The 72,089-nt window shown below is 42.1% G+C and overlaps 2 protein-coding genes and 1 long non-coding RNA gene across 3 annotated transcripts; 1 reads left to right on the top strand and 2 right to left on the bottom strand.

Moving 5' to 3' along the window:
• Positions 1-15,577: 15,577 nt before the first annotated feature.
• LOC145803891 (uncharacterized) lies at positions 15,578-29,056 on the bottom strand. Its single transcript, XM_082897277.1, has 5 exons — positions 29,024-29,056; positions 27,967-28,197; positions 27,645-27,810; positions 15,989-16,116; positions 15,578-15,892 (listed from the first exon to the last, which is right to left on the bottom strand). Exons 1-5 carry the CDS (start codon positions 29,054-29,056, stop codon positions 15,578-15,580), a joined length of 873 nt encoding a protein of 290 aa, XP_082753403.1.
• A 5,269-nt stretch (positions 29,057-34,325) lies between these two features.
• On the bottom strand, positions 34,326-37,310 carry LOC145804791 (uncharacterized). The gene is made up of 3 exons (XR_014347205.1): positions 37,082-37,310; positions 36,330-36,374; positions 34,326-34,607 (listed from the first exon to the last, which is right to left on the bottom strand). It is a non-coding gene; the product is annotated as an uncharacterized LOC145804791 (long non-coding RNA).
• A 7,346-nt stretch (positions 37,311-44,656) lies between these two features.
• On the top strand, positions 44,657-46,350 carry LOC114294685 (uncharacterized). The gene is made up of 4 exons (XM_082897276.1): positions 44,657-44,836; positions 44,921-45,257; positions 45,690-46,086; positions 46,185-46,350. Exons 1-4 carry the CDS (start codon positions 44,657-44,659, stop codon positions 46,348-46,350), a joined length of 1,080 nt encoding a protein of 359 aa, XP_082753402.1.
• Positions 46,351-72,089: the final 25,739 nt, after the last annotated feature.

Raw genomic sequence — 72,089 nt, 5'->3', positions numbered from 1 at the left:
ATATCATGGCCAAATAACACCAAATACATGTTACCATTATGAGCCAAATATACAAGCAAATGAGACACAAGGAGAGAGGGGTGTCCCTCTCCTATTTAAGACCTCAAAACTACCTTTCCACCACTGAAAATCCTCTTGATTTCAGTGGTAGAAAGGTCATGCAAAGACAAGAACAAAGGCCAAAAGGGATGGCTCCAAATAAGGCCAAATAAGGCCTAAGAGGGGGTAGACAACCCCCAACCAAAAAGTGGCCTTAAACAATCATCTAAAGCATACAAAATCAGAACTTTTTTTAGTTTATAGTTAAGCTTAAAACAATATGCAACAAGGTCTAAATGCTTAAGCAAGAGTGGGGAATTAAAAGTAAGTTTGCTCACCCTTGAAGAACACCTTCAAGAACAAAGCTTCAGCAGGTTTTCCAGGCTTAAACCACCTCAAGAACTCTAACACCAACTCCCTAGCACCTCAGTAACCAAGGATGGTGTTCTACTAGGTGCTTTAGTGCAAAAGTATGAACAAAATACCCTTTAGAGCACAAACACACACACAAATATCAAGAGAGAGGGGGATATAGAGAGAGAGATATATATTTTCTATCCCCAAATTTCTGAACCTCTAAGAAGGGATGAGAAGCTCTGATACCAAGTTGTAACGCTCTCAAAATAAACTCATAATATCATACAGTCAAGTTGCAGGAAAGAGATATTATATTACAATCATCAGAGTATCCTTACAAAATGTATTACACGTTGACAACAAAAGTAACTGCCCTATAGGCTTATAACTTTCCAAGTCAACACTTGGTTACACAAAGAGAGTACTACTCAAATACATATTAAGCCCTTGGCTTGAATTTACATGAAATACATTCAAAGAAAACAAAACAACAAAATAGTTTGTCTGCCTCTGGCCTCCCAAGCTACGTTCTAGGAGGTGGCATACCATCGATACCTGAAAATAAAGTCCCATATAGGGTGAGCCACAACCCAGTCGAAATACACTAAACTAACTATAAACAATGACTAAAACAATAACATTAGATAGATGGTCCACACTTACATTCCAACGTATACCATGTTACAGTTTCATGACAATCATGTCCATATTACAATTCATTTTCATTTCTTATCCAACTTTAAGTTTGAAAACAAGGCTCAGAGTCTAGCCACATAATTCAATGAGATGTTAACTCATCACTAAAATACTTTCGAAATTTATAATGGATACCCTTTTTGGTGCTGTATCAAAGTCAACAAAAACACTTCCATACTTCACAAATGATAATGATATACATTTTAGTACTATATCAAATCAAACAAACACTTCCATACTTCACAAATGATAATGATATACATTTTAGTACTATATCAAATCAAACAAACACTGCCATACTTCACAAATGATACACATTTTAGTGCTGTATCAATCTCAAACAAAATCCGGTTTAGAGGTCCATCCCCCATCTTCCAATAAACCGTGGAGTACATCCCCTATCTCCTCCCACACAATACAATGTATATAAGCAATTATCATATACAAATTTAATCAATCAAGACAAATGATACACATTTTAGTGCTATATCCATGTCAAACAAAACACTTCTATGATTCACAAATGATACACATGGTAGTGTTGTATCAATGTCAAACGATGTCCGGTTTAGAGGTCCATCTCCCATTTTCCAATAAACCGTGGAGTACATCCCCCATCTCCTCCCACACAATACAATGTATATAAACAATTATCATATACAAGTCCAATCAATCAATACAAAATTTTGATGTATTATACCAACCACCATACTCGATAGCACACTCAATTGATTAGTTTTAATTTGCCTAATCATCATGCATTGTCTACAACAATCAAGACTATCCTTCACCGATAGCCCAAAGCAGTTATTTCTAAACAGAAAATAAATGCACCAAATGGATAAACTATCAACATTTTGTCTAGGTGACCAATAAATTAATCCAACTACACTCTTTGATCCTGTACCTTTCCAATTTGAATATTTCCTATTCACTTTCTCATTTCCCGAAATTAATCATACAAATTGATTTATCATAACAATTAGGACTTTTTCCCATATTTACAATACCAACCCTAAGGTTCCATTCTTCATCAATAATCCAACACCAAGTCCATCTTCCAATGTATTACATACATAAGGGTTTATATGTTTGAAATCCCATCTTTTAAAAATTACACAAAGACCCCAAACTTTCTCAAAATTACCCAACAACCCCCAACATATCGAAATACCAAAATTTAAAGACAAAGCTCGTAAGATGGAGTAGGATATCCCTACCTTGAAGTTGGAGCTTAAACGGAGAAGAAGACCAAACTCAAAGTGCTCCAAACTACAAACTTTTCGAATCAAAACGTAACCCTCGACGATCAACACACTTTTTGTAAAGGCCAAAGGGTGGGAGAACACTCCAACTAGATCAATCCTAAAAGAGAAGGGAGAAAGTAGTGAGAGAAGCTCTCAAAAATGACTTTTCGAAAAAGTAAGAGAGAGAGTGGAAGTTGAAAAGTAATTCAAGAATGCCCAGCTGCTAACTGATATACGCATGATCCGCTTGAGCGGATAATAGAACGCTCGAGCGTCAAGCACAAAAACTGGACCCGCTTGAGCTCAATAAGTCCCGCTCGAGCGCCAAGACACAAAAACAGAATACATCCGCTCGAGTGCGAAAACTAGTCCGCTCAAGCATAGATTACCCCCTCCCAGAACTTTCACAGACAATGAACACCCCGCTCGAGCGCCTACAGACCCGCTCGAGCGTGACCCGCTTGAGCGTAAGGAAACCTGCTCGAGCGTGAAAACACATCTGCAGAAGTTTTGCAGAGGCACAGATACTGGAAGTATGAAAACTCCGCTCGAGCGTGAAATAGCCCACTCGAGCAGACAACCAAACAAAATCCAACTCCGCTCGAGCGCAAAGGTACCCGCTCGAGCGTACCATCAAAACTCTAGGCAGCAAGGAAATGGACTAAGGCTCAACCAATCCGTTCGAAACACACCCAACACATCCTAAAACTCAGACATATGGAATTAAAGGATGACAACAAGACATACAACCACCAACTCCTCGGAACTTAAGTCCGGAACACTGTACATAAAGGGGACAAACCTGGGATCGCTATAACCTCTCCCCTTTAAAGAATTTCATCCCCGAAATTAAGAGAACAACACAATTACAAGGTCAACTGACCACAAAGCACTCAACACCCGAGCACTTAGGGAAGAAACTATTCTCTCAACAAATTTGTAGTTAACTCTCACAAAAGAAAGGACTAACTAAGGAAACACGTTCCATAGATAACACTTAGGCATAAAAGACCTCAACAAAACCAAACTCTTCCGAGATAAATCACCAAAACACCTGACTAGCGCCCCGAGCTAAGTCACTTCTCAACAATTTTAAATTCCAAATAAAACAACCAACGCAAATCTTTTGTATAAATATAAGGGAAATTATTCTCTTGCTCATGAGGCATTTCTCAAAGAAAATCAAATTTTCAACGTTGGCATTCTGAAGAAATTTTTTTTTGCAATTCCCATGCAAAACTTAAAAATTCTGCAAATATTTTTCATAAACACGATGTCACCCATAACACATGACCATCCACGATTTAAATTAAATCAGTTTCTCAACAATATTACAATTCAACTATCAACCACCTGACCCATTACTGGTCACCCTATCTCTATTCGGGAGGCAACGTACAGTATACATCACAACACGTGTTACCCACATGCATTTCTTCCAAACCCAACGATTTCCAATATACATGATTCACAATTTCATATCATAGTCAAAGTTCATGATATATTCCTAGTTCTACAATACATTCAATACATGCAATGTTACATTAAACTTTCATTTCAAGGCAAGTTTCAAAATATTTCCGTAAACCAAAGCATATGCAATGTTTTTTTTTTTTCAACTTAAGACATAGTCAATGCTCTCTAAAGTTTTAACAAAACAACAAGGATACAACGCATGCTCAAACATCCACAAATAGATCCGGATATTTCTCTCGGACCTGAAATTCACTTACCCAAGTGGTTTTCTCCAACCCCGTTATGTTTCCACAACACCTCATTTAATGGAAGGGCCCCGTCCTCCAAGACCCGATAACAATGACAATAGTAAGCCACACGCAACCACTACAGTGTTCTGAGACATCCACTACGTCTCGACTATCGACAATACTCAAACCAGTATTTAGTATTTACTACCCCAACATAGGAAATATGAAATCATTTGTACACAAGGCTTCCAGTCGACTTTCACAAAACAGGAACGCAAGACGAAGCAAGGGTAAAGAACAACATTACAGCCCATTTACACCCTAAAATTTTAAGGTCTTCCCAAAGACACACAACATGTAACCAGCAACTCAGGCTAGGTCAAATCTAACTTCTCACAAAATATTCCATTCAAGTTAAAGAATCTGTTTTATTTGCTCCGTTTGTTTCAAAGCACTCGTTTTTTCCCAAAGGTATTCAGACTTACACCGTCACCACTTAAACACGTCATTTATAACTGGCCACAGTCGAACTTAAAGATTCTCCTCAAATTATTTTCCGAAAACAAGGATCGTAAACTCATATTTCGATTCAAAATCATTTTAGTTCACGAAGAGTACTCAATGTCCCTCAAGCGAATCACAACGTAACCAACCCACAAAACCCGTCATACTCACAGTGATGACGCAATCCCCAAAATACAGTACTTTCATGATAGGGACTCCTAAACGTTTGAAGCTCCCAACAACACAGTAACATAAAGGATAACTTTGCACATCACCGTGCCTTACAACGCATAAACAAGGACCGAACAAGTCAAAACGACTTTAACAGAGTGCCTCACTCACTCTACACAACCTTACTTCCTCACTTGTACTATCACAATTCAAATTGGATGACGGACACTTATATCAAAGTGACCCAGCTTTACCAAACCTCAAACCACGCGATCCCATCAGTAACCACATTATAGCCTCACCAAGGCATTCGCCTGGGATTCCCTAAAAGTGATCCCCTTCTACACATCAACTACTAACAACATACGAACCACGCACTATCACACACCGCACTATGCAAAACTTCCTCATTTAGAGATTTCTCTCACCACCTCGACTGAACTCGAAGTAACAGAATTTGCATATCCCTTCCCTCATACCGAGTTAACTGACAGGGTTTGCTATACCACGACATTTAACACTATCAAGTAACCGTTCGTACAGAACACCAGCAAACATAGCACATTCATCCGCAAACACCACACCATTGTGACTCCATCCACGGGTTACACCTTAACCATGGGCTATACGCCCAATCAACCCCTCCGATAGCATCTCCTGACCTAACCAGTGCTAAGGTACAAACCTATCGCATTCGATCATAATAAAGGAGCCCGAAAACTTAGGAGACACCCATATACTACTACCCGAGATATAGCACCAGCTGCTCACAACACACCACTCTCCGATGGCAACAACTACAACCTTATATAGAGACTAACACTCTCTCAATCGAAACGACCAGTCAATACATATGCAAGTTTAGCAATGTTACCTACCACGAAGGTACAAGTCTATTCCTAACCAGATTATGCACTATGACCCCGTAAAATACCATGTTAAATACATACCACATCTAGTATTAGTCGTACACTTCACATCCCCTTGAGGAGTTCCCGCGACAGTAGATCAACATCACTTTTACGCACATAAAATCAATTAGATAACACTAATGAGATTCCAGACACCCGGCAAGTAAAACTGTTCTCGCCCTCTAGTAATCCTGACTGAGATATGCATCCCTCAGTAATCCTTCCAAATTTGAAAACATGGCTCATTAGCCCTCATTTTTTTTTTCAACCAATCACACGCATACAAATGCATTATTACCAAAAATTTTATGGTCTCACAACAACTTATTACATTAATAAAACTTTTAGAGCCACAACATGCTCTAATCTGCCCATTTCAAGCAAATAGATAAGCACAGACACACATAACTATATATATATATAGAAACAAACAACCTTGATGTTCCGACAATTCCAAAACACATTGGTTACACAACAGAACCCAATGATTACAAAATGATAATTCACCGATTACAAAACGGATTAGTCAAAACAAAACCACCCCATCGGTATTACCACCACTACCGTCCCTCACTGGATCGCTAAAGTTGGTCATCCTCAAACCCAAGATATCCTATGAGCTTACAAGCCACGGACAAGAACTTCTAGTGTGCCCTAACCAGCCACACTTAGAACAACTGCGAACTTCCCCAAGTGGGACTTGGGAACTCAATTCTCCTGAGGCCCTCGAAGTCTGGCCTGATTGTTCCCCAAAACGATACTGCCCCTGTCCAGTCGAATAAGGCTGGACCCGACTAGGTTGTAAAACCCCCAAAGAAGCCCCTTACTGGGTACAGAAACGTTTGAGATGACCCGGCCAATTACACACCCAACAAATGAGCGGCTCCCTAGCACAAGACTGGTTCAAAGTCTGAGCTGATGGAAACCCCAACAACTGCTTCCCCACTGAGCATTCGATCGGCCTAAAACCTGGTTGGCTAAAACAGTCTAGTGGGGCAACTATTGGTCGAACTGTCAACCCAGCCCTCTTCCTATGTGGGCAAGCTGGGGACTTGTGGCCCAGCTGACCACATTTGAAACAAGTGATAACCTGAACCTCTCTGGACCTCCCAACAGAAGAGTCCGAAACCCCTGACGAAGAAAAGGGCTTAGCCTGGGACTGAGCATGCCAACTGTGACAACTGGCACAAAATATCTGCATAAAGTAGATGAACAGGGCTTGGCCAGAAAACAAGGCCGATCGACCAAACAAAGTGCCGATCGACCAAAAAGAGTGCCAATCGGCCAACACTTTTGGCCGATGGCAAGAAAACAAGGCCTATGGCTTCATGCCTTGGCCGATGGGTTGAGGGGATGGCCAACAAGCCACCCTCTTCCCTCAGAAACAAAACCACAAGTCCTTGGTCCACAACCAAGCATAAAATAGACAAGTTGAGAGATCCTAAGGCAAAGCGCGCAGCCGAGACTTCCGGGAACTCAAAACGAACACGAGCATGGATGATCATCGAGTGTTCAAATGATGATGTCTAAGTCTTGATGACAGTCAAAAATGGGGTGTCTACAGTTGCCCCTCTTTGACAAAACTCGAAAGTCATAAGATGACGGGAGTGAATCTCAAAGCCCAAGAGACGACCCATTTTTAACAAGGCCAAAGACTTAGAGAAGCATACAAGGTAACAAAGATATGCGCCTGCGGGTAGGGGCAAAATGCAAAGGGTATGCACGACGCTGAGCATAACTTATGATCATGCAAAGAGAGCTATAATAATGCATTTATGCAAAACAAATACAACATTTTAAGCAAGCGAATAAGAAAGAGTAGTCCTACACATTCCAACAGAAAGGATGTTAGAAAAATTATGCAATTCTCGCTGCGTCTCATGCGGAAAAGATTAAAAGCGACTACCAAGGACACCCGGAGTCTTAAACATAATATCTCTTAGCGTAGCACACGCATGAGAGGAAAGAGAGCATCCCTCAGCGTGGCACACACATGAGAGGAAAGAGAGCATCCCTCAGTGTGGCACACGCATGAGAGGAAAGAGAACATCCCTCAGCGTGGCACACGTATGAGAGGAAAGAGTGCATCCCTCAGTGTGGCACACGCATGAGAGGAAAGGGAGCACAAACATCGGAGTAAGTCCCAATGCTTCTAACAAGGGTATAGCGCAAACTCCGAGCGCGCCTGGATACTTCTAACAAAGAGAATTCAAAAGACAGGAAAGGTGTTACCTGAAATTCCTTCGATTGACCGGTACACACAGTACTAGCGGGTTTCACAAACTTCAAATGAACCGTACATACAATATCGTGCCTGCAAAAGAAAGAAACTCAACAGGTACAATATAGTAGAAACACATGTTCAACGTTAGATCAAGATATCATTTCAATATGAGATAAACACATGCATATACAATGCGAGTGAGAAGGTGTATAATAATACAAGTGAAAAGATGCAAGACAATGCAACTAGAACTAGCGTAACAATGCAAATAGAACATACGCGACAACGCAAGAAAGGGGTGCATAACAATGCAACCTAGGTGTACACATAACAATGCGAGGGGGGGCATGTGCGACAATGCAAGCCATGAGGTGCACGACAATGCAACCTAAGTGTACGCATAACAATGCGATAGGGGCATGCACGACAACGCAAGCAATGGGGTGTACGACAATGCAACCTAAGTGTACGCATAACAATGCGATAGGGGTATGCGCGACAACGCAAGCCATGGGGTGCACGACAATGCAACCTAAGTGTACGCATAACAATGCGATTAAAGGGTGCATAAACACATGCAAGTAAAGCATACGCGACAACGCATACAATGTGTGTAACAATGCAACAACAAAGAGAGGCACATATTCAACGGAAGCATGGTAAAGGCATGTTATTCGTGATGTTGAGATGCAACTTGAAAGTGAGATGAAGCATGCTCAATGCAAGGGCAAAAAGACACATAAGAAGTGTGCTTATTGCAATCATGACAAAACATTTGTAATGAAACATGCTCAAAAGAAATTCTCGAATTTCGCAATAGACAAAAGGATATACCCCACGTATATCGAGTGCTGTACGGGGAAGACACGGTTCGAGGTCAACACGAAGGCCGGTTAAGCTTCAAAAAGTGTATTTTCTTGCACTGTCTTGAGAGATAAGGATGCCCATCAACAAACATGACCCACACAAGGGCATTGGAGGTTCATTGACCACAAGAGGAGGCCATCGGCCATCCATCGACCATAAAAGGATCTCATCGGCCAAATATTTAGCCGATCGGCTAATAATTTGGCCGATTGGCCAAAGATGGCAGATTTAGGGCAATTTTGACATTTTGCCTCGGGTCTTTAAATATAAGATTCCAAACCTTATATTCTCACTTCACCCTAGCTCGAAAAACATTTCTCCCTCTCTCTAGGTGATTTTCTTCGTTTCGATCCGTGTTTTTCTCCCGTTTTAGAGCCTTTTTCGTCGTTCGATTCGCGAAACCCTCTTCATTCCAAACAAAACTTGATTTCGGTGCCACTTTCTTGGTTTCCACCACTTGGGGTTTGTTTCCACCGAGTTTACCTTGATATTTATGCCTTTTCCACACTTCGACATTTTTTCTTATTTTTCACCCTCTCGGGGTTGACTTTTGGGTTGACTTTTCACATTCTTGCTCATTTTCACATCCTCGGCCATTTTCGCACTCTTCTTGAGATGGCAGACGACATTCCACGGGGTGGGATTCCCCCAAAGATGGACATGGACCCTGAGGTCGAGCTCCTACCTCTTCATATTCGACCCGGCGACCTACAGGCCGGCGATACATGTGTTGCCTCCCGATGGCATCCGCCACTTTAGGAGCTATGCGCGGGGCGCGCCACTGGAGTTTTTGCTGCATGAGCCAGAGTCACATCTGTCCTGCAGTGCCGCTGAGGTATACTCCTTTTCTGTTTTATTTTTTGCAATGTAGAACACACAACTGCGATAGTCGATACTGCTCTTTAACTGCTTAACCCAGATACACTGATATGTCATATGCTTAGTTCACCGTGAGCACACCCACATCTGATATCTGTATAAACTTGAGCACGTGCACACACACTGCATTTTTTAACTGAATAACCCGAACACAGTGATACATCATATGCTGTAGTTCATCATGAGCACACCCGCACCCAATATCTGTGTAATCTTGAACACATGCATACACACTGCATTTTCAAATGAATAACCCAAACACACTGATACATCATATGCTGTAGTTCATCATGAGCACACCCGCACACAATATCTGTATAAATTTGAACACATGCACACACACACACTGCACATTCAACGGAATGCATTCAAAAACTGTATTTCTAACATTGCTTCGCAACTGCTTGTTTTAAACACAGGGAGATTCCCATGCCTTCCGGGGGTATGAGAACACTGCTGCCCGAGGATGATATATGGAGCTGCCTAATGTGGTCCGCCACATTGTCGACCAGGCCGGCTTCGGCACTTTCTGCATGGGACTCTCGTGCCTCATTGCGAGCAGGCCCCTTCTTGGTGCTCTAGCGGAGAGGTGGTGGGACACCACTGATTCCTTCTACCTTTCCACTGCAGGGGAGATGACGATGGCTCCCTTTGACTTCTCGATGCTCACAGGCATCGGCGTAGGGGGTGATCCGATTCCCTTTGATACTAATATGGATGAATGGGACGCCGCCCAGATGTTCTTACTCGGCGCTCGGCCGCCTCTCTCCCGGCCAGGGTTTGTGAGGTACTCTTGGTTCGAGGACCACTTCAGGGTGCAAGTGCCTACGAGCCGGGAGGAGGAGGAGCAGTACGCCAGTGGGTTTATTATGTTCTTGCTCGGGACCACCCTCTTCGCCGACCGGGAGAACACTGTTGCCCTTTACTTGCTGAGCGCACTGGTGGACGTGATCAGGATCCGCTGCTATGACTGGGGTGGCGCAGGCCTAGCCACACTCTACGGATATATGAGCTCATCCTCCTACCGCAGCGAATACTTGCTTGGAGGCTGCTGGCGAGCCTGGGAAGTGCACATTCCCTTTCTGTTTTACAGTTCTACTTTACACTATCTGTACACTAAACACACTGTGTGCACGCAATCTGCTTCACACTGGCTGTACACTGTACACACTGCACACACGCAATCTGTTTTACACTGCACATTGTTCTCTAATTTCTGCTTTATTCTGCATTCCGCTTTATCTGATAAGCATACTGATATTCACCCTATTACACTCTACAGTTGTGGGTGTATGCCTACTTTCCTATGCTTGCCCTAGTGCTAAATGTGGAGATTCCTCTCGGCGTTCCGTTCTCTCATCGCTTCGATGTGAGGTGCGAGCGGAGGCCACGGGAGTCCTTCCTATTTTTTCGCCAGTATTTCGACACCATTACCGCCGCAGAGGTATCTTAAATTTTACAGTTGATTTAAGCTTCGCTTTGCATCGTACTTTCAATAGTAGATAGTGAACTATATATCCCATTATTTACAGATCACTTGGCAGCCCTGGGCTCCGTTGCTGGAGGCAGTTCAGGAGCAGTATGCGGGCGCTCGGGAGACTGCTTGGTTCAGGGTCTTGTTGGAGGGTCCAGTCTGCCGGGCTTGGTACCTGGGGGAGCGTTTCTTGCGCCAGACCCTCGGCTTACCGGAGCAGATAGTTTCGTCGCCCCCTTCTACCCACATGAGGCACACGGAGAGATATACCCGAGAGGAGATGATGGACTACACGATCGGCTGGGACTCCGAGTTCTTCAGAGACAAGGGCAACTACACCGAGTTCATCCAGACTTATCTCATGCGGCCTTTGACCGGTGTTCGCCGAGTTGAGAGAGAGAGACCTGCAGTTCCAGCGGCAGGAGTAGGGGCATCGAGGGCACCTCAGGCCTGTAGCAGGAGTGGGTCCCGGAGAGGATAGGGAGTCGGGTGGCGAGAGCTGCCCACCATGATGACATGTCGATGGCAGGGTAGGGAGATGTACCAGATACCCATCGCTCCTCCTCCAGCTGATCATGAGCTTGTTGGAGTTGGCGGCTCGACCCCGGTATGTACTGTTATACTTTACATTCTGTACAGTCATTTCATTTCATTTGATATCCCGCAGAATACTAATGATTTCAACACTTTTGCAGGCTTCCATTGAGTATACTAGACAGTCTCTAGAGCTGACGGCTTCCGTGATGGGGATGCTGCAGCGGAGCATCGACCTGCTCACCATCTACGGGATCCCGGTAAGTTCTTTCGAACTTAGTCCTAAAACTTTGCATATTATGTTCCATGCATGATCTGACGCATCGCAATACGAATACGGCACCCGATACACTGTATTGACATACCACTCACGGCATTGATACACTGTAACTCACACACTGCTCACAGCATTGCTCACGGCATTCGTATACTGTGCACATACACTACATTCAGTATTCATACTTCGCTTTGCATAGCATAACTGATGCATTTGCTCAATGTTCTTTTCAGGCCCCATTCCAGATTCCGGCCGCGAGAGGTGCTCCAACAGGGCCTTCTGTACCTGCTCGAGGAGGAGGAGGAGGAGGAGGAGGAGGAGGAGTTAGGCGGGGGATGACGATCCACAGCCGAGGCAGACACAGATGCACCCGTGCTGAGAACAGTTCACGAGAGCCCTCCCTCGATGATTCTGACGAGGAGGCAGAGTCTTCTCAGGGTGAGGCTGGAGATAGCTCAGATTCTGACTACGGAGCTGGCAGTGGTGATCCTGGACCCTCGTCCAGGAAGAAGACCAAGACCGACTCCCGCACTTGAGACCATTGATGTTGACCCAGACATTTGCTACTTTTCTTTTCTGCTTTGTTCAAACATTTTGTTACTTTTCTCCTTTTTTGCTTTACTTTTCTTTTTGCTAGTAGTTTAAGCACATTGTACTGCCTCAGGCAGGTTTTGCTTTCCTCAAAACTATGTACTTTTTGCAAAATAGATATGATGGAATTAAACAGCTGTTTTTGTTCAAAAAGTGTTACATTTGTACATTTTATGCATCGCATCGCATTACATAACAATGTAAATGAGATTGAACTTTGTTTTTGAAAACTAAACTCTCGAATTGCATTAATCAGGTAGTGAACCAACTAATGACAAAACAACTCAATAAGCAAAACAAAAACTTGATAAACAAATCAATTGTAAATACAACTCGATAAGCAAAACAAAGACTTAAAGAATGTGAAATACAACTCGATAAACAAATGTACAACAACTCGATAAACAAATTGAAGTAACATAGGCGCGACTTCACAAAATCATCATCGGAAGGCATTGGAAGTGGAACCAATCACAAGTTGTCAACATGTTCAACACATAGACAACTCATAAAACAAAGGGAGAGGCCATTGGCCAAATTGAGAGGCCATCAGCCACAAGAAATGGCCATCGGCCAACATTATTAGCTGATCGGCCAAAAAGGATGGTCGGTCGACACTATTTTTGGCCGATCGGCCAAACATGGCAAGCACCTCCAGAATGTTGACACTTGTCCTCCACTCAATACCTTATCTTCTACAAAAACCACAGCTTCGTAGTTTTCCTCATTTCAGCTCTGATTTGCACCAAATGGAAGAGTTTCTTATCCAAAATCTCACAAATTGGATTGCCAACTTGTATGGCTCGGAAAAGCTGAATTTTCGGGGCTTCGGTGTAAATGCACTATTCACTTTGAGTCGCACCCTGCTGCGTTTTCCATTTCTCTATGCCGCGGTATGGTTTTGGAATTCGGTGACACACGTCTTTAGGTTTTGAATTTAGTAAACCTTAAACTATGAGTTTTGATATGTAAAGCTTTATGAAATTATCTATGCTATGTCACTAGTAATGTGCTTTTCTTTTCTTTTTTTTTTGTTTCTGTCAATAAAAGTTGCTTTCTGATTCAATATTTTCATTCATTCTTTTATATTGTTATTGTTGGTCATACTTGTTCTTATCAAGATAGACCTTTGTTTTCTGCACCTGTGAAATGAAGCTACGCCCTCTGTTGTTTGCAATACAATTAGGATTTGGTAGTTCATTTGTACAAATGGCCTTGGACACACTACTGTTGCATATCTAATGGTATCGAAAGACCAGAACTGTCTATCAAATAGAAGAAATAACCCTTCAAACTGGGCTTCTTTCCAAGGGTTTTAGAAATCTAAGATTTACTCAAGCTATGGAACATATGACAATATGACATTTAAATAACACCTGCTGACATTGAACATATGACATTAAAAAAATAGATAAAATAAATCTGCCCAAAACAAATAGATAAAATAAATATGTCTAAAACAAAATAAATATGTCCAAATCTATCCAGCATAGATAAAATCAACTTCTCAGGGATGTCCATCTACATGACTGTCAGCAAGACTATGTGACGCTTGCGAGACTCGGACTGCAAAGTGTTGAACACTTGTACCTCGAAGCAACTCCGGAAAAGATCTATGAGTGAAATAGACAGAAGACATTGACTGAGGCGTGTTATTTCTCTGCAATAAAGCTAAATTTATTAAACTTTAATTACAATGTATAATACCCTTTTAATGTAAACTATGTAACCAATGATAGCTTACATCATATGTACCATACATAAGAGGAGGACCACTTGTACCACCCATGAGAACTTGAGGTCGAGGTTGAAATTGAGAAATATAGACACCATGACGATGATCCTAAATGCAACCACTATAAAGTAAGTAAACAATAAATTTTTTTTTAAAAAAAAAACCATTATTTAACATTTTCTTAAAAGCTTGCACACAAATAAATATTACATGATTATAATTACTACCCATGATGAATCGAGATTGTCATTGACCTTGGGAAGTATAAACAATAGCACCCGACTACATTGTCAGGTAAACCAATTAAAGATAACAAAAATTAAATGTCATCCGGATAGTTCATAATTTCATACTAATGAACATACTCAATGAAAGGAATTCATAAAAGTAACCATACAAAAACCACATTACTATTAAATATTACCTGAATATAATTACTACCCATGACGAAACGAGGTTGTGATTCACCTTGGAAAATATAAACAGCAGCACTTGACTACATTGCTCGGCAAACCAATTAAAGATAACAAAAATTAAATGCCAACCGGATAGTTCATAATTTCATACTAGTGAACGGACTCAATGAAAGGAATTCATAAAACTAACCATACAAAAACCACATTACAATTAAATATTACCTGAATAGAATTATTACCCATGCCGAAAGAAGGCTAAGATTCACATTGGGGAGTACAATCAACGGCACCCTACATACAACGAAAAACCATAATGAAAGTGGCTTATTAATAAAAAAAAAATCATTCTTTTAGTTTATTAATCAAATGCATTTTAATCATATGTAATTTTTCATGTCATTACCTGAATAGATTGCATCCTTTTTTTCTTTACAATAGATTTTTCCATCCCGCCTTTGATCTTCCTTCTTTCCTTACTAGTTGATTATCTTTTATTGAGTCTCTTAGCTTGGAATGGACAATCTACTTCATCACTCTGTGAGCATCTGTTACTTGACGAATTTCTCAAATCTTCACCTTGATGGACAACCTCCACTTGACCACAAATGTGGACACTTAATTTGTCTTCAACCATTCCAATCAATTCTTCACCTTTTGAAACTGACAACTGATAAGTTTCTTCACTTTCAGCGGCTCTACTCGCTATTGCTTTAAACTTGGTCATTAATGACCAATATCGGTCGCTTTGATGTAGTTTCACATCAGCCTTCACTTCATACCCACGTCTATCTTTCACACTTTCAGCCCTTGTTTTTTAGTCCATCATTTGAGTATATATTGTGGAGGAAGTTCCGTTGCATTAAATATATCTCTAAGCACCTTTACACAATGTCGACGCAGTATGTCCTTCACTTCAAACTTCCTGTAACTACAACTCAAAGAACCACCTCTATCCATTGTCACATTCTTGTCTTTTTTTTCCATCTACCACTCCTCTTATTATGAATATGGTACTCTCATGATCATTAATAGTGCCTATAACAGATGCTTCAATAGACTGCACGTACTCATTTTGGAATTCCTCAAAATTTGTTTTCATGTAAATCTCTGCCACTTGCTTTAACATCAAAGTTGGAATTGAAACCCTCGACAATTTTAGTAACAAGTTATACTCGGCTTCCAATTTCGTATACATCTTCTTATAAAGCACCATCTCAAAATGCATAAAGAACTCCATCAAGTTATGGTCACAATTTAGATAATCCTTCAAAAATGCATTGAAGGATTCACTAAGTTAAGTAGTACTCATTCCAGCTGCTCAAGAATTCATAATAAATGGCCATCCCCATTTCTCCTTCACGGGAAAGGTTTGCTCCAACCAATGATTGTCGCGTGCATCATACTTATCAAGTATTTGGTCCCACTGTATTTGGAATTCTTCTTTGTCATCGATGTCATGCATAAATTTTGAGAACACAATCTTAACCCCTATATCATTGAAAACATAACTTACATGCTTGACAGCATTTTGCCTCAAATGCCAGGTACAAAGTCTGTGGTTTGTATGTAATAACCCTCACACTGTCCTAACCATACTCATATGCATTCATATGATTCTGTCTTGTTAAGCTTGCATTTCAAGTCTTGTCCTTGTTCGCTTAAGTGTTACAGCATGCTTTGTACCTTACTCGGTGTGGGTTTAGCCGAGGTCACCCTGAGCCTAGGTCAGTTTTGAACCTCTTGCATCTAAGACCATCTTGGAATTTACTTTGGTTGACTCCACCTTCACTCTGACATATTGGCCGAGATGTCACTATCTAGGCTGAGGTGTTTATCGCCGAGGTCGAGATGTGTATTAGCTAGGCTGAGATGTTACCTTTGAACCCAAGTGACCTTACTCCTGGATTGGTACGACCTAGACCGAGGTGTGGCACATCTAGGCCAAGGTGTGGTACAGCTAGGCCAAGTGTTGTCCTTTCTAGCAGATGTCATTGCCCCTTGCTTGCCGAAGTCTTGTTGTTAGTCGATGTCGTTACTTGTCGGAGTGCTCTTGCCGCCTAGCTTGTTGAGTACACTTTGTCATAGTCTTGTCTTTCACTCAGTCACCTTTTTGAGTAGAACCAACTAGCCGTTGCCACGTACCCCTACAGAGGGTTAAGTCAGTCGACAGACCCAGAAAAATACACATTTTTGTATTATATCTTTGCCTTGTAGAGAGAGAGAAGCTCTAGAAAGAAAAAGAAGTTTTAGAGTGAGAGAGTGGGCTTTCGAGCTTGATTCCTAGAGATCAAACCGTTAGATTCGTGTATTGAGGTTAGATTCTTGATTTTACTCTTGTTGTTCTTTATGTTTATCTAGCTGCATTGCACGATCAAACCTGTTTTGCACGTCATGCATTGATTTAAAGTTGGTTTTAGAAAGAGAAAATAGTGTTCATGCGTTCTTGAAGAAAAAGTCTTGTTTGATCCGAAAGTTTGCATTAAGATTTATGTTTTTGTGTTTGTCCTCACAAGATCCTTGAATATGGGTACCTAGGTCCATGTTTTTGAATTCATAGCATGAAATCTCAGATTTTGTAATAGCAAATTATGATCTTTGCATTCATCTCCCTCATGTTCTTCATGTTCGTCATGTTCTTCAAGAGAGGGAAACCCAGATTTTCCCGACTTCATTTCCTTGAATGTGGCCGGCGAGGAGGTGTGGGACCTCGGCCTAGACTTGATAGTTGCCCAGCATGTTTTCCTGAGATAAGAAATTGTGTTTCGTATTGATTTGACTTAGTTTTTGAAGAATGTCGAGGTCATTTGCATGCATGCAAAACTTGTTTTGAGAAGTGCATTCAATAGACTTTGCCATGTGTTTGTAGGACTTGGACTTGCCTTGGCCCCGACGTTTGAAGAACTATGTGAGTGGTATTTTTAAAAAATTTATGTTATTAAGTTTTGATAAAGTTTTGCTTTGCTTGTTTTGGAAAAGTATTTGTTAAGCATGAATGACTATCCTTATTTTGTGTATCAAGTATTAGCTTTGGTTTTGACAATCTTTTAAAGTCCGTACGTGCTAGGGGACTATAAGCATTTGTAGCACAATCTTTGAAAGTCCGTACATGCTAGGGGACTATAAGCATTTGTAGCACAATCTTTGAGAGTCCGTACGTGCTAGGGGACTATAAGCATTTGTAGCACAACCTTTGTTAATGTCATCCCTTGAAACTTGAAAGACTTCAATTGTTGAGACTTGAAAGATTTGTTAGATAAACTTGATTTGCCCTTGGATTTTGTACAAGATGTGATGTGCCTTGATTTGATAAAGATTTCAGATATCATTCATGCAAACCCCTTTATTATTTATACCATTCACTGAGTATCCAAGCTCACTCCTCTCTATATATATGTAGGTGACGAGCAGGACGGCGGTGATGCCTAGATGTACTTGCCACTTGTTTTGGATTTTGCACCTTTACAACATCTTGAAGATTATGCTTTTTAGTTGTATTTCATTGTATTTTGTATTTGATGGTTGAGAAGCCTTCTGGTCAAGATGTATTTTTGTACTTCATTTGTTGTGTTAAAGCTATGTAAAGATGTATGCCATTCCATTTAACTTATGCACTGCTCTTATGGACTAATTAGATTTGTATATATTGCTTCCGCACATGTTAGCCCCATACGTAATACTCTGATTGTGTATGAATTTTGAAAGTTGGCCTCCAGTAATCTCGAATTACTGGCCATCACGGCACCATTCTACTAGGGGCGGAATGGGGTCATGATAGATTGGTATCAGAGCACAAGTTTCTTATAGTACGTTATTCACACACTTGAGTTCTAAAGATGTCACGACCCAAACCCGCCCCGAGAAGGTTGGCATCGTAACCGGCCAGTAATCCTAGATTACCACAGGCCTTTCTGTACAAAACATACATAACCGGGGCTTGCGGAAGCGAAAACAAAACACTAATAGTCCAAAGAGCTGTGCATTTATATGAACGTACATTACATGCCAAAAATGTTAATTTACCCACTACATTACCTCACATATAATCAAAACTCATGTACAAAACAAAACATAGGCTCACGCCACATGTACAACCAAAACTAAGCTGCCTAACTGCCTTCTAGGCCTAGCCCCAACTCGGAGGCACCAAAACACCGGGTAGGCTTCAAAACAGCGGCTCGGCTCGGACTCCGCCTAGGCTTGACTCCCAGAGTGCTCACCTATAAATACATATATACAAACAATGAGCTAAAGCTCAGCAAGTAACATTAAAGTAAAGGGGTAGTGAACGAATTCCACATTTCATATATCCATAAAATAAATCATTTATAAACATAATCATCTCATATCAGAACATACATAATGGCATACTCCATAGAACATAACATTTGTCGTCCAACGACTAGAGTAACCGGTCCCGGACACCGATTAAACACATACCGAGATCTCATAAACTGGTCCACTTAGGACTATCTATGGATGCCATACTAGATTCGCAAACTGGACATTCGTTCACAGAAAACATTTATCATTTCAAAACCATAGCATAACGTAGCACTTTTAAACATAGATCATACTAACATATCTTTACAGAAATGTTACTCACAGTGGGTTTCCAAAATCGGTTGCACGGTCTTCGTCTCCTGACCTGCAATTATCAACATATAACACATTTCTTCAATACACATTATCATTAACTCACTTAATTCATGCCATTCTATCCTTTCTTTACTCTATTTCATGATTATGAGATGCTAAATGATGCAATGACATGTGAAAATCATGTAATTCAACTTCTCAAACTTTCCTGAAATAAGTCCCCCGCTCGAGCGCCACTTTGTCCGCTCGAGCGGACTGCACAAATCCAAAACTGCTGGGAGGCCGATTTTCACGCTCGAGCGGGAATCCCTCCGCTCGAGCGGACCATGCAAAATCCGAAATTCTGCAATCTTCCAAAGCTTGGATCTTTCCTTTTTGCAAAACCACTTCAAAACGATGGAAACCAAGCCCCAAAACACTTGAAAACCACTTGATTTAGACCTTACAACTTCTCAACAAAACCCACATGCATCATGTACAAGATCAAACCATGAATTGAGGTGAAGAATCATAACTATTCATGTAAAAGCTTCATTTCTTCATATCCATGGAGGTTCTTCCTCAAGAATGCCAAATATAAACATAAATCATCAATTTATGCCATACATGCTCAAATTAAACATATTTCTTCTTCAATCCACTTATTTACCATGAGGTCATGCATGAATCAACCTTATTTCAAGAAATTAGAGAGGAATTCTTACCTTGATTGTTTAAATGAAGAAGATAGATTGATTTCCCCTTTCTTTACTCTTCTTCCTCCCTTGGTTCTCCCCTCCATGAATTCTTCTCTCTCTCTCTCTCTCTTTCTAGATTTTTCTTTTATTATTTTTGAGTCAATGAGTCAACAAAGGCCCTTATACTTATCTATATATCATTTATAAACAATTGTGCCAAACTTTGAGCCAAACATGGCCTAACGAATCAGACGAAATTCAGTCTTCAATTTATCGCCCCAAATGGTTCTAAAAATTCTCGGTATCTCATAGACGCGTTCAATTTCGTTTTCCGAACCCATTATGGTCGTCAATTTCGGTCCCGAAGTTATAGTTCCAACAGATATTTTTCCAATTCAAACGGATATTCTTCAATTAATTCGCATAAACACATAATTAATTACTGATAAATATGACACATGTTTTGGGGTCATTACAAAAGAGCATAGGATTTCCCTTAGAAAAATGTTAAGATTGCATCATATTGCTTGCTATTTGACAAGGTGTGCATTATCTCGGCATGACCATTTGTTATTTGCATACATGATTCTTGGTCCAGTTTGTTTTAAAGTTGCATTTTGCATACTCATAGCATCATGAGGAGAGGTAGACCACCAGTTGGCCGAGATCAATCAGAGGATAGACTGGACAAACTAGAAAGACTGGTTGAAGGTTTAACCCGTGAGTTGAGACAAATGAGGCAACAGAATGCTAGTGCTACATCTACCCAGGCCGAGTAGACGAATGGCCGACATGCAGTTCCGCCTCCACGTCCTCTAGTGCCTCAAGTGCCTCCACAGCTAGCCTTGTATGGGAACGACACGATCGCCTTGATTAGGGAGTTTAAGAAGATGAAACCGCTGAGATTCTCAGGGGGTATAGAGCCGATGAAGGCCGAGGCGTGGGTTTTAGAAATAGAGAAGCTGTTCGAGATCTTCCCCAGCACTGACGCTCAGAAGGTGACATTGGCAGCATTCACATTAGATGACGACGCTCGAAGGTGGTGGATGATGATCTGGGAAGCTAATCTTGGTTTAACTTGGGCCAGATTTTTGGAACTGTTTTACAACAAGCATTTTCCCCTTAGCGTTCGAGATCGCAAGACCACAGAGTTTCAAGCTTTGACGCAGGGCAACAGAACAGTGGCAGAATATGATCGTGCTTTCATTGAATTGGCGAGATACGCGCCTCATATGGTCAGTGATGAATATAGGAAAGCCAGGAAGTTTGAAAGCGGACTGCGTGGACCGATACAGGATCGAGTCAACATGCTCAATATGCCGACTTACGCCGAGGTGTTAGACAAGGCCATTCTGGCGGAAGCTAACTTAAACCGATATCAAAATTCAGGAGAGAGTCAGAGGAAGAGACAGAACTATAAAAGTCGTCGGATGTCGTTCAATGCCAAGAAGAAGGCGAATGTGGGCAGTTCCAGCAACTCAGATCGGGATGGTAATACTAAGCCGGCGTGTGCGAGTTGTGGGAAACCGCATCTCGGGGTTTGCCGTTGGGCAACAGGAGCCTGCTTTGAATGTGGCGAGATAGGCCACCGCATGAAAGGCTGTCCGAAGGCAAGGGCTGATGATGATAAGAAAAATGGGAGCACCTCGGGCTCTGCACACGGAAGCAACGTCGGAAAGACACAGATGAGACAGGACAGAGTTTTTGCTTTAGTGCCAGGAGACACCCAGAATGCTGAAACGGTAGTGTCAGGTACACTCTCAATTTGCTCTCAAGTTGCATACATCTTGATTGATTCGGGCTCTACACATTCATTTGTATCTGTTAAATTTGCCGAGAAGTTGAACAGACCGCTAGAACCCCTTGATTATGTGCTATCTGTATCTACTCCATCTGGGGGAACAAAAATTGTTGCATCCATATATAGGGCGTGTGTTGTGGTGGTTGAAGGTGTAGAATTATTAGTTGATTTGATGCCATTAAGCATGACTCACTTCGATGTCATATTAGGAATGGATTGGTTAGTAGCGAATCATGCATCCATTAATTGTGTTACTAAGAGCGTCACTTTGATGACCCCAAACCAGGCCGAGGTCATTTTCCAGGGTAAGGGAGTAGTATCCCCACCTTACTTAATCTCATCCATGAAAGCCTGTAAGTTGATCCAAAAGGGGTGTCAGGGTTATTTGTGCAATATACTAAGTGATTTGAATGGAAGTGTTGAGTTAGCCCTCATACCAGTTGTTAAGGAATTCCCCGACGTCTTTCCAAATGAATTGCCTGGCCACTTAGTTGATAGAGAAATAGAGTTTACAGTGGACATCATGTCGGGAACGCAACCTATCTCCAAAACACCCTATAGGATGGCCCCAGCTGAACTTAGGGAACTGAAACTGCAATTACAAGAATTGTTGGATAATGGATTCATTAGGCCGAGCACTTCACCATGGGGAGCACCCGTTCTGTTTGTTAAGAAAAAGGATGGCACACTTCACCTTTGCATTGATTGCAGAGAACTTAATAAGATAACCATTAAGAACAAGTACCTGTTGCCTAGGATTGATGATTTGCGCGATCAACTACAAGGAACACGAGTCTTTTCCAAGATTGACCTTAGGTCGGGCTACCATCAGCTGAAAGTTAAAGCCGAGGATATTGAGAAGACTGCTTTTCGGACAAGGTATAGCCACTACGAATTTTTGGTAATGCCTTTCGGAGTGACCAATGCTCCTGCAGCATTCATGGACTTGATGAACAGAGTCTTTAAGCCGTATCTAGATGAGTTCGTAGTTGTTTTTATTGACGACATATTGATCTATTCCAAGAGTACAATTGAGCATGAGAATCATCTGAGACTTGCCCTGCAAATCTTGAGAGACAAGAAGTTGTATGCCAAGTTAAACAAGTGCGAGTTTTGGCTTTTCAGCATTTCATTTTTAGGGCATGTGATTAATGAAGAGGGTATATTAGTTGATCCCAGTAAGATTGAAGCCATTGTGAATTGGCCGATGCCGACCAGCGTGTCCGAGGTTCGTAGTTTTCTGGGCTTGGCAGGTTATTACAGAAAGTTTGCGAAGGACTTCTCAAGGATTGCAGTACCATTGACACAACTAACTAAGAAGGGACAACATATGAATAGACCGATGATAGAGAATCAGTCTTCCAAGAGTTGAAGACGAGGTTAGTTACGGCACTAGTTCTTGTACTCCCATCAGGTAATGAGGAATTTCAGATTTTTAGTGATGCTTCACATAAGGGTTTGGGTTGTGTATTAATGTAAGGGGGCAAAGTCATAGCATATGCATCTCGTTAGTTGAAACTTCATGAAAAGAACTATCTAACCCATGATTTAGAGCTAGCATCCGTGGTGTTTGCTTTGAAGATTTGGCGTCACTACTTGTATGGAGCCTCTTGCCAAGTTTTTACAGATCACAAGAGTTTGAAGTACTTGTTCACTCAAAAGGAACTAAATTTGAGGCAGAGAAGATGACTTGAATTATTGAAGGATTACGACATGCAGATTCAGTATCACCCAGGTAAAGCAAACTCGGTAGCCGACTCATTGAGTAGAAAGTTAGCAGGAAGTTTGGCATGCCTAGCCGTGATTTCAATGGAGTCGACTACTATTGGGGAAATAAAGGCAAGGCAAATGAAGGATGAATTCCTGAAGTAGGTAGCCGACGAGATTATTACCAGGCCGAGGTCAGGTTACACCCTTGAGAATGGAGTGCTTAAGTTTGAAGGAAGATTGTGCATGGCCGACGTCCCAGAGTTGAAAGGAAAGATTTTGCAAGACTCTCATGGATCCAGATTTGCAGTTCATCCAGGGAACACCAAGATGTATCAAGATGTAAAACAGACTTTTTGGTGGCCGAATATGAAAAGAGAGATAGCCGAGTTCGTGTCCCAGTGTTTGTATTGTCAACAAGTGAAAGCAAAACATCAGAGGCCAGCAGGACTTCTCCAACATTTGCCGATTCCTGAGTGGAAGTGGGAACACATCTTCATGGACTTTGTGATTGGTTTGCCGAAGACACAGAAAGGGATGGATTCGATCTGGGTTATAATCGACAGATTAACTAAGTCAGCACACTTCTTGCCTATTAAGACTTCGTTTAATGCTAACCACTTGCTGTGTTGTATATGAATGAGATTGTTAGACTTCATGGTGTGCCGATGTCCATTGTGTCAAGCCGAGATCCAAAGTTTGTTTCTAGATTTTGGCAGAGTTTACAAAGGGCTTTGGGGACCGAATTGAGATTTAGTACGGCTTTTCATCCCCAAACCGATGGTCAAACAGAGAGAACAATTCAGACACTTGAAGATATGCTTAGACTATGTGTATTGGACTTCAAGGGAAGTTGGGAGGTGCAATTGCCATTAGTAGAATTCGCTTACAACAACAGTTATCAAGCTAGCATCGGCATGGCGCCGTATGAAGCTTTGTATGGAAGGAAGTGCAGATCGCCGATATGTTGGACCGAGGTAGGAGATAGAGCTTTGATCGGCCCCGATCTAGTTCAAAGGACAACTGAAAAGATCAAGCTTATCCAACAGAGAATCGGAACCGCTCAGAGTCGACAAAAGAGTTACGTTGACTAGAGAAGAAAGGAGTTAGAGTTTGAAGTTGGGGATCATGTATTCCTGAAAATCTCGCCGATGAAAGGAGTTTCAAGATTTGGAAAGAAGGGTAAATTGGCACCCCGTTACATTAGGCCATTTGAAATTCTTGAGAAAGTTAACCCAGTTGCCTACAGACTTGCGTTGCCACTGAGATTAAGTCAAGTTCATAATGTGTTTCATATCTCGATGTTGAGGAAGTATATTCGGGATCCACTGCACGTGATTGATCATTTTGGGATCGTGGCTGATGAAGATTTTAGCTATGAAGAGAAGTCGATGCGTATTATTGATAGACAAGTGAGACAATTGAGAAACAAGGCAATACCGATGGTGAAAATTGAATGGAAAGAGCATTACGGTAGGGATACTACATGGGAAATGGAAGAAGAAATGAAAGTCCGATATCCAGAGTTATTCTTGAATCAAGGTAACTCAAGTTTGGGGACCAAACTTCTTTAAGGGGGGTAGGATGTAATAACCCTCACACTGTCCTAACCATACTCATATGCATTCATATGATTCTGTCTTATTAAGCTTGCATTTCAAGTCTTGTCCTTGTTCGCTTAAATGTTACAGTATGCTTTGTACCTTACTCGGTGTGGGTTTACCCGAGGTCACCCTGAGCCTAGGTCAGTTTTGAACCTCTTGCATCTAAGACCATCTTGGAATTTACTTTGGTTGACTCCACCTTCGCTCTGACATGTTGGCCGAGATGTCACTATCTAGGCCGAGGTGTTCATCGCCGAGGCCGAGATGTGTATTATCTAAGCCGAGATGTTACCTTTGAACCCAAGTGACCTTACTCCTGGATTGGTACGACCTAGACCGCGGTGTGGCACATCTAGGCCAAGTGTTGTCCTTTCTAGCCGATGTCATTGTCCCTTGCTTGCCGAAGTCTTGTTATTAGCCGATGTCTTGTTGTTAGCCAATGTCATTACTTGTCGGAGTGCTCTTGCCGCCTAGCTTGTTGAGTACACTTTGTCATAGTCTTGTCTTTTCACTTAGTCACCTTTTTTAGTAGAACCAACCAGCTGTTGCCACGTACCCCTACAGAGGGTTAAGTCAGCAGACAAACCCAGAAAAATACACATTTTTGTATTATATCTTTGCCTTGTAGAGAGAGAGAAGCTCTAAGAAGAAAAAGAAGTTTTAGAGTGAGAGAGTGGGCTTTCGAGCTTGATTCCTAGAGATCAAACCGTTAGATTCATGTATTGAGGTTAGATTCTTGATTTTACTCTTGTTTTCTTTATGTTTATCTAGCTGCATTGCACGATCGAACCTGTTCTGCACGTCATGCATTGATTTAAAGTTGGTTTTACAAAGAGAAAATAGTGTTCATGTGTTCTTGAAGAAAAAGTCTTGTTTGATCCGAAAGTTTGTATTAAGATTTATGTTTTTGTATTTGTCCTCACAAGATCCTTGAATATGGGTACCCAGGTCCATGTTTTTGAATTCATTGCATGAAATCTCAGATTTTGTAATAGCAAATTATGATCTTTGCATTCATCTCCCTCACGTTCATGTTCTTCATGTTCGTCATGTTTTTCAAGAGAGGGAAACCCAAATTTTTCCGACTTCATTTCCTTGAATTTGGCCATCGAGGCCACACCTCGGCGAGGAGCTGTGGAACCTCGGCCTAGACCTGGTAGTTGCCCAGCATGTTTTCCCGAGATAAGAAACTGTGTTTCGTTTTGATTTGACTTAGTTTTTGAAGAATGTCGAGGTCATTTGCATGCATGCAAGACTTGTTTTGAGAATTGCATTCAATAGACTTTGTCATGTGTTTGTAGGACTTGGACTTGCCTTAGCCCCGACGTTTGAAGAATTATGTGAGTGGTATTTTTAATAAAGTTATGTTATTAAGTTTTGATAAAGTTTTGCTTTGCTTGTTTTGGAAAAGTATTTGTTAAGCATGAATGACTATCCCTATTTTGTGTATCAAGTATTAGCTTTGGTTTTGACAATCTTTAAAAGTCTGTACGTGCTAGGGGACTATAAGCATTTGTAGCACAATCTTTGAAAGTCCGTACGTGCTAGGGGACTATAAGCATTTGTAGCACAATCTTTGAAAGTCCGTACGTGCTAGGGGACTATAAGCATTTGTAGAACAATCTTTGAGAGTCCGTACGTGCTAGGGGACTATAAGCATTTGTAGTACAACCTTTGTTAATGTCATCCTTTGGAACTTGAAAGACTTCAATTGTTGAGACTTGAAAGATTTGTTAGATAAACTTGATTTGCCCTTGGATTTTGTACAAGATGTGATATGCCTTGATTTGATAAAGATTTCGGATATCATTTATGTAAACCCCTTTATTATTTATACCATTCACTGAGTATCCAAGCTCACTCCTCTCTATATATATGTAGGTGACGAGCAGGACGGCGGTAACGCCTAGATGTACTTGTCACTTGTTTTGGATTTTGCACCTTTGCAACATCTTGAAGATTATGCTTCTTAGTTGTATTTCATTGTATTTTTGTATTTGATGGCTGAGAAGCCTTCTGGTCAAGATGTATTTTTGTACTTCATTTTGTTGTGTTAAAGCTATGTAAAGATGTATGCCATTCCATTTAACTTATGCACTGCTCTTATGGACTAATTAGATTTGTATATATTGCTTCCGCACATGTTAGCCCCATACGTAATACTCTGATTGTGTGTGAATTTTGAAAGTTGGCCTCTGGTAATCTCGGATTACTGGCCATCACGGCACCATTCTACTAGGGGCGGAATGGGGTCGTGACATTATATCAGGCATAGCCATCGCAACATTTTGATCTATGAAAATAGTTTTCGAAGCTTTGGACATTGCCTCCAGAAAAATTTGAAACAGCCATGTAAAAGATTCAGTAGTCTTATCTTACATCAACCTGCACTGAATATAACTGTTTATCGATGATGATTAATTCCAACAAGTGATCCAAAAGGTCTATGCTCGTTATTTAATTTGTAAGTAGTGTCAAAGGTCACTATATCACCAAACTGAGCATAGTCTATGATCATTTGAGCATCGACCAAAAATATATTAATTATCTATTATTCACAATCTAATTGGACTGCATAAAAAAAGGATGGATTTTCCACAGTTTTCTTACGAAAGTAACACAATACACTACCCGCTTCTGCATATTCTAAATCTTTTTGTCTCTTCAATCTTAAGTAATTTTTTTGGTCCAATTTCGTGAAGCCAAGTGATGCTCTTCCACCAAATTCCCTACCAAATAGCTCATAAGCAGACCTAAGAGGAATTCTAGATTCTGAAGCCAATTTTACTTCAATTGCCTGGGTGGTAGATATTTTTCTTTAGAATGGTAACATATGAATACAATTTGAAAGCACAAGGTCATGATTATGATGTTTAACAAAATCACAAGCAATATATTTTTCTAAAATTCTATCTAACTTGATACTAAATATGGCACCACAACCACATCTTACCTCTTGTCTCAGATTTTTGACAAGTGGATCTCGTTTGTCAATACCCTGACTTCCCTCTTTGTAACATACAAACGTTCGTGATGTTATCTCCTTCGTAATAATAAAGCCCACATTTCCCCCATAGGTATTGTAGAAGTCATATGCAGCTTGTTCAGAGTCAAATGGCATTTCCACTTTCGGCTTCCAACCGCAATTGGCCAACTCATTAACAATATTATTTTCTTCCATTACCTGCAATTTAGTATCATACAAATAACAAGTTTTACCCATCCTTGTTCTTTCTATTTTTTTCTACAAATAACTAGGTCATTAATAATCAATTTCTCAATTCTTGTTATTTTTTACACATCTCTCTCATATATATAACAACAAGGTTTAATCACATTTATACTGAATTGCAGGTGTTGGGGGTGAATTGCCCAAATCTAATGTAAGAAATTGATTATTAATGAATCTCCAGAAAATAATATTTACAAATAAATGTGATTAACTATCTAACAACAAATATGAATCCACTACAACAGATCAATGTGATTCACTATCTAACAAATAAATGTTATTTACTATCTATCTTACAAATAAATGTGATTCATTATCTATCTAATAGAAAATAATATATAGAACAACAAATCTTAATTTAACTACAACAGATCAATTATCAAACTCAAGAATCAAATATATCCAACCCAAGAGTCAAATATAATTCATATATGAATCCCAAAAAATCTGAATCTGTTATATATAGAACAACAAATTTAGCTACAACAGATCAACCATGAAACCCAAGAATCAAATATAATTCATATATGAATCCCCAAAAATCTGAATCATATATATATAGAACATCAAATTTAACTACAGCAGATTCAGTGAGTGAACCAAACCCACTTCAAAAATATATGGCGAGTTTCAGTGAGTGAACCAATTTCAAAAATCAACAACAAATCTATTATCAAACCCATTAAAAAAATCAATAACAAATCTAACCCAAGAATTATATACATATATACATACATACATACATACATATATATAATAGCAAGATGATGAAATAGACCTCGTCATCGCCGCAATGTCGCTTTCCCGCCATCGCATCGCCGCCGAGCTCACCGTCGCCCGCGATCTTTGCGTTTCTCCTTCGCCATCGCGCTGCTCCACCATCTTCGTCATCTCTTTCATCTCTCAGTTCCTCTATCAGTTCGCATTCGTTTCTTCATCTCTGTCTCAGTTTCTCACTCCGACTTTCAGTCGCCTCTCGCGATGCCTTTCTTTCTTTGCTAGGGTTCACTAACTTAGATCGATGGTGCAAAGCAAAGGAGATAACACAGAGAAAAGAAAATGGGGGAAATTAAAATTTTGAATTAAAAAAAAAATCACTAAATAAAACAACGTCGTTTTGGAGACTACCATAGGAACCACTGCAGGAAACCATAACAGATGATCTGGACTCCACAATTAATGTTACGTGGCATTCACTAAAAAACTATTTCAATCACTTTTATGTCATGTGATTTTTTTTTGAAAATAGCAACAAACATTAAATATATACAGTTTGACTCATATATAATGAGTGTTGATGCAAAACAAAACTACTTGTTGGCCAATCTGAATTTAGTTAGTTTGGTTCCAAACCTTGGTCTGTTCGGTTTATAGCTTTGAAATAATTGCCCCATGAGTAAATGAATTGAGAGATTATTTTGCATTTGAATTAGTTTGGGGCCAAAATAGCATATCCGAATTGTTAAGCCCATAGAAGCCACAAATTGCATGATTTGCAAGGACAATTTTCTATTTGTTCAAGTATGTAAATAAACCACAAATATGATCCAAGCTAAATGCCTAACTGTCATTCGTGCCATAATTCCTATACAACCCCATATTTTATTAGCCCACAATGCTTAAAAAAGAATACCGATGGTCAAAAATGATAAGGAACAAGGTGGAACAAGGAATGCCCAAGTTTGTTGAACAAGGAATTTCTGTAATTGACTCTCTTGTCAACTTGAAGTTTTAGTTAAAAAGTCAAAAAGTCACTATAAGTTGTCACATCATTCTCTCTATTTATATGTCTATACATCTTTTCATAAAAAATCCAAAAGTTATTAAAATAACTATTCTCAAACCAAGCCTCAATTTAGGTTTAAGCCAGTAAAAGTTATGGTAATTACATAATTGCAGTCATTAGTGGCCTATTTTCACAGTTCTTCCTTAAGACAATATCATCAGCTTAATCGAGCAAGGGATGGTTCATGATCTTGCAGGATTCATGATTTATGATTTATGAGTGAATTTCATTGCAATTCAAGTTATCATTAACCATGTAATATCAATTGATAATTGGCTTTTATCTTCATGGTTTTTCATCCTGATTTTTTATCCCAAAGCAGGCAATCATGTGAATATGAAATGTTGTTACTAAGTAAAAAATTGTTAGATATCAACATCCCACGCCACGCTTACCAGGCTCACAAAAATACTAAAAAACACTCTTTTGGTTTGAAATATTATGAAATTGTTAAACAATCATCTATGAACTCATCAAGGTATGGCTCATGTTCGTTAAAAAAAGAAAAGAAAAAGGTATGTTCCTATGTTGTAAAATAGATAGTGTCAGGCGAAGGTTGCAATGATATTGAACTGCAAGTATACAATTGACACTGCCTGATCATATTCTAGTAATTTTAAGTGAAAATTGTGAAACTATTCAGCAATCTCATTTATGAACTAATCATCAATATGTGTTTATGTTGTAGAATAGAAAATGGCACAACATCAACAACATTTGAGCTGCAAGTTACATGATTGAAACGGTTCAACGACTCTTTCTAGTTACAAATTATCTCTTTTAGATTTTTAATGCTAAATAGACAAAATGAAATGTTAGGAGAAGTCTATAATACATTTTGTTAAAAATGTACGGTACATAGAAAATCAAATGTCTAAGATTGAGCCATGTCATTAACAGTGATCTGCAACAGGTAACTTTTTATAGTTATGAGCTAAAATCATATTTCTTCATAACTGTACGGGGAGCAAATATTCAGGCGAGCCCGTATTCTTTTCTTCCAAGCTCCGTTTCTGTCCGATCACCTGAAAGCACAATGTGGGTGAGCTACCCGGCGGTGTGTGGCCGAAAAACCCCTCTGACGGTCAAGTTAGAACACACACCAGGAGATAGATAGAGAGAAGGGAGAGTGTTGAGTGTTTAGTTTATGTCTCACCGAATGTTCATCTGTCCTCGTATAGGGGGCGCAGACGTGCTTATATACCTTCTGCGCCCCAAATCTACTCCCAGTGTCCTCTCAACACGTGGCACTACTATCCCATCTGTCAGCATAAACCTTGCTGAGCACCACCTAACCCAACTGCCTGCCCATTCTCCTAGGAGCTCGGCAGCCGGGCAGTACCATCTCGGCCATCGTCTGCCATGCTGCGCTTCATGCCCAAGTACTCCAACAGCTAAGCTCAGATGAGGACCGGACTCGGCGGCATCTCGGCAAAGCCGAGCTCGGGACAACACACGCTTGTCTGCGATCGACCTACCTGCCGAACAAAAAGGTACCTCGGTCCAACCTTGCCTTTCCTAGCGCTGGACCTTTCACCTGACCGGCTTCGTAACCATGGATCCTTGCAGCTCGGTCAATCCACGCGCTGCCTTAACCGAGCAGCTTCCTTCAAGGCTGGGCCACACAACTTGGCCCAACACCTGTTCGGCCCAAATCTATCCGGCACAACTCTGTCCGGCCCAATTCCACGGCCCAATCCAGATCATAAATCTCCCTCTCAATTACCCCTTAATTCTGTTCGCTCAAGTGTGACTAGGATTACCTATCTGACCAGGGTAACTCTTCCTCGGTTCTTAGTCTGCAAGACGGTGACCGCACTAAGAAGGCGAGCAAGGTTCGCTCCACGACTTCCTTTGTGGTGAGCAAGATCAGCTCGACCAAGGAACTCCAAAGAAGGTGAGCAAGGTCCGCTCCGCGACTTCCTTCTTGGCGAGCAACATCAGCTCGGCAAGGAACTCCAAGGAAGGCGAGCAAGGTCCGCTCCGTGACTTCCTTCTTGGCGAGCAACATCAGCACGGCAAGGAACTCCAAGGAAGGTGAGCAAGGTCCGCTCCGCGACTTCCTTCTCGGCGAGCAACATCTGCTCGGCAAGGAACTTCCAAGGTCGGCGAGCAAGGTCCGCTCCGCGACTTACTTCTTGGCAAGCAACATCAGCTCGGCAAGGAACTCCAAGGAAGGCGAGCAAGGTCCGCTCCGCGACTTCCTTCTCGGCGAGCAACATCAGCTCGGCAAGGAACTTCCAAGGTCGGCGAGCAAGGTCCGCTCCGCGACTTGCTTCTTGGTGAGCAACATCAGCTCGGCAAGGAACTCCAAGGAAGGCGAGCAAGGTCCGCTCCGCGACTTCCTTCTTGGCGAGCAACATCAGCTCGGCAAAGAACTCTAAAGAAGGCGAGCAAGGTCCACTCCGCGACTTCCTTCTTGGCGAGCAACATCAACTCCGCGACTTCCTTCTCGGCGAGCAACATCAGCTCGGCAAGGAACTCCAAGGAAGGCGAGCAAGGTCCGCTCCGCGACTTCTTTCTCGGCGAGCAACATCAGCTCGGCAAGGAACTCTAAAGAAGGCGAGCAAGGTCCGCTCCGCGACTTCCTTCTTGGCGAGCAACATCAGCTCGGCAAGGAACTCCAAGGAAGGCGAGCAAGGTCCGCTCCGCGACTTCCTTCTCGGCGAGCAACATCAACTCGGCAAGGAACTCTAAAGAAGGCGAGCAAGGTCTGCTCCGCGACTTCCTTCTTGGCGAGCAACATCAGCTCCTCGACTTCCTTTTCGGCGAGCAACATCAGCTCGGCAAGGAACTCCAAGGAAGGCGAGCAAGGTTCGCTCCGCGACTTCCTTCTCGGCGAGCAACATCAGCTCGGCAAGGAACTCTAAAGAAGGCGAGCAAGGTCCGCTCCGCGACTGCCTTCTTGGCGAGCAACATCAGCTCCGCGACTTCTTTTTCAGCGAGCAACATCAGCTCGGCAAGGAACTCCAAGGAAGGCGAGCAAGGTCCGCTCCGCGACTTCCGTCTCGGCGAGTAACATCAGCTCGGCAAGGAACTCTAAAGAAGGCGAGCAAGGTCCGCTCCGCGACTTCCTTCTCGGTGAGCAACATCAGCTCGGCAAGGAACTCCAAGGAAGGCGAGCAAGGTCCGCTCCGCGACTTCCTTCTCGGCGAGCAACATCAGCTCGGCAAGGAACTCTAAAAAAGGCGAGCAAGGTCCGCTCCGCGACTTCCTTCTTGGCGAGCAACATCAGCTCGGCAAGGAACTCCAAGGAAGGCGAGCAAGGTCCGCTCCGCGACTTCTTTCTCGGCGAGCAAGGTCCGCTCCGCGACTTCTTTCTCGGCGAGCAACATCAGCTTGGCAAGGAACTCCAAGGAAGGCGAGCAAGGTCCGCTCCGCGACTTCCTTCTTGGCGAGCAACATCAGCTCAGCAAGGAACTCCAAGGAAGGCGAGCAAGGTCCGCTCCGCGACTTCCTTCTCGGCAAGCAACATCAGCTCGGCAAGGAACTCTAAAGAAGGCGAGCAAGGTCCGCTCCGCGACTTCCTTCATAGCGAGCAACATCAGCTCGGCAAGGAACTCCAAGGAAGGCGAGCAAGGTCCGCTCCGCGACTTCCTTCTCGGCGAGCAACATCAGCTCGGCAATGAACTCCAAGGAAGGCGAGCAAGGTCCGCTCCGCGACTTCCTTTTTGGCGAGCAACATCAGCTCGGCCAAGGAACTCCAAAGAAGGCGAGCAAGGTCCGCTCCGCCACTTCTTTCTTGGCAGACAAGAACAGCTCGGCCAAGGAACTCCAAAGAAGGCGAGCAAGGTCCGCTCCGCCACTTCTTTCTTGGTGGACAAGAACAGCTCGGCCAAGGAACTCCAAAGAAGGCGAGCAACATCCGCTCCGCGACTTCCTTCTTGGCGAGCAACATTAGCTCGGCCAAGGAACTCCAAAGAAGGCGAGCAAGGTCCGCTCCGCCACTTCTTTCTTGGTAGACAAGAACAGCTCGGCCAAGGAACTCCAAAGAAGGCGAGCAAGGTCCGCTCCGCCACTTCTTTCTTGGCGGACAAGAACAGCTCGGCCAAGGAACTCCAAAGAAGGCGAGCAACATCCGCTCCACGACTTCCTTCTTGGCGAGCAACATTAGCTCGGCTGAAACTTCGGAGTTAAACTGTCACGCCCCAAACCCGCCCCTAAAAGTTTGGGCATGACCCGTTTGAAAACGAACACTTAACCTGTAGTAAATAACATATGGGGCCTCATCGGAAGCATAAAGTAGGAAAATAACTATACATATAAATTCCATTGAGCTACATCTACATGCCAGGACCTCTTATACATCACATTCATCATGGAAAATAGATAAAGCTCCAAACCATATGTTGTAGCATCGATGATAAACAACCATATGTACAGACCCAGCCCCATCATTGGGCTTATATAAAAATAATTGAAGTTCTACCTCTTTAACTTTAAATGGGTAATCAAAATTAAGCCAACATTTCAATAGACTTTACAAAAATAAATGGCTTCGTGCAGTGCCTGAACCCACGAAGGTTGACAAAAGAAAACAGGTGTCATGACTAGGACTGACCACTTGGTTGGTTACCTACAGAAACAGACATTAGACAGAGTGAGCCAAGCTCAGTGAATAGTAATACATAAATTAAACGATGCTTAAAATGAAACATAACACATAGCAATGCATATAAAGATGTAGAGTTCACATAGTTAGTCTGATTCTGTGCTACGTACATAACGGCCTTAAGTTCAATCTTGCAACATAAACATGGTGGCTATAAGCCCTTGAAACATGGTGGCTATAAGCCCTTGAAACTTGTGGCACTAAGGCCCTTGAAGCATGTGGCATAAAGCCCTTGTAACATATGGCACTAAGGCCCTTGAAACCTATGGCATAAAGCCCTTGTAAAGTTGGCATGAAGCCCTTGAACATTCATATATGAACCCAAGAGGTGTCTCACACGGACTCTAGAGGTAACTCACAATGTAGCACTTAGTTCCGTGTAGCACTTTGTTTCATTTCATAACAACTTATACAGATGGCTATAAGCCTCATAACTTTCACATATGTATGGACTCAAGAGGTGTCTCACATGGACTCTAGCGGTGGCTCACAATGTAGCACTTAGTTCCAAGTAGCACTTTGTTCCATACCAATAATCATTAGGTCTTACTGACCAAACCACACATGTAATGTCATACCATAAACGAAAATAAATTCATACATATTCATTATGCTTGAATCATTAACAGAAATCAGAATTCATACTTACTTATACTTAGCCTTTTAATAGCGCTGGCAAATCAATAAAAAGCATTCTTGTTAGTTCCATAAAGAAATTCCTCAACATTGTGAACTTATAGTACACTTGAACTTGTACATAGGTAAGCTCGTAACGCATCTTGTAGCATACTTAAGCTTGTGTCGTACTTAAACTTGTAAAATACTTAAACTTGTAACGCACTTAAACTTGTAACATATGTAACCTTGTAACATACTTAAACTTGTAACATACTTGAGCTTATAACATGCGTGAACTTGTAACATGTGTCTACTTGTAACATACTTGAACTTATAGCGTACTTAAACTTGAAAACTTGTAACATATTTAAACTTGTATATACTTGTACTTGTAACCTTACTTAAACTTGTACATGCTTGAACTTGTCACATATATAAACTTGTAACGTTCTTGAGTTTGTAGCATTCTTGACTTATAGCATACGTAAACTTATAACAGGCTTAAACTTAAAACATACATAAACTTGTAACTTAATTATTTGAACCACGATATTATTACCCATGGGTAGGGGCCTTGTGCTAAAGATGATGTGAATACTTCTACATATATGAATAATCATTAAGTTAATAGAAACCAGAACATTTCTTGTTATATCATGTCATTATCATGCACTTAACAAAATAGAATAATTCATATTCTTATGTGGGTTGCATACTGATGGTAAACCTTTACTTTCATATCATAGATTCTAAACGTTCTTGGGTCCCTTCGTAACATAATCTTAGATTCACACGAATATCATTCTTCAAGGATGAACATAAGTTCCACTTATTCTTTAAGAAATAACATAGTATGCTAATAAATAACAAAGGGCTAATATTCGTCATTAACAGAACATAAGGATTCCGAAATCATACCGACGTACGCGAATCTTTCAGCGTTCATATAAGTTCACATTGCTTCCCAATTGTCATAAATGTTCGTATAATACTTACAAAGAACAGAGCATTAGTGACAATAATTGTCAATGGTAGAAAAAAAATGTACATTTTTGTACTACTACTCACAGTGATCGGTTCCCGGTGGTAATGGTACAATGTCCTCGTCTCGACCTACAATTACAGTGTACAACACATAATATGAGGTTATACTCGATCCTTTACTTATTCTCTTTGATCGTTCAATCAATTAGTCATGGTGGTACCAAGCTCATTATTCTTTAATATGTTGTAATCCATGTCTTACAAAATAGGAGAAATCGATAGGAATTGGTTTAGGTGAAGAAATGATACATAACTAATTGACATAACGTGAACAGTCGTCACTAATGTGGGTATAACTTTTTCTGTATTTAGAATTTGGGAGTGAGACTAGCGCCATTGGAAACTAGACTTCCGGGGCTTGATTTTAGGCTCAAGAATCACTCAAAACGGAGCCCGGATGCAAAAGATATACCTATTCAAAGTTGGCTGGACAGAGCTGTCCCCGCACGTGCGGGTGAACAGTGCCGCACGTGCGGCCCTGGACAGCAGCAGTCCGAAAATGGCTGAAATTGTGGGACTTCTCATTTCCAAAAATCAAACCTTAATTACATGTAAATCAAAGCCCAAAACCCTTTAATACATGACCAATTTCACATTATTATTCTTCATCAAACACCATAATCTCACAATAAACAAATTTAATGATTTTACTTCTTCAATCAAGGAATTCTTAGAAAATCAAGGTTCATGGGTTCAAAGCTCACATCTTCTATATCAATCCATGATTTCAAGTAGTAGATGGATTCTATACAAGGTTAGTAATTAGAGCCACATACCTTACCCAAACCTTTGTTCATCCCTTAGACTCTTCAATTTTCCCCAAGCTTTTGGTTGATCTTTCCTCTCTCTTCTATCTTCTTCAACCATCTTCAAGCTTCCATGGATGTTGAATTCCTTAGGGAGAAGCTTTGCCTCTTCTCTCTCTCCCTCTCTCTCTCTCACGGTTCTCCTTCCCCTTTCACTAGATATTTTTATTTTTTTGTTTGGTTCCAAATAGATGAGTTTAACAACTCATAAGGCATATATGCATATATAAAAGCTTCCCACAAATAGGAAGGGCCAAACACGCCCTTACGAATCGCACAAAATCACATTTCAATTAAACTTCCCAGATAACTCTAAAAATTATGCTGATCATAAATATGTCCCCTGTTCCGGTATCTGTAGTCTTTAAGGCCTTTAATTTGCAGTATAAAGTTAATCACCCAAACGTCCATTAACGAATCAGACAAATTAAATTTCAAATTAATTTTCCCAAATAATTCCAAAAATTCCCATTAACATATCCAAGTACTCAATTTTGATTTTTTGAACCCATAAAGGTCGGTAATTCCCATTTTAAGTCCGTAACTCAACTGATAATGCTTCACTTCTAATAGATATAATTAAATTAAACCACATCATTTCATAGGGAAATAAAGATGATTTCTTATACGCATTTTGGGGTCATTACATAAACAAATCATCAACTCTTCAGCCGGAGTAAAACATCTCGGTTGGAACCTCGCAGTTGAGCAAATCATCAACTCTTCAGCCGGAGTAAAACATCTCGGCTGGAACCTCGCAGTTGAGCAAATCATCAACTCACCAGCCGGAGTAAATCATCTCGGCTAGAACCTCGGAGTTGAACAAATCATCAACTCACCAGCCGGAGTAAATCATCTCGGCTGGAACAGAAGAGTAGGCCCCTCATCCACTATTATTTCGAACACAACAAAGCTTTTCAGCAAAAGTAATTCACTTCTATTACATTGACAAAAAAAGTATTTGCATTCAGAAGTGTAGGGGAAACAAGTCCCTCAAAAAATTACATAAGGCCGCATTCCAAGGCCGGGGTACACCTTTGCCATCCAAATCCTCTAAGTGGTATGCCCCCTTGCCCGGTTATCTTGTAAGGCTCTTCCTAGTTTGCCCCTAGCTTGCCTTCACCCGGCACTAGTGCGTTGCCCATGACCTTCCTTAAAACCCAGTCGCCCACTTGCCCGTTGCCATCGAGGTTGTCTCCGCGGTGGACGTCGCTGCATCATCCTCTACTCGGATGTGCTCATTGATACGCTGCATTAGGTGCCACATGGATGTCTGCTGGCTCATTGTAAGCGAATCCCTCAGCCTATGTCCGAGCGGGAGACCGCACTTATATTGGGTGATTGCCAGGTTGACCGGGCAATCTAGGATCTCATTGAAGGTATCCCAGTACCTGGAGTTGTACGCCTTGAGAGTGTCGCTCAGTTCCATCCTGACACTGAGAAGGTGGTCAACTTCCTTTGGCGTTTTGGTGTTGGTTTTGAAACGCGTCACAAAGGCTTCCGCCAACCGCTGCCACCTTTCTATGCTCCCCTCCGGCAACCTCTCAAACCATTTCAAGCCCAACTCGCCCAAACTTGACGGGAAGATGAGGCACATAAGAGCGTCATTTCGCCTACGTCCGGCCATGACCTGTCGAAAGTGGCTTACATGCATATACGGATCGGTCTTTCCGTCATAAAGCGTGAACTTTGGCTGGTGGAAGCCCGCGGGAAGCGGTGTTGTTTCTATCTCCAGGGAGAAAGGGGTGGCGCTCAGCCTCGTCAAGTCTGTATCTACAAGGAGTGGTGCCACTAGGCGGGGTGGGGGCATTCCGACCTCCTCGCTGGCATGAACCCTGTAGGATAGCCGCTGGAACGCCGGCACCCTTTGAGCCTCCCGCCGACGAGCCCGTTCCTTCAAGACTGCCCGCAAGTCCTATGAACGAGCGGAATAGGAATATCTCGACGTTGTCACCGGACGTGAGGGCTGGTAAGTGCTATCTTGCGCGCTGGACTTCTCTGAACAGCGGGATAGGGTGCACTCTCTGTGGTCTACCACTCCATCTACACCCTTCCGCTTGACATGCCGCTTCAACTCCTCCATCTCCGCCGCCATTCGCCGGATGACAGCATCTTGGTCCCTCAACTTGTGTTCCAGACGTCGGGCATGTGATTCTCTCCGCCGCCGATAACCGTCTGGACTTCGTGAATGACCATAACTTCTTCCGCACTTATCTCGCGCGTCTCCTGACTGTCCTCCAGTGAACGTATCCAAGTTCGCCATTGGAAGGATGACAGGATGTCCTTCTCTCCGTCGGGTGAACTCCGGGGTAGCTCCATCGATGGCGGACAACGGAATCTCGTCGTTGTTCACCATGGACGGCGATCAGATGAGCCTGGAAGACAAGGTTTTATCTGTCAAGCTTCCCACAGACGGCGCCAATTGTACGGGGAGCAAATATTCAGGCGAGCCCGTATTTCTTTTTTCCAAGCTCCGTTTCTGTCCGATCACCTGAAAGCACAATGTGGGTGAGCTACCCGGCGGTGTGTGGCCGGAAAACCCCTCCGACGGTCAAGTTAGAACACACACCAGGGGATAGATAGAGAGAAGGGAGAGTGTTGAGTGTTTAGTGTATGTCTCACCGAATGTTCAGCTGTCCTCGTATAGGGGGCGCAGACGTGCTTATATACCTTCTGCGCCCCAAATCTACTCCCAGTGTCCTCTCAACACGTGGCACTACTATCCCATCTGTCAGCATAAACCTTACTGAGCACCACCTAACCCAACTGCCTGCCCATTCTCCTAGGAGCTCGGCAGCCGGGCAGTACCATCTCGGCCATCGTCTGCCATGCTGCGCTTCATGCCCAAGTACTCCAACAGCTAAGTTCAGATGAGGACCGGACTCGGCGGCATCTCGGTAAAGCCGAGCTCGGGACAACTCACGCTTGTCTGCGATCGACCTACCTGCCGAGCAAAAAGGTACCTCGGTCCAGCCTTGCCTTTCCTGGCGCTGGACCTTTCACCTGACCGGCTTCGTAACCATGGATCCTTGCAGCTCGGTCAATCCACGCGCTGCCTTAACCGAGCAGCTTCCTTCAAGGCTGGGCCACACAACTTGGCCCATCACCTGTTCGGCCCAAATCTGTCTGGCACAACTCTGTTCGGCCCAAATCTGTCCGGCCCAATTCCACGGCCCAATCCAGATCATAAATCTCCCTCTCAATAACTATAATCAAATTGATCATAACTTAGTCATAACCACATCTCATAACCAACGTCATTTTGTTCATAACTAATATAACCAACACCATTTTGTTCATAACTAATATCACATATCTCATAACCACATCTCATAATCAACTCATTTGAGTCATAACCAACATCACATATCTCATAACCACTAGCCACATATCTCATAACTAACACGCTTTTGCTCATAACCACTCCACTTTGATCATAACCAATATCACATATCTCATAACTATTAATCACATATCTCATAGCTATTACCCACATGAATCATAACCACGTCTCATAACCAACTCCTTTAAGCCATAACTAACATCACATATCTCATAACCACTAGTCACATATCTCATAACTAACAACCCCTTTTTGCTCATAACCACACCACTTTGATCATAACCAATATCTCATATCTCATAACCACTAACACATATAGCATAGCCAAGCACCCTTTGACACCACTTTGCTCATAACCAAAATCACATATCTTATAATCGCTAATCAAATATCTCATAACCAACATCACATATGTCATAACTACTAATCACATATCTCATAACCACATCACTTTGATCATAACTAACATTACATATCTCATAACAAAACACCCTTTGACTTATAAACTTTGATCATAATCAACATTACATATCTCATAACCACTAATCACATATCTCATAACCAAACACCCTTTGACTTATAACTACACCACTTTGCTCATAACCAAAATTACATATCTAATAATCACTAATCATATATCTCATAACCTTTACCCACTTATGTCATAACCACATCTCATAACCGACACCATTTGCCTCATAACCAACATCACATATATCATAACCACTACCTACATATAGGGGTGTAAATTTAGCCCATGAGCTCGCGGCACACCCCAAGTCCAGTCGCACCCTGGGTGGGCCCAACCAGGCCTGAGCCTAAGCCCAACCTAAGACCCTGAGGTATGCGTTCTAGAGCCCGGCTCGACTTTGGTGTGTTATGGAGTGTGACCCATATCGTGAGCTTGACTTGAAATTTTTTTCCCCATCTTGCCTGACCCAACCCCAACAACTCCCTGCCCCCCTGTTAGTGCAACAATCAAAATTTTAAAAAAAAAATTTAAAACAGTCATATAACTGTTAATTCCACCAACAGCCAATTTTATTTAGATATACATAAATTAACCCCTCCCTTCCAAGTTCTATAAATACCACCCCTCTCTCATTTTATTTCTCACAAACAAATTTGTCTCTCAAACTCTTGTTATCTCTGAACTCTTAACTCTCTCAAATTAATTTTGAAGTGTCATCCCTAAGTGACAATTGCAATTGATCACCTATATCTATTTAGATTTATTTTTAGTCATAGTATCTTCATTAAATATAATAGAAATAGTAATATACAAACGATATAGTTTTTAAAATATCTATATATACTTATAGACACACACACACACACACACATATATATATATAATTTAACTAAATTTTAATAAAAAATACATTGAAAAAAATTATCTATGACGTGATTTTATTTTGTTCTACTAAATAAATTTTCTCCTAAATTTTTTTTCCCAACTTTTCTTTGTTTTTTTCTCTACTCTATTTTCTTTCCCTTGATTTGTCCTAGTTGTGTCAGAGCTCTCTCTATTTCTTACTCAGAATTCTCTATTTCGCTCAAATTATCGAATGACCATTGTTGATAGTTCTTTCTCACTAGATTCTTTCTCTCTTTACTCCCGTGTCTCTGCAATAGCTCCTTGAACTCGTCACTACTCTTTTTGTCTATTTCAACACTATTCATTTTGGTGATATTTCTCTATCTAGTAGATGCATCTATCTCGAAACTCTAGCTCTTTCACATTAATATGTCATACATACAAAAACCTTTGGTCGTAGTTATGATTTGAAAGGTTTTGTTATCATCAATTTGTACATGTGTTATAAAACTATTGAAAAATGAATATTACGCATTTTGTTGTACTATTTTGTTATCTCGGTCCTCTTCATCCCTCAAACATCTCTCTCATTCTTTATTGTCAATGTAGATATCTCCGATGTTCCTTATCGGAAACGACAACACCTTTGATGTCATTTTCACAGGCAATAAGCCTGTTCAGTCTCTCTTTCTCATATTCCCTTTCCTCTCGCTCTACTAGCTAGTCTTTTCTAACTCTCATTTTCTGTTCCATGGCTTTAAGTCAATTAAATTATTTAATAATTGTCATTACAATTTGTTTTCTCTGTATTATGAGAGATCCCGATTGGTGATTCTAAGATTTTTAGTGATTTGTTTAGTCATTTTATGATAATTGTTATGAAACTTTGTTGTTTGATTACAATATTTGTGATTTATAGAAAATTTGGAAATTTTTACTACATCAATTAGTTGTGTTGTTACGCATTTTGTGATTGATGTTATAAAGATTTTTGGGTTGGTTATGACATATTAGATTTGTAAAAATTTAGATTTTTATTAATATGACAATTAGTAGTGCAGTAACCCATTTTGTAGTTTGTTATTAAATTTTGTGAGTTGAACATTTGTGGTTTTTAAAATTTTTACATGTTTTTGTTACACCAATTAGTGGGTAGTTGTATAATTTTTGGTTAAATAATACGAAATTTTGGGAATTAGTTACGACATTTGTGATTTTCTATAATTTTAAACAATTTTGTTACGCCAATTAGTGATGGCGTTATGTATTTTGTGTTTTATATCTTTGTGACTTGATTATGATAATTGTGGTTTCTAAAATTTTAAATATTTTTTACGTCAATTAATGGTGTGATTTTTTGTAGTTGATGAGTAAAATAGTCTTTTTTTATTAATTTTACTTAATAAAAACAGATGAAGGATTTATATTAAAAATAAATTAAAAAATTTAAGTATAAATTGACAAAATTATAAATTAATAATTTATTTTAGGAAAAATTACTCATAAATCCCATGTGGGAGAATGTTGCTCCATATAATCCTCAGTGTTTTCTCAAAAACCATTTAGTCCTTTTTCATTTTTGATATGATTTTTTTTTAAAAGTATTGTATATCTAGTTGACTATTTTGCCCATATTTTTTTAAAAGGTATGGGATAACATTCCTTTTTTGAAGGGGGGGTGTGTGTGGACTGCGGGATGAGGGGGAGATATTGTGGTGTTTCCCAGTTGGTGTTTGTGTTGTGTTTGAAGACGCTTCTTGAGGTGTGGATGGTTTTTGGGTGTTACTGTTCAAGTCTTCTGCTTTTTACAGTTTTCTTCGAAACGGTGGGTCTGCTTTTGTTGTTTTTCAATTCACTCTTTCTCGATTTGATTTTTCTGTTTGTGGGTGTAATATGTCTTCTGGTTTTTGTTATGTTTTGCGCCATTGTAACTTGGGGGTTGGGTTTTTGTAATGTGTCGTGTGGGGGGGTTGGCATTGGGGGTTTTTGCAATGTTCGAATATGTGTGTGTGGGAGGTTTGTCAATGGTGATTAGACATTCATATTGTAGATTTAAACCACGAACATGTTCTGATTAGGCATTCTGAATAAAGATTTTTCCAATGTTCGAATATGTGTTTGTGTGGGTTTGCCAATTGTTCTGATTTTCGCGCACTGAATTAAAAATTCAGAATGTAGATTTAGACCATGAACAGGAACATTGTGCCACCGTTAACTGCAGTTTTTTTAATGTTCTATTCTGTTCTATTTTGTGTTTTATTTTTCCACATTAGAGTAAACATTAAACACGACAGAACGTTGATTATAGATTTATAATATACCTCTTATTCTGCTAACGTCGTCTACATGTGAATGTGTAATTGAATGACAGATTGTTTTCCTTTGTACATTGGGCATGGTAGAATGTTTGCACAAATTGTTTCCTAAAAATTTACAATAAGTTCTTAATGTTTGGGGGTGTTTTAAATATCAGTATCACCTGTGTAGCAATTTTTAATCCTAATTATGGTGGATTCAACAACCATATGTGTTTGTGGATGCTTCAAAATATTCAGCGGATACGTTCTCTGATTCGCAAACCCGTAAATGTGGCTATTTTTTTCCCCCATCATTTAATGTGGGTTTTTTTGTTAGGCATGGAGTTCGCGGTGTTGGTGGTGGGTATGTTCGGTCAGACAAATGTGGTGTTACGTATCTACCAAACCTTCACATATGATTAGTTGGTTGACAGTTTTTGTAACAAATTTGATATTTTCGACCGGGGTTCGGTTTATTTTATGTTCACCATTCCTAGGTACAACAAGTTTAAGATTGAAGGCGATGATGATGTGCAGAACATGTTGTCACTTGCCAAGTCATTTGGTCTTGATCATATCGACGTGCTATGCGAAATAATGTGTCAGGCAGTCAACTTGGTTCAGCAGGGTCCCCCCATGATGTTCCGAGCAACACTACGGATTGGCGGATGGCCGATATGGAGAACCGTACTGATTTGTTATTGGATTATTGTACCCATAAGAAGAAGATGTTCTTCTCTGCTGGATGGGCATTCGGTATCACAAAAGTTGGCTAACCTTTTTTTGGGGGTGTGCATGAATTCCGGACGGTACTTTGCAAGTATATCGTTGAATGTGGTTTTCAATTTAAGTACGTGAAGAACGACTCAGTCCGTGTAACTGTCGTATGCAAGTTCGCAACGTCAACAGGATGTGCGTGGCTGATTCACTCAAGGGTGTCTGCTTTGAATGGGATTTTCTATTTGAAAAAGTTCAACCCCGTGCATTCTTGTGGGGCTGCTGTACGTACATACAGAAACCCACGGACGGGGTCAGATTTGGTTTCCGACGTTATCACATGTTGTGTGCATGAACAACTGCTGACACGCCCAACCGACGTCATGTTTGACATGAAAGATGGCTACGGGTTGGACATTAGTTACCGAGTTGCTTGGCTAGGGGTGGAAAAAGCGCGTACTGAAGTATTCGGTAATCATGATATGTCGTTCGACCAACTCAAGTAGTACAGCGACGCCGTTATGCATAACAACCCACATAGTTATATCGATTTGGAATTCGAGCAACAAACTGGATGCTTTGTGAGGTATTTCATAGCTTTTCGTGCATGCATTGATGGGTTCAACAATTGTCGTCCACTTTTTATTTTTGGACGGTACACTTTTCAAAGGAAGATTCAAGGGTACGTTGCTCGCGATGACCGCTAAAGATGGGAACCAAGGTATGCTATGTTTATATTTTTTAAATGGGTTTCTTGTACAGTTTCATTTTTGTTTTATACTAATCTCAAGCATCACAAACATTATCTTCAAGCTCTTGCTTAATTTTTTCGCTTCCCTAAATTTTAAATTCTATTACGAACTCATTATTGACGTACACATTACATAAACACATCTTCTACAGGCTTATTCCCCGTCGATTTTGCTATTGTCGACTCTGAGAACACCTGTAACTGGGAGTGGCTTTTGCGCCATTTGTCTGAACTTATAGACTGTTCTAGAAATTTAACTTTTGTATCCGACTGTAATGCGGGGTTGGTACAATCGATGCGCACCGTCTTCCCAACTGCACACCATGCATTTTGCTTGTTACATCTGCAGATGAATCTTCGAGACTGCATGAAATACGTTAATACTGATAAAAAAAATGGCTTATTGCAGAAGTTGCGTGAATGCGCTTACGCCCTTACAGTTAATGCTTTCAACCAAAAAATAGATATTCTATTACAATGTAGCCCAGTGGTAGTTGGCAATTTTTTGAAAGATTTGGAGCCTCAACATTGGTCCAATGCATATTTCAGGTATCATGCTACTAACATATACATTAATCAATATATTCTCAACCACTAAATCTTTACGGATCTAATTTTAATTTTTTTTTAATTTAATTTTCACGCAGGGGACGTAGGTGTGGCGAGATGTGGTCTAATGCTGCCGAGTCTTTCAACAGTTGGATACGAGAAGTTCATCACCTTCCCATTACTCAGCTGGTCGACGCGGTTAGGGGTAAGATCATAGAACAAAGGTCAAAGCGTAAAAGTGAAATCCATGGAGCGGGTGGGTGAGATCTGCCCCAAAATGGAAAAGATTTTAGTTGCTGTGTACGAAGATAGTAGGTCATGGCTGGTTAGTCAGTCGGATAACAATGTGTTCGAGGTTCGTTCACATCCATTAGTATTAGTCGACATTGGCAACCGTTCATGTTCCTATTTCCAGTGGCAGCTAAATGGGTTTCCGTGTTCACACGCTGTTGTTGCTTTCAGAAATAGTGGAAAAAACATTTACAACGCCATAGAATCGTTTTACCACATTAACAAGTATAAGGCAGCGTATGGGGGTTCCATCCACCCAATTCCAACTGTGGGGAAACCAAATTTTAGGGTAGTAGACTATCTCATTACGCCACTGTAGATGTCCCTGAACGCCCCGGGAGGGAAATCCCTTTTTGTTCATTTGGGCTCACTACAGCTCGGACTCAATTGTCATGGTCCTGCATCTAATCTCGTAGAGTGCAATGCAAGACTGATGAATCATCAAAGAGTCCAAATCCGGCAAATCGTTTTGAAAGACTGATTTTTAGAAAGAAGTGTCAAATATGGACTGCTTTGCCAGATACAGAGTCGCCACCTAAATATTTTATTTTGGGGGAATTTAGGAAACCTTGACTCGTTTGCCTAAGGCTACGCGTCCGTCATCACCAAAGTTGCCTCGGCTCGGGAACTTGGGTACGATTGGGGAAGGTCACTTCGTGAGCACCCCCGCTCGCCTGATCAAAGATCGGCCTCTACTAACCATGATATCGAGTTCTGAAAACATTATGTGCTCTTATTCCGGTTATTAGCCTAGATTTACTACGTGATGCGCACAGCATACAAGTATAGATTAAATCGCCTGAATTAGAACAAAACACCTCATGTTTGCTTTTGAAACGGTTTCCTACTCACAAGTAGGCTAAAATACGAATTTGCCACCCTCAGGTGGGCTTAGAAAACAAGATGATTTGCCACTCTCAAGTGGGCTTAAAACTCACAGTCAATGCATTATTCCAATTCAAATAATCCAACCTTCACCCACAAGCATTCAGGCAGGTATATCACATAAGCAGTTAGCCTCATGGTAAATATGCTATCATGGAAGTCACTCACACGCATGCAAGGATGCTAAAGCATAAACACTTACCGAGTACTCCGTGCTAGAACAGAAACTAGTTAGTAATCAATGCATGATCCTAGTTCATGTTAAGATGGTTAATGCAACACATGCAAAATGTAACTAGAAATAGGCTCGGCTATCCTAAGAATGGCATATGAGATGCTACAGCTAACACGTGTTCAACTTGGAATTGGAATACAATGCAGTTAGTATGATGCGCCGAGCCCGGTGCATACAAGACAGATGTATGAATGCAAACATGCAAGCATAAGTATGCTAATTGAAACATGCCCTAATCTAACCAGTATAAGCTGATAAATAAAAGAGAGAAAGACGTGGGGTTGGAAGACATACATCACACACACGCACACTTATTACATCATTGCCCCCCTCGAGGGGTTCGAATAAATAATACAGCCCGAATAAATAACAGCTACAGCTAATTATTACACAACATTAACTAATTAACAAACTAGCTAAGTACGCATGTGAACTACATGAATGTGACTACCTCAGCTCTGTTTTGGGTGACGATGGATGCATGCATGCTCGAGTCGCCTCGTCAGGAAATTCCATCGCGATGCCTCGTCTCGCCTTTGTTTGCAACTGATTTTAGAAATTTGCACTAGGCTCCAAGAGGCTGAAACTCCACCCTGGGAAGGTTGCCGACCAGATATTGGCTTGGGAAACACCTGCCGACTACCCTTTGTGGTGGAAACCAAAAAAAGTGGTCGGCCTGCCAGAAAACGTGGTCGGCCGACCACTTTCTGCCCCTAGATTCTGGTTTTTCTGCAACAAAGGCAAGAGGGAGAGAAAGCAACGTATTTTCAACATATGTGTGCAAGACCACTCTCCCCGTCCTTGCACAAGCTCAAGGGAGTGTAGACCTCGATCCTCATGCCACCAATTATGCATCTCGATGCATGATGGCCGAGGAGTCGAATTACATGACTCAATGTGAAATGAATACACATATAAACACAACAAGGCCTAAACTCCATCATGTGTAATCTGGAGTGTCGGCGATCGGAAATTGAGACACGTTTCGTCGCTTTGAGTATGAAATGCCCCTCATTTCCCGTGTTTGGGCTAACCTTACTCCAAACACAATGCAATGAGATGGGATACACAATGCGACTAACGTGCAACCCTAAATGCAATGCAACCTAATCACGCTGGCATGCGAGGGATGATATGCACACGTGCAACCTAGCATACGCAATGCTATGGACTAAAATAGCATACACAATGCACACATACGAAGATGGACATACACAAAGGCATAATCAAAGCATACACAATGCGATGGTCAAACATGCAACAACATGAACCAAATGGCATACACAATGCAAGCTGGACTTAAACCAATATGAGTGGACCTCAGCCACACTCACGTCAGTGGCCATATGATGAAAATGAGACAACCGAAATACATACAAATATGCACGAATGCAAAAGACCAATCCTAAGGCACAACATGCAACTCTAACTAAGCATGGCAGAGGATGAATTATGGCATAGAATGGCACATGATATAGCTCTGAAATGGCATAAAAGATGGTCCCGAAACATGCAAACATGTCACCCAATGCATGCTAGAAGGCCCGGGTACCGAAACTAGTGAAGCGGATTACACAAGAGGTACACAAAGCAATGCACATATGGCAAAACCAACCCCAAACAGACCCTAAGAAGGTCTAAAACAGTGGGGAAATGGCCTAAAATGATGGCTCGGAATGCAAAGAAATGGAGCTCATTCAATGGTTCGAAAACAAGGCATTCATGGACAACTCTCAAGCACACTTAAGGAGTAGAAAACATGGCAATGTGGCATTCATACAAGCTCTGAAATATGATGTATAATGGACTCAAAACATGAACACACCTCAGTATATACATGGAATGAGCTTTAAAACTCAAAGTTAAGCATGGGTATTGAACTACAAGCATGCAAAACAAACATCATTCAATCATGAGACCCAAAAACAGAGCTAGGACAGTCCAAAATACGCACAATATCAGTTTAAGGTATGGCCAAAAGGTGCTAACATGAAGGGTCAACAAACCATGCGAAGTAAGCTAGTGAACCATGATTTACACTACACGTATATGAAGCACATGAGGGCTCACCAAACCAACCAAAAACAGAAGTATGCCATGCCAAAATATGCCCAAATAACCAATGAAACTCAGTCAACAAACGCAAGAATGAAGTGCTCCTTTAAAAGGCCATGCAAGAGGTTGTTCTACACATGTATGATGGACACACAAAATGGAAAAATCACCTCTAGACAGAGGTTATGAGGGTCCTAAAACCCACCAAAAAGGCCCTGAAATTAGTCTAAGCAGCATGCAAGTGAAAGCCCCTTTGAAAGGCCTTGAATAGGTTATGCAGACCTTAAAACTCACCAAATAGGGCCTGAAACATGACTTGAAAACATGCAAATAAGGGGCCCTTTGGAAAGCCAACAAAGCTAGTAAAGAGAACAAGGGGTGAGAGGGTCACCCCTCTATGATTTTGAAGCTCAAAGACACATGTTAGCCACTGAAAATCCACTGGATTTTAGAGGCTAAAAGGCCAAACCAAGGCCAATGCAAATGCTCAAATGCATAGCTCAAAACATGAGGAAATGAAGCATGGAAGGGGGTAGATTACCCTCAACAGAAAAATAACCTTAAGCAAACATGTTTATAAGCTCAAAAGAAAACTTTTTTTAGCTTATGTCAAAACCCAAAAATGCTTGCAAATAGGGCTAAGATATGAAGCAAAATAATGCAAAAAAATGAGAAATAGAGGCTTACCCTTGTAGAGCCGACCCTCAACAACTTCTGGACCAAGGTAATGAGCCTTCAACCTCTGCAAATCAGTTCCAAGGTGCTTGGATGGATGGTGGAGGTGTTGTGCTAGGAGGTGTAGTGTAATGGGTGCAAGAATAATGGAGTTTGGAGCTTGAAGAAGAGAGCTATGGAGGGAAGTGGATGTATGCTCCAGCCAAAAGTGTTTAACCTTTGCAAATGGAGAGGAGAGCCTCTCTTATAGAAGACAAAGGGCCAAGGCTTCTTGGAGAAGCCTCAAATAAAGGGTGCAAGCTTCTAAAAAAAGCTAAACCAAAAGGGTCAAGCTTTCCTTAGAAGCTAAGCAAAAGGGGCCAAATCTTCCTTAAGAAGACAAACAAAAGGGTCAAATCTCGGAGGATGGGGCAAATGCCTCCCAGCTGGCACAACTGTAATGTACTCAAAAAGACCAAAAAGCAGAAGGTCGGCCGACCAGGGGTCAAAAGGGTCAAGTTGAAAAGGTTGTCGGCCATACCAGATTAGTGGCCTTCCAAATGAGTGCAACACAGTGATGGTATGTGAGACCAGAAAATGTGGCTCACAAGTAAGAAAAACCAGCTTTCAAAGAAGGTTCAAAAGGGTCAATCACCAAAGGTGGTCGGCCATACCAAATAAGTGGCCTCCCAGATGAATGCAACACAATGGTGGTATAGGAGACCAGAAATTATCGCCCAAAAATAAGGGAGACCAGTTTCTCGACAAGAAAAATGGCTGGAGGAGAGAGAAAAGTGGTCTCTGAGGAGAAAGTTGGTTTACAAGAACAAAAGGTGGTCTTCCACCCTTGTACCACCTTCCTAACAATGAAACTAGGGTCCATGCCAAAAATGAACCCTAACCGATGCAAAACGAGGGTTCGGGGGCCAAAACGCGCAGCTGGGGGCCCCAAACTGTTAAGCGCCGGAAGTGGCGTGCGACCCCGAAGGTGGTCTCCCGGGCCACAATGTCCCTCTAAGGAGAGGAAACAAGGTGTGTGCCAAAAACTGGAGCAAACAGAGGAAGTTAAGTGGTCCCGAACCGAGGCACGCGGCCGACGGCTCCGAAAAATCGGAAACTGGTCTCCAAACGGAAAAAATGGCCTACGACCACGAAACGTAGCCTACGGCCACTGAGAGATGGTCTACGAGACCTATCCCTCCCTTCGGGAAGAGAAAATGGAGAAAACAGGACCTGGTTCGCAAACCAAGGCAAAGCACAAAAGAGCCCCAAAGTCCAGAGGCAAGGCTCTCACCTGAGACTCCGAAACCTCAGAACGAGCACAATATGCATCATCACTGAGCGCTCCATCACTGACGTCTGAGTCTTAAGGTCGGTCAAAAATGAGGTGTCTACAGCCACCTGTGTACAAGCGTCCGCCCGGTAGACTGAAGCGGAAAAGAATTCCATCGAAGGGCGAGATTGCACAACGTATTCGATGTGGACGTTGTGGCAAAATGGACCAACACAACAGGAAAACATGCAAGGAACCTATGTAGTGTGCAGGATGATATGATTTGGCCAATTTTTTTTCCATAAACCTATCGTTGAAATAATGGCCAACTATGTTGGTTATTTTTGTGACCACGACGTAGCGCATCAACGTTTGAGATCATGTTTTTACATTATTTGATGTTTTTACGAGTAGGTGTTCTAGTTGTTTTCCGCGACATTTTTACAGTACTTCATACTCTTTTTATGTAATTGATGTTTTACAAACACCACATATTTTTCCCCCCAATTTACTGGAACAACTTGATGAGTACATGAGATGGTGGGTTTTTCCCTTCAAATTTTGTTCATATTTCCGTGTGCATTACTGCAACATTTGACTTCATGTTTTAACATTTACTTGATGTTTTTTACCAACAGTTGGACTGGTTGTGGCTTCATGTTTTTACAGTAGTTGATGTTCTTATCAACATTTTGATCTGGTTGTCACTTCATGTTTTTACATCACTTGATGTTCTTACCAACATTTGAACTGGTTGTTTTTTCACAATAGTTCACTTCATGCTTATAGATTTCTCCATGTTTTACCTTATTTCAAAGTCTGCTACGTTACTTGATGTTTTACAAAAACCACAAATTTTGTCCCCCAATTAATTGGAACGGCTTGATAAGTATATGGGATGGGTGGATTTTTCCGTTCAAATTTTGTTCGCATTTTCATGTACATTGCTGCACCAATCGATGTTCAATTCCACACAATACAAATTGTGTTCGTTGCCCCTGTTAATCAATTCACACTACCCCCATATCATGCTCGCAATCCGTATGACTGAATTCCATAACTCGTTGTTCAATGGTTGGAAATTTCGCAAGTCCAACGATTATTCTTAAAATATTGCCTTCAAAATCCTAGTCATGTATTACTCGGAAGACATTGGCAATTTTGATGTTGATATTACATTTAGAGGGACAAACAACTACATGTTTCCAAGTATCAATCCCAAATTTTAACATGGATCTCCATTATTTAAATGCACATCAAACCAAACAACCATTTAAATTTGACATGGGTAAGCCCATAAAGATTATAGCTCACCATTTAGGGCCCAATGCATAACTCAAATATTAAAGCCCAGCATTGCTGAAGCCCTAAGTAGCAATAAGAACCAATGGCAGCAAGACACATGGCAAGAGAAGGACAAGCCACATAAGCATACAAAGATCTGCAAAGTTATTGCTACTACACATCGCCATTAATGAAGCCCCTTACAGCATTTATTGCGATAACCCCTCTCCGTCGAGACAGAATGCCTTCACCATGAACAAGGTAAGCTAGAGCATAGACTTTCGGCCAAGGTGACAGGTCGGAAGGGACAACGAAATGATTACCGGAGGATATAAGCAGACGTCGAAGACAAGAAGAAGGTTAAGCTTTTCTATCTCTAATTCATCTCTACATTCCGCTTCTCTCTCTAACTTGCTCGTCGGAGGGTTCGCTGGGGGACTCCCCATTCCCCGTTGAACTCGTGTGTAGGTCTTCTAGTGGGCTTGATCATTTGGATACCAGTTTGGGAAGCGTGGATCAACCCGACCCGTTCCATCTAGAACCCGCCATATCAACAGTTGGCGCCGTCTGTGGGAAAGGTTTTTGTTCCGCGCGCCAGTTGTGCTCACCCTCTCCCAATAACCCCCTCCTACCAGTTGTGATGGTCACAACTAGATCCATGGCTTCTCACCCCAATGTTCCCGATCATCAAGCCAACCCTCCCAATCCAAATAACCCACCACAGTATTTCACCAAGCTCACCAACAGCATTAACCGCTTGGCCGAGCAAAACCAAGCCCTGATTAATGCTCTACTCCAAAGAAACCTTCCTATGCCTCCTCCACCACCTCCAGATATTCCACCCAACCAAGAACGAGCCCCGAGCCATACTATCCTGCAACCTAACCCACCTAACTTGGAAGAATTGTGTAACAACCCTCGTACTGTTTACTGATTTATGACCGATTGATTACCGTTAATCACCGATTACTGTTAAACGAAGCAGATAATGACTGATAACTAACTGATAATCGAACTGAATGAAATACTGAACCGACTGACTGAAGTTGAAACTGAATTGACTGAGTATATGTTAGTTAATTGCATTCTATCTGTTTGATTGTCTGATTATCTGTTCATGCTTATATGTTTAAACTGTAAATTGAAGGCCATATCGGCGGCCGAATTAGAAACCGATTGATGTTCCATGATCCTCAGAATTAATGTGATTTTATGGTATAAGTATCTGAAAATTGATTAGGTGTGATTAAATTAGATTGAAATAAGCCAATTGAAGAGTTGGACTTAATTACCGTTTTGCCATTGAGTGGGCCACTATCTCACACACATACTTGAGCCAAGAACAACATTTCCTCAGCCATTTTCCTTCTCATTGCCGACCAAGAGGGAAGAGAGGAGAGAGAGTGAGAGGAATTGAATTCTACCTTGGGTTTTGCTTGGAGAATTGAAGGAATTGAAGTTTAGATTGCATATTTGAGCTCCTAGTCTTCTAATTCAAGCTCTAGGTAAGGATCTTATCTTCTTATTGATGCTATTGAACTAGTTCTTGCATGGTTCATGCTTCATTGTAGAACTAAGTCATGATTTGGGTCATTAATGGTGAATTGAAGCTCATTTCTTGCATGCATGGTTGAATTAATGAGTTTTGAGTTGAATTCATGGTAAATGGTTACATGCATGTCCATGTTGTAAGAGTAGACCATGTTTTCATCTTGTTTTGAAAAGAATGAGCTCATTTGAACAAGCTTTGAAGCTTTGATTTGGTTTAAATCCATGCATGTTTGCATGTTCTTCATATTTTTGAAAATGGGTTTGAATGAGGCTTTAATTGACTCACCTTTGGGGCTTGAATTCATAAATTGAGCTTTGAAACTTGTTATACATTGAATTTAATGATGTTTTCCAGAATTTGGGCCCAAGAGGTCGAGTTTGGAGTGGTAGAATGCTTGGTTTGAGCTTGGGAGGCAGATCTGGAAATTCCAGATTTGGCTTCCTCGCTCGAGCGAAGGATTCCCCGCTCGAGCGAGCACCTTTGTCCAGGGCTCCGCTCGAGCGACCATCGAGCGACCATCGCGCGTAAAATTTCAGCATCCAGTACTTTTACTGTTTTGCAGACCGCTCGAGCGAAGGATTACTCGCTCGAGCGAAGCCTTTGATTTTGGACTTACGCTCGAGCGTAGAAAGTCTCGCTCGAGCGAGGCTCCTATTTTCAGCAAACTTTACGAAATGTTTTCTAAGTGTATTTTTGCATCCTCATCCCATCCTAGGCATTCTTAGGCCTAGTTTAAGGCATCTTGATGAGGATATCATTGTAGAACACACCAAGGCAAATTAGGGATTAAGTTATGAGATTTCCCAACTGTGTAGCTTAGTGTGTGTTCAATCTGTTAACTGTGTAGGGTTGGCGACTAGGGAGTCACGCTCTAGCATACTGTAGCCCAGAACTCTGTGAGTAACAATTGTGTAAAGATATGTTCAACTGATTATCTTCTGAATACTGAACTGAACTGTTTACTGAACTGGTATTATTTACTGAATGAATGTATGTCCTTTATTTCTGAACTGTACTGTGGCATCCTTAGTATCTACGGTTTACTGTTACTGTTACTGTCACAGAGATCTCTGTTGGTTTCCTTGTGGAACCACTACTGTTTACTGACTGATGGCCATCATTACTGTTCGGTCTTTTAAGACCTACTGTTACTGCTATGCTAATGGATGTACCACATATGACTGTTTACTGTACTGAACAACTGAATGACTGATTGAAATGAACTGTTTTCATTACTGTAAGGACATTCATTCTAAACCCCTTTACGCTTTATGTTATTCACTGGGCTTTAGCTCACTGCTCATATATATATGTAGGTGTACAGGCACCAGACCGCAGCTAGAGGCGTCAGGGTTACTCCAGTTTTGTCAAGCCAGCCTTTGTGCCTCACTGCGAGGTTCCGAGCCTACTGTTAAGGCTTAGGGGTGTTTTAGAATTTCCCCCTTTCTGTACTGTCTAACTGTTCTGTATAGACTGACTGTTTACTGTACTGTTATACAGGGAGTAGGTCCCTGTACTGTGTGACTATAAATTTTGTATACTGTGTTGTACAGACGGAATGTTTTCTGTACTGTTATGTGGGGTTGAGTCCCTAGCTTGAATGGATGTGAATATTGTACATACTGTTCTGTACTGTTTATGTGTGAATATATGAAAAGCCTTTTTGCATACAGACTGTCACAGCTCATTGGACACTATTTATTTACTGTATTGGCTTCCGCCAGGCCCTGTACTCTGTTTTACTGTATTACTGTTCAGCAGGCCTTCGGTAATCTCGGATTACTGGCCGGTTACGGTGCTAAACCCATAGGGCCGGGTTTGGGTCGTGACAGAGTGGTATCAGAGCGATACTTACCACGAGTTATACCGCACACACGTGTCCAAATGAGCTATAGGGTGTCCTAGAAAAGTTATTAGGGCATCTCATGAGCATGATAAGTGTGTGGTTATGTTATGACTGAATACATACTGACGTGGTAAACTGTTAAACAAATGACTGCTTATGTTTAAAACTGTTATAACTGCTTATAGTGAAATGGACAATGCAAATGAACCTGAATCCTCGTCTACCGAGGCAAGAATGGAAAGAATGGAAAGAATGATAGAACTGATAACTGCTAGACTTGAACAACAGAACCAACCACCTCCTCCTCCTCCGGTACAGCCGGAACCTAATGTGAATGCGGATGATGGGGATATTATTGCTCTCACCCATAAATTCAGTAAGATGAAACCGCCATCCTTCTAGGGAGGCCTTGAACCGTTAAAAGCTGAAGCGTGGGTGCTTGAGACAGAGAAATTATTTGAGGTATTCCCGTGCTCTGAAGCGAATAAAGTACTGTTAGCTACCTTCACCTTACAAGAAGAAGCTAGAAGGTGGTGGATGTTGATCCGCGATACAACTACTGTTATGACTTGGGCTCAGTTCAAGGAGTCCTTCTTTGAAAAGTACTTCCCTCAGTGTGTTAGGGATAGAAAAGTGACTGAATTTGAACAGCTGAAGCAGGGCACAATGTCCGTTGCAGAATATGAAACCAAATTTACTGAACTTGCCCGTTATGCACCGCACATGGTGGATACTGAATATAAGAAGGCCAGAAAATTTGAAGGTGGCCTTAATGTGGCAATACTTGACCGGATAAATGTTTTGAAATTACCGACTTTTGTAGGTGTTCTCGACCGGGCATTGATGGCCGAGTCGAACATTGCAGCAGTGAAACAATCTGAAACACCAACAACTGAATGGCATGGAAAAAGGCAGAGTTTCAAATTTAAGAAAGGCAAGCACAACCCAGCCAACAAGAAACAGAATACGGGGTCGACAACTAGCCCCAGCCAAGGGAGTGGTTTCATACCACCCTGTCCTGAGTGTGGCAAGAAGCACAAGGGGGTCTGTTACAGAGTATCTGGAGCTTGTTACAGGTGTGGCAAGGTGGGCCACATGGTTAAAGACTGCCCCTCTGCTCCACAAGCCAGTGGTAAAGCTGCACCAAGCGCAGCAGTATCAAATGCTCCACCAAAGCCTAACCCTAAAGCTACCGAGAAAGAGCCTATGAGGCAAGGCCGAGTGTTCGCACTAGTACCGGGAGATGTGCAGAATACCGAGACCGTTGTGTCAGGTATTCTCTCTATCTGTACTCAAAATGCATATGTACTGATTGATTCGGGGTCTACGCATTCTTATGTATCATATGCTTTTTCACGGAAATTGAATAGACCCTTAGAACCCATGAGCTATCTGCTAGTCGTATCATCACCCGTAGGGGGATCCATGACATGTGCTTATATGTACCCCGCATGTGAAATTATTGTTGGGGATATGCATCTGTTTATTGATTTACTGCCATTGAACATTGATCATTTTGACGTAATATTGGGGATGGATTGGTTACAAAAATATCATGCCACTATTGACTGTGTGACCAAGCAAGTTGTTTTCCGTCCACCTGGTCTACCTGAATTTGTGTTTAATGGGAGTGGAGTAGTACCTCCTCCGTATTTGATTTCGTCAGTGAAAGCTGTTAAATTAATTAAAAAGGGGTGTAAAGGATATCTGTGTTCTGTACTGACTGTGTCTACTGATGATAGCGTTAAAAATGATGTGAATTGCATTCCTATAGTCAGAGAATTTCCAGATGTTTTCCCAGATAATCTTCCAGGAGATTTGACTGATAGGGAGATTGAATTTACCGTTGATGTGATTCCCGGAACACAACCAGTTTCTAAAGCTCCTTACATAATGGCTCCAACTGAACTGAAAGAACTGAAAGTGCAATTGCAAGAACTGTTAGATAAAAAGTTTATCAGACCTAGCACTTCGCCATGGGGTGCTCCTGTTTTGTTTGTCAAGAAGAAAGATGGCTCACTGAGACTGTGCATTGACTACCGTGAACTGAATAAGGTAACTGTAAAGAACAAATACCCTTTGCCACGCATTGATGATTTATTTGATCAGTTACAGGGTGCACAAGTGTTTTCTAAGATTGATCTCAGATCGGGGTATCATCAACTGAAGGTTAAACCGGAAGACATCGATAAAACTGCTTTTAGAACGAGGTATGGACATTATGAATTTTTGGTTATGCCTTTTGGAGTCACGAATGCCCCTGCTGCCTTTATGGACCTTATGAACAGAATTTTTAAACCATACCTTGATGACTTTATTGTTGTATTTATCGATGACATATTGATTTACTCCAAAAGTATAGAACAGCATGAACATCATCTGAGACTTGCCCTACAAACCTTAAGAGAACAGAAACTGTATGCTAAACTGTCTAAATGTGAATTTTGGCTTGACCATGTTATGTTTTTGGGGCATGTTGTTAGCAAAAATGGAATTTCTGTTGATCCGCAGAAAATTGAAGCTGTAGTGAACTGGCCTAGACCGACAAATGTGACTGAAGTCCGAAGCTTTTTGGGATTGGCTGGATATTATAGAAGATTTGTCAAAGATTTCTCCAAAATTGCCCTACCATTGACTCAGTTAACTCAAAAGGGGACATCGTTTGACTGGACCGACCAAAGAGAATCTGCTTTCCAGGAGTTGAAAACTCGACTTGTGACTGCACCAGTTTTGACTTTACCCTCAGGTACGGATGGTTATACTGTATTTAGTGATGCTTCTCATAAGGGTTTGGGATGTGTTTTAATGCAGAATGGGAAGGTTATAGCTTATGCTTCCCGACAACTGAGACCACATGAAAAGAATTACCCGACCCATGATCTGGAACTTGCTGCAGTAGTATTTGCACTGAAAATTTGGCGTCACTACCTGTACGGGGTAACATGTGAAGTATATACCGACCACAAGAGCTTGAAGTATTTCTTCACACAGAAAGAACTGAATATGAGACAGCGGAGATGGCTAGAACTGATAAAGGATTATGACCTACAGATCTTGTACCACCCAGGAAAAGCCAATACCGTTGCCGATGCATTGAGCCGGAAATCGATTGGAAACTTAGCATGTTTGCTTACAGGACAGAAAGAGTTGCTTTGTGACCTTGAAAAATCTGAAATTGAAATTGTTTTACGGGAACAAGGTGGAACCTTAGCTGCTATTTCTGCTCAACCGGCACTGATTGAGGAAATTAAAGAGAAACAGCAACTGGATGATTTCTTGAAGAAGATCATCGAGGAAAGAGAATCTAAACTGAGACCGGGATTCAAATGTGAGAATAATGTACTGAAATTTCAAGAAAGACTGTGTGTACCGAATGATACTGAACTGAAAAGAAGAGTTCTGCAAGAAGGCCACAATTCGAAATTGTCTATCCATCCGGGGAATACGAAAATGTACCAAGATCTGAAACAGAATTTCTGGTGGCCGGGAATGAAGAAAGAAATTGCTGATTTTGTATCCAAATGTCTTCAGTGCCAACAGGTCAAAGCTGAACATCAGCGACCTGCCGGATTATTGCAACCCTTACCCATACCAGAGTGGAAATGGGAGCATATCACGATGGATTTTATCGTCGGGTTACCTCGCTCCAGAAAAGGTATGGATTCAATTTGGGTTATTGTTGATAGAATAACCAAATCTGCTCACTTCTTACCTGTCAAGACGATTTATAATGCGGACAAATTGGCTGTTATCTATATTGATGAAATTGTTAGACTGCATGGAGTGCCTGTGTCTATTGTTTCTGACAGGGATTCGAAGTTTACATCGAGGTTTTGGCAAAGCCTACAGACTGCATTGGGTACTGAATTGAGGCTGAGTAGTGCCTATCATCCTCAGACAGATGGCCAATCCGAAAGGACCATCCAAACTCTGGAGGATTTACTGAGAATGTGTGTCCTTGATTTTCAGGGAGACTGGGAAAGCCATTTGCCCTTAGCTGAATTCGCCTACAACAACAGCTACCATTCGAGTATTGGTATGGCGCCTTTTGAGGCATTGTATGGCAGAAAATGTAGATCTCCAATTTGCTGGGCAGAAGTTGGAGATGGGCCTTTGCTTGGGCCCGAGATTGTATATGAAACAACTGAAAAAGTGAAACTGATACAGCAAAGATTGAAAACTGCACAGAGTAGACAGAAAAGTTATGCAGATGTCAGAAGACGGGACAGAGAGTATGAAGTGGGTGATCACGTTTTTGTGAAAGTGACACCAATGAAAGGCCAGACTCGTTTTGGAGTCAAAGGCAAGTTAGCACCGAGATACGTCGGACCGTATGAGATTATTGAGAAAATTAATCCGGTGGCGTATCAAGTTGCGCTCCCTCCTGAAATGGAACACATGCATAATGTTTTCCACATTTCTATGTTAAGAGACTACCTCCGGGATCCCTTCCATGTAATAGAGCCTACCCACGTAGTGTTGAGTGATGACTACACATACGAGGAACGGCCTATACAGATTGTAAACAGACGGATCAAGAAACTGAGGAACAAAGAGATCCCGTTAGTGAAAGTTGACTGGCAAAACCACGGTGGCGCGTATGCCACTTGGGAAAGGGAAGATGACATGGCCAAACGATATCCTGAACTGTTTCCACTGAATCCTGTTTTCTTCCAGAATGAAGGTAACTCGAGTTTAGAGGACTAAACTCTTTATAAGGAGGGGAGACTGTAACAACCCTCGTACTGTTTACTGATTTATGACCGATTGATTACCGTTAATCACCGATTACTGTTAAACGAAGCAGATAATGACTGATAACTAACTGATAATCGAACTGAATGAAATACTGAACCGACTGACTGAAGTTGAAACTGAATTGACTGAGTATATGTTAGTTAATTGCATTCTATCTGTTTGATTGTCTGATTATCTGTTCATGCTTATATGTTTAAACTGTAAATTGAAGGCCATATCGGCGGCCGAATTAGAAACCGATTGATGTTCCATGATCCTCAGAATTAATGTGATTTTATGGTATAAGTATCTGAAAATTGATTAGGTGTGATTAAATTAGATTGAAATAAGCCAATTGAAGAGTTGGACTTAATTACCGTTTTGCCATTGAGTGGGCCACTATCTCACACACATACTTGAGCCAAGAACAACATTTCCTCAGCCATTTTCCTTCTCATTGCCGACCAAGAGGGAAGAGAGGAGAGAGAGTGAGAGGAATTGAATTCTACCTTGGGTTTTGCTTGGAGAATTGAAGGAATTGAAGTTTAGATTGCATATTTGAGCTCCTAGTCTTCTAATTCAAGCTCTAGGTAAGGATCTTATCTTCTTATTGATGCTATTGAACTAGTTCTTGCATGGTTCATGCTTCATTGTAGAACTAAGTCATGATTTGGGTCATTAATGGTGAATTGAAGCTCATTTCTTGCATGCATGGTTGAATTAATGAGTTTTGAGTTGAATTCATGGTAAATGGTTACATGCATGTCCATGTTGTAAGAGTAGACCATGTTTTCATCTTGTTTTGAAAAGAATGAGCTCATTTGAACAAGCTTTGAAGCTTTGATTTGGTTTAAATCCATGCATGTTTGCATGTTCTTCATATTTTTGAAAATGGGTTTGAATGAGGCTTTAATTGACTCACCTTTGGGGCTTGAATTCATAAATTGAGCTTTGAAACTTGTTATACATTGAATTTAATGATGTTTTCCAGAATTTGGGCCCAAGAGGTCGAGTTTGGAGTGGTAGAATGCTTGGTTTGAGCTTGGGAGGCAGATCTGGAAATTCCAGATTTGGCTTCCTCGCTCGAGCGAAGGATTCCCCGCTCGAGCGAGCACCTTTGTCCAGGGCTCCGCTCGAGCGACCATCGAGCGACCATCGCGCGTAAAATTTCAGCATCCAGTACTTTTACTGTTTTGCAGACCGCTCGAGCGAAGGATTACTCGCTCGAGCGAAGCCTTTGATTTTGGACTTACGCTCGAGCGTAGAAAGTCTCGCTCGAGCGAGGCTCCTATTTTCAGCAAACTTTACGAAATGTTTTCTAAGTGTATTTTTGCATCCTCATCCCATCCTAGGCATTCTTAGGCCTAGTTTAAGGCATCTTGATGAGGATATCATTGTAGAACACACCAAGGCAAATTAGGGATTAAGTTATGAGATTTCCCAACTGTGTAGCTTAGTGTGTGTTCAATCTGTTAACTGTGTAGGGTTGGCGACTAGGGAGTCACGCTCTAGCATACTGTAGCCCAGAACTCTGTGAGTAACAATTGTGTAAAGATATGTTCAACTGATTATCTTCTGAATACTGAACTGAACTGTTTACTGAACTGGTATTATTTACTGAATGAATGTATGTCCTTTATTTCTGAACTGTACTGTGGCATCCTTAGTATCTACGGTTTACTGTTACTGTTACTGTCACAGAGATCTCTGTTGGTTTCCTTGTGGAACCACTACTGTTTACTGACTGATGGCCATCATTACTGTTCGGTCTTTTAAGACCTACTGTTACTGCTATGCTAATGGATGTACCACATATGACTGTTTACTGTACTGAACAACTGAATGACTGATTGAAATGAACTGTTTTCATTACTGTAAGGACATTCATTCTAAACCCCTTTACGCTTTATGTTATTCACTGGGCTTTAGCTCACTGCTCATATATATATGTAGGTGTACAGGCACCAGACCGCAGCTAGAGGCGTCAGGGTTACTCCAGTTTTGTCAAGCCAGCCTTTGTGCCTCACTGCGAGGTTCCGAGCCTACTGTTAAGGCTTAGGGGTGTTTTAGAATTTCCCCCTTTCTGTAATGTCTAACTGTTCTGTATAGACTGACTGTTTACTATACTGTTATACAGGGAGTAGGTCCCTGTACTGTGTGACTGTAAATTTTGTATACTGTGTTGTACAGACGGAATGTTTTCTGTACTGTTATGTGGGGTTGAGTCCCTAGCTTGAATGGATGTGAATATTGTACATACTGTTCTGTACTGTTTATGTGTGAATATATGAAAAGCCTTTTTGCATACAGACTGTCACAGCTCATTGGACACTATTTATTTACTGTATTGGCTTCCGCCAGGCCCTGTACTCTGTTTTACTGTATTACTGTTCAGCAGGCCTTCGGTAATCTCGGATTACTGGCCGGTTACGGTGCTAAACCCATAGGGCCGGGTTTGGGTCGTGACAAATTGTGAGCTCCCCTCCCGGATATAAACCTGCCACCCAGGCCCCGCATCCATTGGCCCCGATACCAACCCCCGAGGGAGAGGCCAGTAGCGTCCAGGCCCCGCTCCCCTCTAGTGGTGACAACATTCCTCTCTAGGATGCAGAACTCCAAGCCATGAAGCTCCAGCTCCAAGGAGTCATGCAAAACATACAGCATAAACCATCCACCATGGCCAACTCGTTGTTCGTTGCCTCCATTCGGGACAAACCTCTACCCCCTAAGTTCAAAATGCCCACCATCGACTCTTTCAATGGTAGAACGGACCCAGTCGATCACTTGGAGACCTACAGAACCCTCATATCCTCCATGCATTCCCCGACAAGATCATGTGTTGGGCTTTCCTCGTAACACTCAAAGGGTCGGCTTGACTCTGGTTTTGTTAACTACTAGCAGATTCTGTCTCCACTTTCCAACACCTCAGTGACTCCTTCCTCAGCCATTTCATTGAACCCCAGCACCAACGACGTCCAGCAACCCAACTCTTCAATATCCGTCAGACCAAGGAGGAGTCGCTGCGCAGTTTCGTTGCCCGCTTCAACACTGAAGCCTTGCAGGTAGCGGAAAACGATGACAAGGTCATCCTTACGGCTTTCATGGCCGGTCTACGATCATCTGATTTCCTTTTCTCCCTCTCAAAAAACCCCCTACCTCCATGGTAACCCTACTCTCTAAAGCCCAAAAATTCATGAATGTTGAAGATTCCCTAGCCGCCCGACAAGACTTAATAGCCAAAAACCCGACCTCCAGAGAGAAGAGAAAGGACTCAGAAACCAGAAATACCCAGTACACTCACCAAACACCTCAGTACAATAACCGACCACCCCGAGCCAACCGGTCGGCACCAGCCCGACCACCCGGCCGGTTCGAGCTGTACATACCCCTCAATTCCCCCATGGAACAAGTCCTCAATCAGATCCAGCGGGACTACCCCTTAAAATGGCCCCAACCATCACGGACTCCTTCCAATCGGAGAGACCAGTCCAAATATTGCCGCTTTCACCAGGACCACGGCCATAATACCGAGGAGTGTGTTAACCTCAAAGATCTGGTCGAGGGCTTGATTCGTCAAGGACGTCTCAGTCGATTCACAGATACTCGCCCTCAGCAGAGGCAACGGACTGAACCTATCAGAAACAACCGCCGGCGCACCCCTCCCCGATATCCAGCACAACCTAACCAAGGTCATGATCGCCCTCCCCAAGAACCTCGGGCACAAGGCAACCCCGCCTCACCTGTTGGAGAAATCAAAGTTATTTCCGGCGGGCTTGCTTGTGGAGGACCATCCCGCTCGGCTTAGTGGGCAAAACTCAAAAAAATAAGGCAGGGCTCAGACAAAGAAGTTGCCACATTGGACCGACCCTCCAAACAGCCTAGGTAGTGGACCGAGCCTATCACCTTTACAGACGCCCACTGCACAGGCATCCGTTACCCCCATGACGACCCTCTCGTCATTTTCGCCCTCCTCTCCAATTACAAAGTCAGGCGGGTTCTCATCGATAACAACAGTTCTTGTGACATCATTTTCTTAAATTGCTTCCTGTAGACACCCTATTTTTGACCGTCCTCAAGACTTGGACGTCACCATTTGAACACTCGGTGATTATCCATGTTTGTGTTCGTCTTGAGTTCCCGGAAGCCTTAGCAGCGCGCCTCGTCGCAAGACCTCTCGACTCGATTGTTTTGTGCTTGGTTTGACACCAAACACTTGTGTTTCGCCTTTAAGAGGTAGGGTAGGGCTTGTAGACCATCCCCACCCATCACCGGCCGTGGCTTGAGGCCATTGGCTGTGTTTTGTGGCCACCGGCCAAATATTTGGCCGGCCGGCACTATAGATGGCCGGTCGGCTATCTTTTTTTGGTCATTTGCATCTTTTGCCGGCCGACTACTGTGCATCTGCTTTTGCAGATATTTTGACACAGCTGTCTTGCATTTGGCTCCCCTCCATGTATGGAGGGATCTCTCTCTTTAGAAGCTTGTCTTGTAAGCTTTACAAGACAATAAGCTCTATAAAGAGAGGTCTTCTCTCTTGTAGCAGGGGTTAGACATTTTTAGACAACCATTTTAGGGTTTGAGTTTTAGGTTTAGGGTTTCATACATATCCTATCTCTATATCTCTCTCTTGTGTGTGTATAAGTGTGTTTGTGTCTTACTATTGCACACAAACACATAGTGTTACACCTTTTCTTAGTTCTTGAAAGGCCAGAGGTCTGTTCTTGGAGTTTTGGGGCTGGTTTAAGCTCAAGGAAGCAGCTGGTCCACCATTTGTGAAGAAGGTCTTCAAGGGTAAGAAGTTTGTCCCTTTATTCCCCATTTTTGTATTGTATTTTTGCCTATCTTAGAACTATTTTTGAGCTTAGTGTATAATATAAAAAAGTTCTTTTTTTGGGCCCTCTAAATAGTTTGTTTAGAGTGTTTTGTGGTTTGGAGGTGTTTGACCCCTCTTAAGCCTTGAGGAGCTCCATTTTGTGCTATTTTGAGTGAGCTCCGGGACTTTGGTGTTTGGGCCTCCTCACCACTGAAATCTTGAGGGATTTCAGTGGTAAGGATGGTGCCTTGAAGTCCCAAGAAGGAGAGGGCCACCCCCTCTCCTTGTTGTCCTTGTCTCCTTGTTGTCCTTGAAAAGGACCATTTTTGGCCTCTTGAGGGAGCACCTAGCTTAGGCTCTTGTCGACCATGCCTTAGCTGATTTTTGTGCTTATTATGTTATAATATGCCTCTGTTTTTAGTTGGTTTTGGTACACTATGCATGCTTAGCATACCTACTTTGTAATGCCATGTTTAGGCCTTAACATGCCTTAGGTTGTAAACCATTGTTCTAGCATATTTTAGGCCTAGCTTTGTGAAACTTTTGTGCTTATTTTGCCATGTTTGAGGTCTGTCCTTAGTCATTTTGGTCGGCCATGACATGTTTAGTATAGCCCCTTTGCATTTTTGGCTTGTTGGCCTTAAGTATGTGAGGGTATAGCATGCATTACTTGTTTATTTTAATGGTTTGGCACCATTTATAGCATCATTTCAGTCCCCTTAGCATGCTTGTATGCTTGCCTTGGATGCCTCTTTGATCCCTTATGAGCTTGTGTGGTACGCTCCTTGAAAGTGCATTTGTGCATGCTCTTGAATTCAAGCCATTTAGATGCCATCTAAGTGGTCTTTTTGGCTTTGTTTTATGTGCTAAAACTCTGTTTTTGGTCATTTAGGTCTTACCATGTGTGGTCATATCAAGTGTAGTTCAATACTTCATTAGCTTGCCTTGAATGCTTGGGTCATTTGTTGCATGTTTAGCCTATCTTGTTTGCTTGGTTTGGCACCATGTTCTTGCATGATTTTCAGAGCTTGATGCATGCCCCATGTCTATGATTATTCCCTTTTAAGTGTGCTTAAAAGATGCCCTTTGATGCTTAGGTGTTTAGGCCTTAACGTGTGCATGTGTGTATATGTGTTTGGTCCCATCTTCTTAAGCTTTGGCCACTATTTTGGACCTAACTTAGAGCTGTCCAATTAGTGTAAGTCCATCCCTTGCATGCCATTCAAGTGTTGTTACATTATCCCATGTTTGCATGCTTTGGTTGCATGTGTTGCATGTTTGAAATCACTCGCATTTGGCATGCATTCTCTTGGTCAAGTTACTAGCATGTTGCAAGATTAGATTGCATCTTGCATACTTTAGTAGTTTGCATAGTTATGGCATGCTTGTTTGCTTGTTTGCTTAGTTTGTGTACCTAGTGTACATCACTTGCTTGTATGTTCATGTTGCATGCTAGCTCACATGATTAGGATTGCATTGGATTGGCATGCATGCTTTACCTCTTGACCAAGTCATGATGGAGGTAGAAGCCCCTTGGTTTGATTGTGTGCATCGCATTTCATTTGACATGAAAATGCATAACTTGGTCTCTTGGCCCATCACGCATTGAAATACGCGATTGATGGTCCAAGAACCAAGGATCATGGCCCTTGAGTCATAAACATGATAAGGGGTGTGATTGGTGCATACATTGCTTGAATTGCATTGCCATAATCTGCCTTGCCCTCTGTTGCTGTCAATTGCAGATTCTGCAGGAACTTTCTGCCGACCGGCAGTGTTTAGTGCCGACCGGCAATCCTTCCTGGGCCGATAGCTTCATCAACAGTCGATGATTACACACCACAGCCGGGGATGATTCTACTCAGCCGGTGGTGTCTCCCAATGTCCAGGGAAGTAATTCTGAGACTTTGGCAGTCTTCCAAGAGACAATGCAGGGAAAACAGAGGCAGCTTATGCATGGCAGTGCACTTCCGAGCAAGACCCGAGCACGCGCGCATCGAACCCTCTTCCCGAGGCCCATTTTATTGCTTTTCTTATGCTTAGTTAATTTGTTAATTAATTAGGTGATTTGTAATAATTAATTAGCTTGCGAGTTAGTTAATTCGTATTATTCTTTCGGTCGTTGTATTATTCTTTTGGTCCCTCCGAGCGAGGGCGAATTTGTAATAAGTGTGGGTGAGTGTGTGCATGTCTTCCAACCCCCACTTCTTTCTCCCTTTTACTTACCTGCTTTGATGGTTAGTAATAGGTCATGTTTAATTTAGCATACCTTATGCTATGCATGCGTGCATCATTCATCAGTATTGCATGCACCGGGCTCGGCGCATCATGCTAACTGCATTAGTATTTCAAATCTAACTTGAATACATGCTACTTGTGCGTTTTCACATGTCATTCATAGAATAGCCGAGCCTACTCTAGTGACATTCCGTATGCGTTGCATTAGACATTTAAACATGGACTTGGATCATGCATTGATTGCTAACCAGTTTATTGTTTTGGCACGGAGTACGATATAAGTATTTATGCTTTAGCATACCACATGCGTGTGAGTGTTGCCATAACAGCATGATTACCATGAGGCTAGATGCTTATGTGATAAACTGTCTGAATGCCTGTGGGTGAAGGTTGGATTGTCTGAGTTGGAAAAACTCGTTGAAATCCGTATTTTAGCCTACTTGCGAGTAGCAAATTCCAAAGTGTTTTTCAAGACAAACGGATATGCAATGCTTATTTCCAAATTAGGCAATCTAGTCTACACTTGTTTGCTGTGCACATAACATAGTAATTCTAGGCTAATAACTAGATTAAGAACACATAACGTTTTCAAAAGCGGATATCACGGTTAGTAGAGGCCGATCTTCGGATCTGGCGAGAGGGGGTGCTCACAGCTGACCTTCCCCAATTGTACCCAAGTTCCCGAGCCGAGGCAACTTTGGTGATGACGGACACGTGGCCTTTGGCACCGAGTCAGGGTTTCCTAAATTCCCCCAAAATAAAATATTTAGGTGGCGACTCTGTATCTGGCAAAGCAGTCCATGTTTGGCACTTCTTTTCAAAAATCTGTTTCTCAAAACGATTTGCCGGATTTGGACTCTTTGGTTCAGATTAAGAACCGTGACACAAATCAAACCGTGACACAAATCTGTTTCTCGCGGACATGTTACACTTCCGCTAGCTCAAGATCAGGGAAGAAAGTCTGCCCCCTCTCCAAACCCCATTGGTCGGCTTTACGGGTGATCGGGTGACCTCCATCGACTCCATCGATCTTCCCATCACAATCGGGGAATACCCGTGGCAGACCACAAAGTTACTTACCTTCCTTGTTGTCAACTGCCCCTCTGCCTACAATATCATCCTTGGCCGCATCGCCCTAAATGCCTTCCAAGCTATCACATCCACTTTCCATCTTGCCATCAAGTTCCCCACTGATCTTGGAGTTGGCACAATGAGGGGAGAGCAGACCATGGCCAGAAAGTGTTATGTCGCCTCACTTAAAGAAGTCAAGCTTAAGGAGGCCATGATCATTGAAGGACTCGACGTCAGAGACGAGGACGAGCTGGTCAGAGGAAAACTAGTGGAAGAGCTCGTTGAGGTCCTCATCGATCCCACTAACCTGGCAAAAACTGCCAAGATCGGCAGCCAACTATCTTCCCAGGCCAAGACCGACCTCACCGCCCTCCTAATTGAGCACAACGACGTATTTTACTGGACCCACTCCGACATACCAGGTATTGACCCCTCCTTCATCAGCCACCGTCTCAGCATCGAGCCCCATTTTCGACTCATCCACCAGAAACAGCGCATCTTTCACCCGGAGCATAATAACCTTATTGCTTCTGAAGTAGATAAGCTTCTTGAGGCACAGTTTATCACAACTGTGGACTACCCCAGATGGCTGTCGAATGTGGTCCTGGTTCGTAAAAACAATGGTAAATGGCGACTCTGTGTCAACTACTCCAACCTCAACCGAACTTGCCCCAAAGACAGCTATCCTCTTCCTCGCATAGATCTGTTGGTAGACGCCACGGCCGGCCATCAAATGCTCAGCTTTATGGATGCCTTCTCTAGGTACAACCAAATTCTGATGCACCCGTCTGACCAGGAACACACCTTCTTCATCACCGACCAGGGAACCTACCATTACCGTGTGCTGCCATTTGGGTTGAAAAATACTAGAGCCACTTACCAACGGTTGGTCAATGCCGTCTTTCATCACCAGATAGGTCGGAACATGGAGGTATACGTCGACGACATGCTAGTCAAAAGCAAGCTCTCTACTGATTATCTAGCCGACTTGTGGGAGACCTTTACCACCCTACGAAAGCATCAAATGAAGCTCAACCCGAAGAAATGCGCTTTCGGCGTAGGATTTGGAAAGTTCTTGTGTTCATGGTCAGTCAGCGGGGCATCGGAGCTAACCTCGAGAAGATCAAGGCCCTAATTGAAATGTAGTCACCCAGAACGGTTAAGGAGGTTCAAAAACTTACTGGCCGAGTTGCCGCCCTCAACCGCTTCATTTCCCACGCAACGGACAAGTGTCTCCCCTTCTTCAAAGTTCTTCGACAAACTTTTGAGTGGACGGTAGAATCTGAAGAGGCCTTTCAGGTTGAAACGGTGTATCGCCAACCCCCCCTTACTTTTTCAGGCAATCACGGGCAAACCCCTCTTTCTCTATTTGGCCGTGTCAAACACCGCAGTTAGTGTAGCACTCATCAGGGAAGACAGCTCTGTCCAACGACCGGTCTACTACATCAGTCGGGCTCTCACAGGAGCAGAACAGAACTACCCATTGCTTGAAAAAATGGCCTTAGCCTTGGTCATAGCCCTAAGACGACTCCGACCTTACTTCCAGGCCCATTCCATTATCGTCCTCACCGACCAACCGTTGAAGAAAATCATGCAACAACCAGAGTTGTTCGGCCGACTTATGCAATGGTCAGTCGAACTCAGCCAGTTTGATATCTCCTACAAACCTCGAACAGTGATCAAAGGGCAGGCTGTCGCCGATTTTATCTTGGAATTCACTAATCTCATTTCGACCACGGCCCCACCACCTCCTCAACCCCAAACTGAGGTAGAAGACCCTCATTCTTGGACCCTCAACGTCGACGGATTATCCCGCAAAGAAGGTAGTGGGGCTGGTCTCATCCTCACCGCCCCTGAGGGCAGTTATTTCAAATGTGCTCTCCGATTCTTGTTCGATGCAAGCAATAATGAGGCCGAATATGAGGCATTAATAGCAGGTCTCCGCCTAGCCAGAGACATCGGTGTCAGCCATATCCGGGTGTTCCGCGATTCCCAGCTTATTGTCGGACAAATCACAGGAAAATTCGATGCCAAGGGAGACACAATGCGGGCTTACAGGGATATTGCACTCCCCTTTGTTCGCCTCTTCAATATTTTCCATATCAAGCATATTCCCCAGGCGGAAAACTCCAAGACAGATGAGATGGCTCAATTAGCTTCTGCAATCTAGTCAAACCTCAGCCACGGTGTCCACCTCGAGTACCTGACCCATCCTGCCATTTACCCCAACCAACAGGAAGTCCACTTCCTCCAAAATGAACCTATCCTATGGGCATCCGACATCTTTCTATTTTTGACAACGGGGGAACTTCCCGATGACAAACAACAGGCCGCCAAGGTTAGGGCCCGGTCGTCCAATTACATTCTTGTTAGTGGTCTCTTGTACAAACGTGACTTTTCACGCCCATACTTGAGATGCCTCAACCCTGCTCAAGCGACTTACATGATGAGAGAAGTCCATGAGGGTGTATGTGGCAATCATTTAGGTGGCAGGTCCCTCGCCCACAAAATACTTCACACTGGTTACTTCTGGCCTACTCTCAATCAAGATGCAACAGACTTCGTGCTCAAATGTGATAACTGCCAGTGTTTTGCCAACATCCCCCATACTTCACCTACAAAATTGATCACACTTTGCAGTCCCTACACATTCGCCAAATGGGGGATCGACCTAGTTGTCCCATTGCCCACTGGCCGAGGCTAAACCAAATTCGCCATTGTCGTCATTAATTACTTCACTAAATGGGTGGAGGCAGATTCCCTTGCCACAATTGCCGAGCGGAACATAACCAGATTCATCTAGTAGTCGATCGTATGCAGATTTGGCATCTCTTAAGCCATCCTCTCTGACAACGGCAAACAATTCGACAATGCCAAGTTCAGGAAATTATGTGCGGAGCTTCAAATCCAACCATGTTTCTCTTTCTCAGGTCATCCCCAAGCCAATGACCAAGTTGAGGTCACCAACCATTTTCTTCTAAAGATCATCAAAACCAAGTTGGAAGCTGCTAAGGGACTTTGGGCTGAAGAATTACAGAATGTACTCTGGGCCTACCGCACTACCACTCG

The sequence above is a fragment of the Camellia sinensis genome, chromosome 12 (genome assembly GCF_055761805.1).
Source record: "Camellia sinensis isolate YWXY chromosome 12, ASM5576180v1, whole genome shotgun sequence".
NCBI classification, from domain to species: Eukaryota; Viridiplantae; Streptophyta; class Magnoliopsida; order Ericales; family Theaceae; genus Camellia; species Camellia sinensis.
This window is presented reverse-complemented; position numbering and strand designations above follow the sequence as displayed.

Coding starts and splice junctions, on each gene's coding strand:
- LOC114294685 (XM_082897276.1), top strand. CDS start 44,657: ATGCGAAATAATGTGTCAGGCAGTCAACTTGGTTCAGCAGGGTCCCCC. Junction 44,837..44,920: donor GGGCATTCGGTATCACAAAA/GTTGGCTAACCT, acceptor TTTCAATTTAAG/TACGTGAAGAACGACTCAGT. Junction 46,087..46,184: donor TGGTCCAATGCATATTTCAG/GTATCATGCTAC, acceptor ATTTTCACGCAG/GGGACGTAGGTGTGGCGAGA.
- LOC145803891 (XM_082897277.1), bottom strand. CDS start 29,056: ATGGCGGGAAAGCGACATTGCGGCGATGACGAG. Junction 28,198..29,023: donor GACATTGCGGCGATGACGAG/GTCTATTTCATC, acceptor ACTAAATTGCAG/GTAATGGAAGAAAATAATAT. Junction 27,811..27,966: donor TCAAAAATCTGAGACAAGAG/GTAAGATGTGGT, acceptor TCTACCACCCAG/GCAATTGAAGTAAAATTGGC.